This window comes from Amphiura filiformis, unplaced genomic scaffold, assembly GCF_039555335.1.
Source record: "Amphiura filiformis unplaced genomic scaffold, Afil_fr2py scaffold_76, whole genome shotgun sequence".
Lineage (NCBI taxonomy): Eukaryota > Metazoa > Echinodermata > Ophiuroidea > Amphilepidida > Amphiuridae > Amphiura > Amphiura filiformis.
Window position 1 is genome coordinate 25,816 of NW_027305540.1, and position 72,089 is coordinate 97,904.

Here is a 72,089-nt window from a genome sequence, read left to right on the forward strand (position 1 = left end):
GACGCATACAGGAGAGAAGCCATTTAAGTGTGACACTTGTGGGAAAGCTTTCGGTTCTAAAGACCGTCTAAAGAAACATGCCGTGAATATGCATACAGGAATCAGAGCACACAAATGTGGACAATGTCAAAAGACGTATGTATTAAAAAATGCTCTGAGAAAACACATGGTAACGCATACAGCAGAGAAGCCATTTAAGTGTGACACTTGTGGGAAAGCTTTCAATTATAAAGGTGCTCTGACCCAACATGCCATGATACATACAGGAATCAGACCACACAAATGTGATGAATGTCAAAAGACATTTGTAGGAAAATCTTTGCTAAATCGACACATCAGGGTAACGCATACAGGAGAGGAGCCATTTAAGTGTGACACTTGTGGGAAAGCTTTCAATTGTAAAGGCGCTCTAAACAAACATGCCATGATACATACAGGAATCAGACCACACGTATGTGGAGAATGTCAGAAGACGTTTGTCCAAAAAGTGCATCTGAAATCGCACATGCGAATTCATACAAAATAGAAACCATTTAAGTGTGACACTTGTGGGGAAAGCTTCAAATTATACTAAGAGCAATCTCATGATACATTTAACACAATACATAATCAGAAATAATGGCACCAAACTTGACCAAAGTATAAATTCTTGTGTGTTATTAAATATTTACAGTATTCACACCGATATGATCTCGTATGAGTTTTAATATGAACTGTCAACCCAACACAAGAAATCTGTGAGTAAATGGAATACTGCATGTGGAACAAGACCTGTTTCTTACAGAAAGTGTGTGAAAAGCATTTAACAGGCCTGTTCCATTCTATTCCACTTACTCTTTTGAAATAATTACCTGTGTAATGAACTTGTACGCATTCTCACAGATTTCATTTGTTGGGTTCCAATTATTCGCCTGTGAATGTGGTCACTGGAGCTGTTCCGTGCCAATCTGTCAGAAACACCCTTGATACATTCTAAACTTTTTCTAAGAACCGCAGGTAATTTTCATCAAATGAAAGTAGTGCGAGTTGACATCATTAGATTTTGATATCAATTGAATCATTGGATGAAGTAACATGCTTAGTATGACCAGGATCTGTGGCAACCATTCCAGCAACATCATTGTTCTTTTCATGAGTTTTCCTGTGCATACTAAGAGGACCACTTAGTGAAAAACGTCGGTCACAAAACTCACATTGATAGGGTTTTTCACCTGTGTGTACCCGGAGATGAACACCAAGTCCCCAACTTGATGCAAAATATTTCTGACAATATTCACACTGATAATGATATGGTGGCTCTTTTTTCGTATGAGTTTGAATATGAACTGTCAACTCTCCTTGTAACGAGAAACATTTGCCACAAAACTCACATAGACACGGCTTCACACCATCAGTGTGTCTTCTTCTAACATGACACATGAGTAAGTATCGGGTCTCAAAATGCTTGTGACAAGACTCGCACTCCAGTCGTTTTTCTTTCGTGTGTCCTATAATGTGATTCGAGAGGAATCTTCTCTGTAGAAACGACTGTCCACAGATACCGCATTGGTACGACCCTTTGTTACCGTGCAATTCTGTAACATGCGTTATCACTTCACCTTTTGTCGCAAATAAAATCTCACAAAACTCGCACTGATACGGTTTGCCAGCAGTGTGCGTTTTTAAATGTAAATTCAGCTGCCCATTTTGTAAAAATAATTTTCCACAGAATTGACACGCATAATTACGTTTTCTGTGCGTACCCTACCCTCGTGTTTTGTCCGATCCTCGATCGTTACAAAACGTCTTAAACACATGCTGCATTTATGCGGTTTTTCTGTGTGTACTTTCATGTGTCTATTATAGCGACTCTTCCAATCAAAACTTTGCTCGCAATATTTGCACTGATATTGTGGTTTCTCTTTGGTGTGTGTCCTGTCATGTATAATAAGGTATTCATAATAGTAGCAAACGCCTGTGGGCAATACCGACATTGAAACGGTGTACCATTGTAAACTCTCGTGTGACGGTCAAGAGTGATTACTCCAGTTTCGCTGTACGTACATGTCCGTGCATTGGCTATTTCTTACTACGAGGACTAGGAGTAGGAGCTCAAACGCATCATTTTGAGTTTTATGGGGCTTGATCTAGCACCTTTACCTTGCCTAAAGACCAATAAAACTTTATTTTTTCTGAATATGAAACACACTTACCACCCCGGGTCCTATAAAGGTGAAATTTACAGCAAAAAGTTGCGCAGATATCAACAATGTCGGTGTCGTCGAGTGTGGGCTGACATGCGATGGGTAGTGATTGGCTGTAAGATTCCTTTGTTTTGCTGGAGCACCGTCGTTGCGTGCATTCAGACCGAGTATGACACTGTTGGAAATGTAATGTACCCATAATCCTTGAGGTTAGCGGGGCGCTGAAGACTGCGGTTGCCGTTGACGCGCAGTGAATAGTGCGCTTCCGCGAGCGGAAGTGCCACGTTGCTATAGTACCTTAAAAAAGTAAAAATTGGGGGGAATATGTGGTTATTTGCAGCAGAATGTGTGTATGAGATGATTGTAGGGTGCTGTTTCAAAGCTGAGATGTTCTTGTTGCCCATGGATGTGAAAAAATTGAGTTGAATTTTGTTCCGTGCTGTGTAAGGTATCCCAGAAAGCAATGCGTCGAGCTAGAAGCATATTTTGAGAGAGAGAGAGGTGAAACGGTGAGTTAAAAAGTACGGGTCAAAGAAGTAAAATTTGTGAAAAATGTGGATGTATGTGGGAAAAAAAACGATAGGCCTAGGCCTATATATATTAAATGTAAAGAGTATTGGTCCATGGCCAAAGTGGTGAAATAATTGCACGGATTTGGTAATAGCTCGTTGGGCGCATGTATTTTTGTACGGTGGATCGATCTACCCATGATGCAATTGGGAAATCAGTCTTGTCCGAAATGAGCGTTATATTTGGCTAGCAATGTTGCTTGGAAACGCTTTTCTTTTATTCACTTTGATCGATAATTAATTTGTTTGTTTTATGTGTGTTTTTTTTTTTTTTTTGGAAGTACTTTGGTGAAATTAGCCACAGTATAGGCCTACTCAGTGTAGGGATTATGTAGGTAGGCCTAGGCCTATCCTAAAAACTTGCGGCCAATCAACGAACAAGTCTTGGTGCATTATAAATCATGGCGGCTTATGGCAGAGCTGAGGTAGATGCATTGGTGGGAGAAAAGCTTAAAAAGATGCTTGAAAATGCAAAGCCTGTTGGATCGTGCTTAGAGTATGGTTTAGGCAAGACTAAGGGAAACTACGGGCGGTATCATATGTGCTACCCCTCTCTTGAACCAGGAATAAAGAGTTTCAAGGCTCAAATGACTGCATCCAGGGCGGTTTATATACTAACCAAGTACAGGCCAGATATGATCGGTGAACCTGGTACTGGTCATGTCTCGCACCTGTGCCACAACCCTAGGTGTGTCAACATGGCACATCTCCACCTGGAAAGTCCAGCAGCCAATTGTCGAAGACAAACCTGCCAGTTCTTGAAGAAGTGCCAGGGCTCATGTGAGCCGCCTTGTATTTTCCCGAAGCCTTCTCCCATGCCTACTCCATCCAGCCTCAACACCTTAGCATCTACCAAATAATTACAAACAACGGTCCTTTTGAGGACCAACCGAAACAAGAAAAAGATAGAGTGCACACAAGTCCTATACTAGGCCTACACTCTTAGAACCTTCTTTGTTGTCCCGTATACAGCGAGCGAGCGCCCGCCCACAGCAATGTTTAAGTTCTATAAAGAACCTTGAAAAGTTCTATAAAAAGTTCGGCAGAGTTACCTTTTCTGGAAACATTCAAATTCGGGAAGTATTTCCAATAAGGCATTGCAGCGATAACAGGGTAGTCCTACTTTAAACATTCTACAAAAATGGTCCCCGTCCAGTGTATACAGGACTAAATTAATTTAAACACTAATTTGGCCTACGACAGAAAGTTGCATATCTGTATTAGCTATCCATGCAATCTTAAGGTTGTTGGCACACAAAAAAAAAAAACCCAAAAAACATTGTCTTTTCAAATAGGACTAATGCAATGCAGTGCATCGTGGGGGAAAACTTCCTAAAATAGAACGTTTACGGAAAAGGAAACTCTGCCGAACTGATAAAGAACCTTGAAAAGTTCTATAAAGAACCATTTCCACGGTTAAAGAACTTTTTTTTGGTTCTTTGACAAAGAACCATATTTATAGGGAGGAGTGCGGGTTTCTTCATCGATTACCTAGAGAGTGCAGAAATGCATGCACTTTCCAAAAGTAAGTAGTAAAAAGATTGCAAATAGAGATCTTATCCAAATACAAAGGAGGTAAAATGGAGAATTATACAATAATGCAATAAATAACGGTTCCAAAATGCAATGTTATGTAGTAGAAATAGTCAACAGAAGTCTTGTAAAAAGTCAAAGAGTAGGCGTATAAGTTGAGTAAAGGCCTACGCATGTTGGTAGTGCGGCCGGGCGATGGAAAGCGTACGTTGTGTGAGTGGTAAAATTGCACTGCATATATGAAATTGCTCGATATAAAAATAAAGATCAAATATAAAATTTTATATGTGTATAGGAGCAGCTAGACGTATGAAAGCATTCAATATGGATTAAATAGGCCTACATATTATTTTAGGATATAGTTCGGTTTTAAAGTGGCAAAACCAACAGTTTTTGTCTGGTTTAAACCGGCAAAAATGGCAAAAATTCATTATATAGTCACTCAAATATTAACAAGTACATAGAAAGCTCATAGGCCTGAACAGTAAACATACAACTACTTTTAATGAATATATTTTTGTCTCACCAGGTCCTTAAATTAAATGAAAAAGTTTTGAATTTGATATTTTGAAAACCACAAACCACATTTCAGTTAAATTCACTATTCACTGGTGAGCAATGAAAACAAATGCCTTTAATTTCTGATCAATGTTACTTATAATTACAAATTCTGGCCTTGTTACACTCAGGAAGTTAATTTTTTAATTCAATAGGCCTAATTCGTTTTAAATCACTTTTTTTTTTTTTTTTTTTTTTTTTTTTTCTTTTTTTTTTTTTTTTTTTTTTTTTTTTTATGGGTATCGAACAAAAACATAATTAACTGGTTGTGTAGGAGACTAGGGATCGACTACTAGGTTAGGCTTGAAATGGCAGCGCCCACGGAAGCGACGTCCAGCACACGATATTCAGTTTGGTAGGTATTAAATACAGCAAATTTACCACCGTAATCACGAAATAAGAATCTGATTAAATTAGTTAAATTCTACCACAATTAGGCAATGAACTGGATGGAAGATTGATTTTGTCCATGCATTGCAAGGGCTGTTGATGCAAAAGTTTTAAGCTTAGCCTACTCACACATGCATGCATGCATGCATGCACTGCCAGGCACAGTACAGTCTCACGATCATATGGCACGAACATTTAAATTGCAATTTTTGGTCCATTTTTCTTTGAACAATTGGAGGGGGCGTCTATTATAGGGGCGTTTAATTCAGGTAGGCCCTATATATAGGAAATACATGCGTGTGCGAACTCAAAAATAGCGCGAGCGTACACAAAAGAAACTTGGCGCGTCGGCTGAATTCAAGTAGGGGAGACTGGGGAAAAGTAGACCACGGGCCAAACAAAACACCCCATTAACTTCTTTATATTATATATGCTGCCCTCAATCTCCAAGCTCATGTATTTAGAACACGTCATGGATCCAGCATTGTTTGTGACAGAGGAAAAGTTCGACATATCGCACGACTCTCTAGGATATTTGGTTAAAAAGAATGATGGTTAAGTGCACAGAGTAGAAAAAGTGACTATATCTCATTAACCAATGATCCTACAGATATGCGACCACTGACTTTTTTGTTCCTTATGACCAGAGGAAAAGTTTGACATATCGCACGACTCTCTGGGATATTTGGTTAAAAGATAGAGGGTTAAGTGTACAAATTTAAAAAGTGACTATATCTCATTAGCCAATGATCCTACAGATATGCGACCGCTGACTTTTTTGTTCCTTAAGACCAGAGGAAAAGTTTGACATATTGCACGACTCTCCAGGATATTTGGTTTAAAAGATAGAGGGTTAAGTGCACAAAGTAGAAAAGTGACTATATCTCATTAACAAATGATCCTACAGATATGCGACCACTGACTTTTTTGTTCCTTATGACCAGAGGAAAAGTTTGACATATCGCACGACTCTCTGGGATATTTGGTTAAAAGATAGAGGGTTAAGTGTACAAATTTAAAAAGTGACTATATCTCATTAGCCAATGATCCTACAGATATGCGACCGCTGACTTTTTTGTTCCTTAAGACCAGATGAAAAGTTTGACATATCGCACGACTCTTTGTGATGATTGGTTGAAAAGAAAAATGGTAAAGTGCACAAAAGTACAAAAAGTGTCTCTCTTTAACCAATGATATTAGGCCTTGACCGCCGACGTCAAAAAGAACTAGAGATTGACCCATTATAACACCCTAATCAACCATGAAACCCTTGACCCACCATGACACCCACTTACTCTCAATGACACCTCCTGACCAGCCATGACACCTCACGACCTACCTCGATCGACACCCCGTCGCATTCTGAGCCGCTTATCATTGCACTTGAGAACCAAAGATCCAAAATAAAAAATGACAGACACGGCCCTTTATAAAGGAATTTTATCAATAACTGATATTTTCAAATTGACGTATATTTTTTAAGTGACGTATATTTATTGCTTAGCTTCCCTCCGGGCTTTCCCTTTAAAGGGAATTTTTTATAAATTTTTTAAATTTACGAGTTGCCGGCTCGATCATGTAATCCGCCGCCTGGAAATTTTGGTCAATTTATCACCACGCATGCTCAATGCAATTAGTAAACGACGCTCGAGACGCGGCACATGATATTCACTTTGGTAGGTGTTAAATAGATGAAATACAACGAATTTACATCCGTAAGTACATCATTTAACAAGAATCTGATTAGATTAGTTAAATTCTACCATTATTAGGCAATGAACTGGACGGAAGTTTGATTTTAACCATGCAATTCATGCAATCAGACTGATGATCTGATGCAGATGCAAGTTTTAAGCTTAGCCTTAGCCTACTCACACAAATGCACAGTCACGCGGCATCATGATGATCTGATGCAGATGCAATTTTTAAGCTTAGCAATCAGACTGATGATCTGATGCAGATGCAATTTTTAATTCAGGGAGGCCCTTGATATGAAAAACCTACAGGTCTACACAAATGCACGGTCACGCGATCATATGGCATGAACATACATTTCTGGTCCATTTTTGACATATTGAACAATTGGAGGGGATGGCGTCTATTATAGGGGATTTTTTTTTTGCATGTTTAATTCAGGAGGCCTTCTATAATATGAAAAACATGGCTAGGACAGGTCACGTGGGTGCAGCTGGGACTGGCTAATCGCTAGGATTTCCAACTTGCAAGCCCAGTACTAGGGCAATTAAGGCCCGATCTATCCCAGGGCTAGTACTAGGACTGGCTAATCAAAATGCTAGTAGCTTACATGCTTTTACAGATAGAAGCCAAAAGGAGGTTCCAACTTGATTTAAATTCACTTCATTTTGGAAAGCTTACTATAAACGGATTTCTTTAAAATTTTGGATATGTGTTGCTAGGGTTGATATGTAAAATGGGCCTGATTTCTTTTATGACTTCATGAACTTGGTGCTCACAACTATCAAAAAAGGAACTGGTTAAAATGCTTCTATTTTCAATGTTGAGCTATATTTTGCATTTTTAACTTGCGACATTATTGCACTGAAACGTAATTAAGCCATAGGTAACAGGTTACAACAACCATACTACAGCAATGATGAAACAAATTGTATTTCTTGTCACCTATACAACCATATTGGGTAGCTTTCCGTAAGCTTAAGTTTTGTAATTTTGGTAACTATTTTATATTTATTTGTGAAATCCGTCTCAACTAGGCATTCTAAATTGTACTCACCATTTACATCCCAAGGTATATTAGTATATCCACCATGCACTTCTCGATATATATCCTGTTAAAGACAGAATATCAAAATTATGCCTCATATGATATCACAGACTCTCACATGTGTATTCAAAATTGATGCTTAAATTTGACCTGAACCAATTGACCTATAACCTGACATACGGTGACCTAATAGCCTTTTCTTCTCCTAACAACTAATGACCATAAATGCATCCATTGTATAAGTGTTTATTTAATTTATTCAGTGTTATATCATGGTAGGTATTTTGCATGCACCACTATAGATTTTCTATAGAGAGTATAACAAAGGATTTAATGTATTCTATTCATGTACCCTACTTGAACATTTTCAAAAGAATAAATTATGGTTTGTTATGAAACACAGATCTGAGTTACTAGGTTACAGTAAACAAAAAATATATAGGGCTAAAATGACTTACTAAAATTGTTGAAATTCACTTTATATGTAGATATATTTTATAAGTTCAGGACATGAGGTGATAAACATATATATGTACTTAATAAATTTGCAAGAAAAAAAAGAAGAGGGGTACTGATGAAAATCTTATATCGCCTTAAATATAAAATTCAAGTGCGCTTACAGGGCACGGGTATGGAAAGTTCCAATCTGTGTGTTTATTTGTAAATCTATGATGAAAAAAAATATTACAAAGTTCTGCCAAATCTATCATATAATCGTCCATTTGATTTAGTACTAACTTTTCGACAAAAAAAGCATTCAAAATTTTGAGTATATGCCAAAAGTTTGCTCTAATTTGCACTTCCTTGTGCTACTTTAATTTAATGATTGGTTACAACAATGAAACGTGTATTTTCCAAACATTACTAGAATGCGTCAATTGAAATTAGACTTCGTACAAATCACTGCATGTGAAAAACACCCTAAAAAGCCCTTAATTCATAAAGTTTGCCAAATAGTGAAATTTAACTTTTAGTGCCAGTTAGAGTTAAATCAATGATTAGGATTGAGCCATGTTTCATTTGGTAAAACAGGATCATATTATTATTATTTTTTTTTTTTTTAATCCCCAAAAATTAGTGCTGTATTTTTCTGGAATGCACTTATGACTGTCATTCTTTTCGCCAATTAATATATTAGAATTCTTGGGTAAATCCTTATCGCGATGACGATATGTAGATTATAGTGAGTGGCGGGCGAAAAACTTATAGGCCTACTTTGTCTCCCATCCACCAGCAGTCCACGACCAACTAAATGTTCAATGTTCGTGAGGGCGGCAGTCTATAATATTATTGGTCTCCCATCCACCGGCAGTCCACGACCGACTAAATGTTCAATTGATGTGAGGGCAGCAGTCTATAATTGGTCTCCCATCAGGCGGTATAGGTCGGCAGTCAGTCAGTCAGTCAGTCAGTCAGTCAGTCCACGAGACCGACGCGACTTTTAAATGTTAATTACCAATTCCTGCAATGCAATATAATAGCGGAAACCATGCACGATAATGGCGGCAAATGAATTTATACTGGTTTTCATAACGTTTCGGATATAAAGAAGCTATTTTGAACGATGGCAATGGATTGAATAGTGTGTTTTGTACTGTCTTTATTGTATACTTGAGGATGATCAAAGCATGTATTCACATGGAAATTGTTTTGTGATCAGTTAACTTAAAATTGACCTTAAAGCAATACTGTGTGATTTGCATAAAGAATAGATAAGCTGACGTCCACGAGACATGTTAGCAAGCACTTGATCGGTGAACTCTGAATAAATCCGGGTATCCCCGGTTTTGATATAAAAAGTTAAATTTTATTGTTCTTATTAAATAAAGCACTTCAGGCTCAGTCTTTTACGTGGTAAGTATAACACTAGGCGTTATGATCGAAATAAAATATATTGATATTAATCCGCGATGCTATATATTAAAGGCCCAGCCGCGATTACGATTACGAGCTGATCAAAACTAATAGTTGTCGTGCAAATAGTTTTAGACAAAGGTTAGCATTAACCATTAGAGTCTCATCTCTCTCTGTTTAACCCGGCTGACATTTCTGAAAAGTGAAGTGAAATTTATTATTGAAATGCAATTCTGATGATTTTGTTAAATTTTGACCAAAACGGTTCATTTTAAACGATAAAAATGAAACTTTAGAAAAATAGTAAAATATTTGAAATGATAATTATACCAATATATTGATATGAATATATTTGGCTATCTTTTTCCCCGCCATTGATCCGCACTGGTATGATCACACAGTGTCTAACCAAAAACAATTCACAAACAATTGATGAGTTTCGCTTCATTTCAGATCCACGTACTGTGCTGATAGATTCTTGTACTGTGCTGATAGATTGTGACGTGCGAGATGAGTTCATCAGAGGAAGACAACCATGGAATTGAAGTTTATTTCACTGCAGCAGAGTTTGCAAAATTTTCTGAGTATGAAAAGCTCAGAATGAGGAATATGAAACAGAACCACGAAATGATGATCAAAGTTGGTAAGAGTTTCTTTTGATTCAAGTTACTGACAAAATGATCCCTTTTTATAAGTTACATATTATCCTTTGTCATGGATGGAAAAGTGCAGGGTTGACTGAAGAGGGTTGTGCTCTCATTTCTGGCTTTTTCCTTGAAGTTCACATTTTGCAATTGTGCCCATGTTTATTAATGCACATCCACCCTCTATGACAATTTTAAACAGTAGGCCCCTATGTTATTGTTCTGAACTTAACTGAAACTGTCTAAAGGATAACAACAGATTGCATGAAATCACATGAAAACAAATGTCTTTAAAAAAGACAAACTTCGCTGATCAGGTGTACAGGCTGTATCAAAATTATTGGTATCCAAAAGTTTCCAGTGATTATAGGCATGACTGCCACATCAAAATGCAACACAGGATCCGTATAATTTGTTGATTAATGTCATAAAATTGTCATGCGCTGACTGTACAGTCTCATTGCCAGATTAAATGGGCTAAATTGTCCTTGTCATGATTAGAAAAAAGGCATCAAACGAGGGTACGAGATATTAGCAATTATTTCCTAGCCTCTTAACCACAGGGTTGGTGGGCTACAATAGCCTGTGTATATGAGATGTGGGTGGAAGTGGGATCAGAAGTTAACTCCGTGAACTAAAATCAATGACTTAAGGCTGCTTTATGTATTGTCTCAACTATAATGTAGACAGAAGTGTAACATGCAGCGTTCGAAATTTTGGTTGTCCGGTTGCCCGGGACAACTAGAAAAGTCGCCGGACAACCAAAAATACTGATTCGGTTGTCCGCTGGACAACCATAAATCTAGCCAAAAGTCACATTTGTAGGCCTACGGACAACCAAAAACTTAGACGGACAACCAGAAATTGTAATCTGGTTGTCCGTGGGACAACCATTTATTTTTCCTAAATTCGAACACTGGTAACATGTCTCGATCGATTGTGGTAGGAGCACTGAGTAAGTCTGATTGAGCAAACACGTATCATTTCAGCAATTTTAAATGGGACTTTTCAAAATATTCAAAATGTTTTTAACTGTTATCGTAGAGCTCATCATTTTAAACTGGAATTCAGTTGAAGATTTAGTTACACAATGAAACAAAATTTGTCTGTATTGTAATGCTTTCAACGTGCTTGCTTACTGATATTTCCTCAGGTTTAAATGTCCAACCACCTGATTTCATGAGACAGCCTGGAAGAAAAAAGAACAAGATCACATATGATGACAGTGATGAAGATGATGACAACTGGCTGCCTGGAGGCAGAAGATGTAAGTATTAACTATTAAAGCATGATGCCAAAATTGTGAAGAAAGGTCTGAACATCACTGATGCCCTTAGTTTTACCATTTCCCTATGTACACTCACTCACGTGGTCCATCATTGTGGTTTTCAATTCCTCTATTCAATGAGTCATCATCTTCAGTATTATCTTGCTCGATGGTCATTCCAGTAATCTTGAAAATGTTAACATCAAGATTCAAGATCACCACAGACGATGTTGTGACCTTTATTTGCCATCATGAAAAGAATAAAATACACTGCAAGTAGGCCACACAAAAATCAAAAGTTGATTCTTGCTAGACAAGTGTGTGAGAATCAAATTTGATTCATGTAAAGTTAGTTAACAAATTGCATCCTTGGCTTGGGTTGATTCTATAAAAGCTCACTTATTTGTCCATGTTTTATTCTATCCAGCTCGTAAAAAGACGAAAAGAGAGGACAGAAGAGAGAAATGGTAAGTAATGATACCAAACTTTTAGCATTAATTTCACGCTGTTTTAGAAGATCAACTTTCTTCATTTGCTTTATTGATAAATGAATATATGAATACAAAAGCCACCCAAGTCCATACTTTGGCCAAATTGAGTTAAGCATGGGAAAGTGTTGCCATACATAGGCCTGTCATATGTATTAAAGAACAAGTCAAATTCATCCTCTGTGTCTATTGAGCATGTGAAAAATAGCATGTATGAAAGAATCAACCCAAGTCCATGATTTGAGTCTTGTAACACATTGATTGAAATCCAGTATGTATAAAAGTCCACTTGTAACACATTCATTGCTGGAGAGTGACTTTTGAAGAAAAAAAATGGGTTTAATCAAGGAAAGTGTTGTTTTTTTGTTTTTTTTTTTGCGAGTATAGCCCACGTAAAGTCATAACATATTATCACTTTTTGTGACTGAAATTGTGCGAAATCATGCAAAATTGCATGTTTTGGGCAAATTTCTCTCCAAACTATGAACATTTGACTTTTATTGCTAGTTTGAAGGTTTGTTATGCTGCGTATTCTCTATACCATGTGTAGAATCTAAGGTTGTGACAAATCTCCTAAAAATGTTCAACTTTGTTTTAAATATTATTCAACTCAGAAAAAGCCAGAAACTTTATCTCGACCACCCATGTATGACAGCGATGATCCATTTGAACAGCTTGCTAATATTAACATCAGTGACTTTGAAGATGACGAGACTCCGTGTACTGTTGAAGCAACAGGAACTTTCTCTAGACCGCCCATGTATGACAGCGATGATCCATTTGAACAGCTTGCTGATATTAACATCGGTGACTTTGAAGATGACGAGACTCCGTGTGATGACGAGACTCCGTGTGATGACGATACTCCGTGTACTGTTGAACAAGCACCTAGGAAGAAGAGAACGACAACTATGGAAATGCAGAATGAGGCAGGTACAACATTGATTGTTTTAATCTGAGCATTAATATTGATGGTCTATGAACCAGTGAGATCTAAAATTGTCTATTATTAATTATGGAAATGATAATAATTAGTTATTTGAAATGATTTGTAATTACTCATTATCACTTTTCTTACAATAAATGTCATTTAACTGGTCCATTAAATGGGAAACTTTGACCCAATAATGAGGATCACTTTATGTAAAAAATTGATAAGTATGCATGGTTATAGTAAATAGATTGCAAAGTGAAGTGATCATAAGTGCGTTCATCGCTAGACCAGTCCCTTACCTTTGTTTACGAACATTGCTGTCACCTTACCTGTTCAGGCTGTTCACCTTTATTGTAGTTAACAATAATGTCTTAGCATGGACCATCAGAGCCACGTACGTAAAGTGTACACATTTATTATCATACCAGGTACAAGACGTTACTCATTAAGAGAAGGAACGAGAAAGTCCTACCGAGATCTAGAAGCAGCGGAAGACGATATCTATGTTTGTGAGTATTTTCCTTTATGACTTTTTCCGTGTCTCAGCATGCTGCAAAACCTATAAATATCACTGTATCTCTACGGGTCAAATCTCAAAAAGGACTACAATTATTATGATAACACTTTATTTGTGCTTGTTCATGTAGTGCAATCACAGACTCTCTCAGTTTGACTGTCTCAATGCCAATTCACAAAGGGTACCAGTTGCATTGAAGTTGTAGCGGCTATGAAATATCACTTACTTGAACTTGACATTGCAGCAGTAATTCTCTAATAATATGTGCACATCCATGTCAAAATGATGAACTGCTTTACATACAAGACTCATCTCAAGTGGGGCTTACTTCAAATCATCACCAAGTCCCATGGTTTAGGAATACAGAAAATATTCCTAAACCGTACGAGTTGCGGATGAGCTGAAGTGACCGCCACTTGAGACGAGTCTGGTATTTATTCTTAGCTATTTATGTAAAAGAAAAAAAAAAAAAAAAAGACACATGCAGCAGCCGACAGTGCATCATCTTCACATGGATGTACACATAATATATCTTGCTGTTACACATTTTTAATATATCTTGCTGTTACACATTTTAATGCAGTTTGTGAAGACTGTCATGACTTGTATGAAGATGATTGTCCATCTCACCCTCTGGCTATCATTGAAGACACTCCAGTACCACCTGAATACAAGAACCGTGCGAAGCGCAGCCTACCACATGGGTTTGTTGTTCAAGAGTCTGGTATAGAAGGAGCTGGTGAAGGAGTATGGACAGAGAGGTTCGTTCCAAAAGGAGTGCGATTTGGACCCTATGCTGGGGAGATTGTTGTAAATGAAAAGATTGGAAGCGAAAGTGGATATGCTTGGGAGGTAAGCTTATAATGTACATTGGCTCACACTTTATTGGTAATGTGGTTTGTTTTAAAGTAAACTATTTTGCCATACACATTATTGCAGTAACTTGTGTTCTTAAGGTCAACTGTATTGATTTTCAACTTGAGAAATTTTATTTTTCAAATCCCAAAACCTTCTCGTCACAAGGAGTACACCCATCCAGGAGATTATAATAAGTATGGATGAGAATTTCTCAGAAATATCCCGAATGCCGGAAATGGAATCTTCTTTCAGAAAATGCACCCAAGGGACAAACAATACAACAAAATATCTGATTGCTGACCATTATCAAGTCAGTTGGTTAGAGAGTAAACATCCGCATTATCAAGAAATTGACTTTTCCTTCTAGGAGCTGCTGCTGCACTGTTAAGCAATCAATCAAACAAATTAAGTTATTTACAACTGATATCCATTAATTTTGTCATTTGACTACAGATTTTCAAGGACAACAAGAGAACACACTACATCAATGGACGAAACACGCGCAAAGCCAACTGGATGCGATATGTTAACTGTGCCAGAAATGAATCGGAACAGAACCTCATAGCCTATCAATACCGTGGTCAAATTTACTACAGAAGTTTCAAACCAATCTACGCGGGAAAAGAACTCCTGGTGTATTACGGAGAAGAGTATGCAAAAGAGTTAGGGATAGAAGAGGAAAAGTTTAAAAATGGTAAGCAAGTAAAATAAGCCCTCTTGAATAATAATAATAATAATAATAATAATAATAATAATAATAATAATAATAATTTAAAAAACAATTACCCAGACAGCAAGACTATGTATGTTGGATCATAATTGGTTGGTTGGTTGGTCGCTATCGTCGCATTTGGGCAAGTGTGGTTTTTGGCTATTGGGTCAACTTTGATATTACAAGCAATTAATGTCAGTACCGTATTCATTCCAATAAGTGCCCATGCCCCAATAAGCGCCCACCCCGGGTATTTCCAATTTGATAAAGGCGTGTACCATCAATGTTGAAGTGACGGATAGACGTCGATACAGTGAAATAGCTGGAGGACTAGATTTCGACATCAGAAAAGCTACCATAACATTCTCAGGACCCACTTATAACATACATAAATTTGTCTCTAACAAACGCCCCTAACAAAACCAGGTAAAAAATAAGCGCCCACCCAAAATGACTTTGTTAAGCGCCCTGGGGGCTTATTAGAATGAATACGGGGTATATTGATTTTCATAATATTTAGTATTAAATAATAAATTATTGCTCTTTCACCAGTTTATTTCATTGAAGGTCAATGAAGTTGGTCCAACAAAGACGACACCATTGACTCGTGTAGTGTTGCTTGCTCTATGGATATACTTAAGATGTTAAGACCAATTGGTTCATTCCTCAGTGGGTAATGGTGTGCGAGAGATCCTGTTTGTAGCCTCTGTTGTGCATTTATTTGTATGTCTCGTGTAAAATGGGTAATGCATTTATCTTAACATGTTCAAGGAAAAAAAGAACAAGGTCAAAAGGCTGTTTTGTTTTACAAAACACGTAGTGGTATCACATCTTTTATGAGAAAAGAGATGCATGATTGACAGTGAGGACGATAAGTGATTCAATATGTAAAAGTGTAGAAGATATTGACGTAACATCAGGACATTCTGACCCAACAGTGTGGTCCCTAATGAGAACTTCATAGACCCCATTTTATTTGGCCTGCATGACAGGGGCTACCTGAGTTTCAATTTTTCATCTGGATTCCCTACTAGTGTGTATTTACCACAATACATGGTGTCATTTTATTTTACATTTCCACAGATGGTACTTATCATCCATGTGAGCTTTGCAGTGTGGCCTTCACAGGTCGGTTATTTCTTCTTAAACATCTGAAGTATCGTCACCGTCAACCTGTCGATCTAACTCTCCACCAATCAGGGTCATCTCCAATGCTAGGCAGAACTTTGTGCAAAGAAGTATCATCCCAACAAAGCAAACATAATGCAACAACAACAAGACCAAAACCTAAACCATGTTTACATTGTGATATGCACTGTGCCACGACCTCGGATCTGAAAAGACACGTGATAACTCACACAACATTACATCATGAACCATACCAGTGTACAGTCTGTACACAATGTCAGAAACCATTTGCATACAAGTGTGATCTGGCAAAACACATGCGAATTCATACTGGAGAGAAACCATTTAAGTGTGAAACTTGTGAGAAAGCTTTCAGAACTAATGGTGAACTAACGATACATGCCAGGATACATACAGGAGTCAAACCATACAAATGTGGGGAATGTCAGAAATCTTTTTCAGACAAATCTACTCTGACAGGACACATGGTGACGCATACAGGAGAGAAGCCATTTAAGTGTGACACTTGTGGGAAAGCTTTCGGTTCTAAAGACCGTCTAAAGAAACATGCCGTGAATATGCATACAGGAATCAGAGCACACAAATGTGGACAATGTCAAAAGACGTATGTATTAAAAAATGCTCTGAGAAAACACATGGTAACGCATACAGCAGAGAAGCCATTTAAGTGTGACACTTGTGGGAAAGCTTTCAATTATAAAGGTGCTCTGACCCAACATGCCATGATACATACAGGAATCAGACCACACAAATGTGATGAATGTCAAAAGACATTTGTAGGAAAATCTTTGCTAAATCGACACATCAGGGTAACGCATACAGGAGAGGAGCCATTTAAGTGTGACACTTGTGGGAAAGCTTTCAATTGTAAAGGCGCTCTAAACAAACATGCCATGATACATACAGGAATCAGACCACACGTATGTGGAGAATGTCAGAAGACGTTTGTCCAAAAAGTGCATCTGAAATCGCACATGCGAATTCATACAAAATAGAAACCATTTAAGTGTGACACTTGTGGGGAAAGCTTCAAATTATACTAAGAGCAATCTCATGATACATTTAACACAATACATAATCAGAAATAATGGCACCAAACTTGACCAAAGTATAAATTCTTGTGTGTTATTAAATATTTACAGTATTCACACCGATATGATCTCGTATGAGTTTTAATATGAACTGTCAACCCAACACAAGAAATCTGTGAGTAAATGGAATACTGCATGTGGAACAAGACCTGTTTCTTACAGAAAGTGTGTGAAAAGCATTTAACAGGCCTGTTCCATTCTATTCCACTTACTCTTTTGAAATAATTACCTGTGTAATGAACTTGTACGCATTCTCACAGATTTCATTTGTTGGGTTCCAATTATTCGCCTGTGAATGTGGTCACTGGAGCTGTTCCGTGCCAATCTGTCAGAAACACCCTTGATACATTCTAAACTTTTTCTAAGAACCGCAGGTAATTTTCATCAAATGAAAGTAGTGCGAGTTGACATCATTAGATTTTGATATCAATTGAATCATTGGATGAAGTAACATGCTTAGTATGACCAGGATCTGTGGCAACCATTCCAGCAACATCATTGTTCTTTTCATGAGTTTTCCTGTGCATACTAAGAGGACCACTTAGTGAAAAACGTCGGTCACAAAACTCACATTGATAGGGTTTTTCACCTGTGTGTACCTGGAGATGAACACCAAGTCCCCAACTTGATGCAAAATATTTCTGACAATATTCACACTGATAATGATATGGTGGCTCTTTTTTCGTATGAGTTTGAATATGAACTGTCAACTCTCCTTGTAACGAGAAACATTTGCCACAAAACTCACATAGACACGGCTTCACACCATCAGTGTGTCTTCTTCTAACATGACACATGAGTAAGTATCGGGTCTCAAAATGCTTGTGACAAGACTCGCACTCCAGTCGTTTTTCTTTCGTGTGTCCTATAATGTGATTCGAGAGGAATCTTCTCTGTAGAAACGACTGTCCACAGATACCGCATTGGTACGACCCTTTGTTACCGTGCAATTCTGTAACATGCGTTATCACTTCACCTTTTGTCGCAAATAAAATCTCACAAAACTCGCACTGATACGGTTTGCCAGCAGTGTGCGTTTTTAAATGTAAATTCAGCTGCCCATTTTGTAAAAATAATTTTCCACAGAATTGACACGCATAATTACGTTTTCTGTGCGTACCCTACCCTCGTGTTTTGTCCGATCCTCGATCGTTACAAAACGTCTTAAACACATGCTGCATTTATGCGGTTTTTCTGTGTGTACTTTCATGTGTCTATTATAGCGACTCTTCCAATCAAAACTTTGCTCGCAATATTTGCACTGATATTGTGGTTTCTCTTTGGTGTGTGTCCTGTCATGTATAATAAGGTATTCATAATAGTAGCAAACGCCTGTGGGCAATACCGACATTGAAACGGTGTACCATTGTAAACTCTCGTGTGACGGTCAAGAGTGATTACTCCAGTTTCGCTGTACGTACATGTCCGTGCATTGGCTATTTCTTACTACGAGGACTAGGAGTAGGAGCTCAAACGCATCATTTTGAGTTTTATGGGGCTTGATCTAGCACCTTTACCTTGCCTAAAGACCAATAAAACTTTATTTTTTCTGAATATGAAACACACTTACCACCCCGGGTCCTATAAAGGTGAAATTTACAGCAAAAAGTTGCGCAGATATCAACAATGTCGGTGTCGTCGAGTGTGGGCTGACATGCGATGGGTAGTGATTGGCTGTAAGATTCCTTTGTTTTGCTGGAGCACCGTCGTTGCGTGCATTCAGACCGAGTATGACACTGTTGGAAATGTAATGTACCCATAATCCTTGAGGTTAGCGGGGCGCTGAAGACTGCGGTTGCCGTTGACGCGCAGTGAATAGTGCGCTTCCGCGAGCGGAAGTGCCACGTTGCTATAGTACCTTAAAAAAGTAAAAATTGGGGGGAATATGTGGTTATTTGCAGCAGAATGTGTGTATGAGATGATTGTAGGGTGCTGTTTCAAAGCTGAGATGTTCTTGTTGCCCATGGATGTGAAAAAATTGAGTTGAATTTTGTTCCGTGCTGTGTAAGGTATCCCAGAAAGCAATGCGTCGAGCTAGAAGCATATTTTGAGAGAGAGAGAGGGGAAACGGTGAGTTAAAAAGTACGGGTCAAAGAAGTAAAATTTGTGAAAAATGTGGATGTATGTGGGAAAAAAAACGATAGGCCTAGGCCTATATATATTAAATGTAAAGAGTATTGGTCCATGGCCAAAGTGGTGAAATAATTGCACGGATTTGGTAATAGCTCGTTGGGCGCATGTATTTTTGTACGGTGGATCGATCTACCCATGATGCAATTGGGAAATCAGTCTTGTCCGAAATGAGCGTTATATTTGGCTAGCAATGTTGCTTGGAAACGCTTTTCTTTTATTCACTTTGATCGATAATTAATTTGTTTGTTTTCTGTGTGTTTTTCCGTGCCTGTTGGAAGTACTTTGGTGAAATTAGCCACAGTATAGGCCTACTCAGTGTAGGGATTATGTAGGTAGGCCTAGGCCTATCCTAAAAACTTGCGGCCAATCAACGAACAAGTCTTGGTGCATTATAAATCATGGCGGCTTATGGCAGAGCTGAGGTAGATGCATTGGTGGGAGAAAAGCTTAAAAAGATGCTTGAAAATGCAAAGCCTGTTGGATCGTGCTTAGAGTATGGTTTAGGCAAGACTAAGGGAAACTACGGGCGGTATCATATGTGCTACCCCTCTCTTGAACCAGGAATAAAGAGTTTCAAGGCTCAAATGACTGCATCCAGGGCGGTTTATATACTAACCAAGTACAGGCCAGATATGATCGGTGAACCTGGTACTGGTCATGTCTCGCACCTGTGCCACAACCCTAGGTGTGTCAACATGGCACATCTCCACCTGGAAAGTCCAGCAGCCAATTGTCGAAGACAAACCTGCCAGTTCTTGAAGAAGTGCCAGGGCTCATGTGAGCCGCCTTGTATTTTCTCGAAGCCTTCTCCCATGCCTACTCCATCCAGCCTCAACACCTTAGCATCTACCAAATAATTACAAACAACGGTCCTTTTGAGGACCAACCGAAACAAGAAAAAGATAGAGTGCACACAAATCCTATAATAGGCCTACACTCTTAGAACCTTCTTTGTTGTCCTGTATACAGCGAGCGAGCGCCCGCCCACAGCAATGTTTAAGTTCTATAAAGAACCTTGAAAAGTTCTATAAAAAGTTCGGCAGAGTTACCTTTTCTGGAAACATTCAAATTCGGGAAGTATTTCCAATAAGGCATTGCAGCGATAACAGGGTAGTCCTACTTTAAACATTCTACAAAAAATGGTCCCCCGTCCAGTGTATACAGGACTAAATTAATTTAAACACTAATTTGGCCTACGACAGAAAGTTGCATATCTGTATTAGCTATCCATGCAATCTTAAGGTTGTTGGCACACGGTCAAAAAACCCAAAAAACATTGTCTTTTCAAATAGGACTAATGCAATGCAGTGCATCGTGGGGGAAAACTTCCTAAAATAGAACGTTTACGGAAAAGGAAACTCTGCCGAACTGATAAAGAACCTTGAAAAGTTCTATAAAGAACCATTTCCACGGTTAAAGAACTTTTTTTTGGTTCTTTGACAAAGAACCATATTTATAGGGAGGAGTGCGGGTTTCTTCATCGATTACCTAGAGAGTGCAGAAATGCATGCACTTTCCAAAAGTAAGTAGTAAAAAGATTGCAAATAGAGATCTTATCCAAATACAAAGGAGGTAAAATGGAGAATTATACAATAATGCAATAAATAACGGTTCCAAAATGCAATGTTATGTAGTAGAAATAGTCAACAGAAGTCTTGTAAAAAGTCAAAGAGTAGGCGTATAAGTTGAGTAAAGGCCTACGCATGTTGGTAGTGCGGCCGGGCGATGGAAAGCGTACGTTGTGTGAGTGGTAAAATTGCACTGCATATATGAAATTGCTCGATATAAAAATAAAGATCAAATATAAAATTTTATATGTGTATAGGAGCAGCTAGACGTATGAAAGCATTCAATATGGATTAAATAGGCCTACATATTATTTTAGGATATAGTTCGGTTTTAAAGTGGCAAAAACCAACAGTTTTTGTCTGGTTTAAACCGGCAAAAATGGCAAAAATTCATTATATAGTCACTCAAATATTAACAAGTACATAGAAAGCTCATAGGCCTGAACAGTAAACATACAACTACTTTTAATGAATATATTTTTGTCTCACCAGGTCCTTAAATTAAATGAAAAAAGTTTTGAATTTGATATTTTGAAAACCACAAACCACATTTCAGTTAAATTCACTATTCACTGGTGAGCAATGAAAACAAATGCCTTTAATTTCTGATCAATGTTACTTATAATTACAAATTCTGGCCTTGTTACACTCAGGAAGTTAATTTTTTTAATTCAATAGGCCTAATTCGTTTTAAATCACTTTTTTTTTTTTTTTTTTTTTTTTTTTTTTCATTTTTTTTTTTTTTTTTTTTTTTTTTTTTTTTTCTTTTTTTTTTTTTTTGCCATTTTTGCCGCCCACTGCACAATCCTGGTGGTGGAGAGAAAATCAAATTTCAAGTTCAGTACCAAAATATAGTCAAAGTATCAAATTACATAACCAAATTACTCAAATTGGGTTAAACTTATCATAAAGGTGGAGAATAGTTAGTAGGCCTAGGCCTACTAATTAATTTGTTTTCCACGGGGGCTTCCCAATGCAAAGGTATAAGAGAGAGCGAGATAGTGTAAGAGACTGAATATCTCTTAATCGGTTATTTAAACCCTAAAGCTAAACCCCAACTCTAAACCCAAACCATAACACTCAATTAACCCACGCGATTAACCCCATCAAACCAGAGAAAATAAAGGTAGAGAAGCGACACTCCGTACAATTAACGTGCAGACGGCCTATACCGATGTGAGGACAGAAAATGTGACTCTCCTGCTAGTCTCTGTATGCGGTATGAACAAAAACATAATTAACTGGTTGTGTAGGAGACTAGCAGGAGAGTCACATTTTTCTGTCCTCTGCTGTCCTCCGGAGTGTCGCGGTCCTGATCAAACCCTCAACATTAAGAAAAATGGTGCTCCTGTACAAAGTAGGGATCGACTACTAGGTTAGGCTTGAAATGGCAGCGCCCACGGAAGCGACGTCCAGCACACGATATTCAGTTTGGTAGGTATTAAATACAGCAAATTTACCACCGTAATCACGAAATAAGAATCTGATTAAATTAGTTAAATTCTACCACAATTAGGCAATGAACTGGATGGAAGATTGATTTTGTCCATGCATTGCAAGGGCTGTTCATGCAAAAGTTTTAAGCTTAGCCTACTCACACATGCATGCATGCATGCATGCATGCATGCACTGCCAGGCACAGTACAGTCTCACGATCATATGGCACGAACATTTAAATTGCAATTTTTGGTCCATTTTTCTTTGAACAATTGGAGGGGGCGTCTATTATAGGGGCGTTTAATTCAGGTAGGCCCTATATATAGGAAAAACATGCGTGTGCGAACTCAAAAATAGCGCGAGCGTACACAAAAGAAACTTGGCGCGTCGGCTGAATTCAAGTAGGGGAGACTGGGGAAAAGTAGACCACGGGCCAAAACAAAACACCCCCATTAACTTCTTTATATTATATATGCTGCCCTCAATCTCCAAGCTCATGTATTTAGAACACGTCTTGGATCCAGCATTGTTTGTGACAGAGGAAAAGTTCGACATATCGCACGACTCTCTAGGATATTTGGTTAAAAAGAATGATGGTTAAGTGCACAGAGTAGAAAAAGTGACTATATCTCATTAACCAATGATCCTACAGATATGCGACCGCTGACTTTTTTGTTCCTTATGACCAGAGGAAAAGTTTGACATATTGCACGACTCTCTAGGATATTTGGTTTAAAAGATAGAGGGTTAAGTGCACAAAGTAGAAAAGTGACTATATCTCATTAACCAATGATCCTACAGATATGCGACCACTGACTTTTTTGTTCCTTATGACCAGAGGAAAAGTTTGACATATCGCACGACTCTCTGGGATATTTGGTTAAAAAGATAGAGGGTTAAGTGTACAAATTTTAAAAAGTGACTATATCTCATTAGCCAATGATCCTACAGATATGCGACCGCTGACTTTTTTGTTCCTTAAGACCAGATGAAAAGTTTGACATATCGCACGACTCTTTGTGATGATTGGTTGAAAAGAAAAATGGTAAAGTGCACAAAAGTACAAAAAGTGTCTCTCTTTAACCAATGATATAAGGCCTTGACCGCCGACGTCAAAAAGAACTAGAGATTGACCCATTATAACACCTCTAATCAACCATGAAACCCTTGACCCACCATGACACCCACTTACTCTCAATGACACCTCCTGACCAGCCATGACACCTCACGACCTACCTCGATCTACACCCCGTCGCATTCTGAGCCGCTTATCATTGCACTTGAGAACCAAAGATCCAAAATAAAAAATGACAGACACGGCCCTTTATAAAGGAATTTGATCAATAACTGATATTTTCAAATTGACGTATAAGTAAGTGACGTATATTTATTGCTTAGCTTCCCTCCGGGCTTTCCCTTTAAAGGGAATTTTTTTATAAATGAAAGAAATTTTGGTCAATTTGCTCAATGCAATTAGTAAACGACGGCTCGAGACGCGGCACATGATATTCACTTTGGTAGGTGTTAAATAGATGAAATACAACGAATTTACATCCGTAAGTACATCATTTAACAAGAATCTGATTAGATTAGTTAAATTCTACCATTATTAGGCAATGAACTGGACGGAAGTTTGATTTTAACCATGCAATTCATGCAATCAGACTGATGATCTGATGCAGATGCAAGTTTTAAGCTTAGCCTACTCACACAAATGCACAGTCACGCGATCATATGGCAATCAGACTGATGATCTGATGCAGATGCAATTTTTAAGCTTAGCCTACCTACACAAATGCACGGTCACGCGATCATATGGCATGAACATACATTTCTGGTCCATTTTTCATTGAACAATTGGAGGGGGCGTCTATTATAGGGGTGTTTAATTCAGGGAGGCCCTATAATATGAAAAACATGGCTAGGTCACGTCACGTGGGTGCAGCTGGGACTGGCTAATCGCTAGCTAGGATTTCCAACTTGCAAGCCCAGTACTAGGGCAATTAAGGCCCTATCTATCCCAGGGCTAGTACTAGGGCAATTAAGGCCATATCTATTGACATAGCCTATTCATCATGGGCATTCTCGTAATTTAAATTCTGGTTCCGCTTTTATATACATGAACATTGACATTATTAAAAAGCAGACCGGCGAGAGATGGCCACATGAGGCTGAACATTTGTCATTATTAAGCAGACTGAGTGATGGCCTAGTCCTAGCCCAAGCTAAAGTTTGTTCGGCTTAAATATAAAATTCAAGTGCGCTTACAGGGCACGGGTATGGAAAGTTCCAATCTGTGTGTTTATTTGTAAATCTATGATGAAAAAAAATATTACAAAGTTCTGCCAAATCTATCATAATCGTCCATTTAGTACTAACTTTTCGACAAAAAAAGCATTCAAAATTTTGAGTATATGCCAAAAGTTTGCTCTAATTTGCACTTCCTTGTGCTACTTTAATTTAATGATTGGTTACAACAATGAAACGTGTATTTTCCAAACATTACTAGAATGCGTCAATTGAAATTAGACTTCGTACAAATCACTGCATGTGAAAAACACCCTAAAAAGCCCTTAATTCATAAAGTTTGCCAAATAGCGAAATTTAACTTTTAGTGCCAGTTAGAGTTAAATCAATGATTAGGATTGAGCCATGTTTCATTTGGTAAAACAGGATCATATTATTATTATTTTTTTTTTTTTTTTTAATCCCCCAAAAATTAGTGCTGTATTTTTCTGGAATGCACTTATGACTGTCATTCTTTTCGCCAATTAATATATTAGAATTCTTGGGTAAATCCTTATCGCGATGACGATATGTAGATATAGTGAGTGGCGGGCGAAAAACTTATAGGCCTACTTTGTCTCCCATCCACCAGCAGTCCACGACCAACTAAATGTTCAATGTTCGTGAGGGCGGCAGTCTATAATATTATTGGTCTCCCATCCACCGGCAGTCCACGACCGACTAAATGTTCAATTGATGTGAGGGCAGCAGTCTATAATTGGTCTCCCATCAGGCGGTATAGGTCGGCAGTCAGTCAGACCGACGCGACTTTTAAATGTTAATTACCAATTCCTGCAATGCAATATAATAGCGGAAACCATGCACGATAATGGGGGCAAATGAATTTATACTGATTTTCATAACGTTTCGGATATAAAGAAGCTATTTTGAACGATGGCAATGGATTGAATAGTGTGTTTTGTACTGTCTTTATTGTATACTTGAGGATGATCAAAGCATTGTTTTTAAGTAGGCCTAGGATGTATTCACATGGAAATTGTTTTGTGATCAGTTAACTTAAAATTGACCTTAAAGCAATACTGTGTGATTTGCATAAAGAATAGATAAGCTGACGTCCACGAGACATGTTAGCAAGCACTTGATCGGTGAACTCTGAATAAATCCGGGTATCCCCGGTTTTGATATAAAAAGTTAAATTTTATTGTTCTTATTAAATAAAGCACTTCAGGCTCAGTCTTTTACGTGCATGGTAAGTATAACACTAGGCGTTATGATCGAAATAAAATATATTGATATTAATCCGCGATGCTATATTAAAGGCCCAGCCGCGATTACGAGCTGATCAAAACTAATAGTTGTCGTGCAAATAGTTTTAGACAAAGGTTAGCATTAACCATTAGAGTCTCATCTCTCTCTGTTTAACCCGGCTGACATTTCTGAAAAGTGAAGTGAAATTTATTATTGAAATGCAATTCTGATGATTTTGTTAAATTTTGACCAAAACGGTTCATTTTAAACGATAAAAATGAAACTTTAGAAAAATAGTAAAATATTTGAAATGATAATTATACCAATATATTGATATGAATATATTTGGCTATCTTTTTCCCCGCCATTGATCCGCACTGGTATGATCACACAGTGTCTAACCCAAAAACAATTCACAAACAATTGATGAGTTTCGCTTCATTTCAGATCCACGTACTGTGCTGATAGATTCTTGTACTGTGCTGATAGATTGTGACGTGCGAGATGAGTTCATCAGAGGAAGACAACCATGGAATTGAAGTTTATTTCACTGCAGCAGAGTTTGCAAAATTTTCTGAGTATGAAAAGCTCAGAATGAGGAATATGAAACAGAACCACGAAATGATGATCAAAGTTGGTAAGAGTTTCTTTTGATTCAAGTTACTGACAAAATGATCCCTTTTTATAAGTTACATATTATCCTTTGTCATGGATGGAAAAGTGCAGGGTTGACTGAAGAGGGTTGTGCTCTCATTTCTGGCTTTTTCCTTGAAGTTCACATTTTGCAATTGTGCCCATGTTTATTAATGCACATCCACCCTCTATGACAATTTTAAACAGTAGGCCCCTATGTTATTGTTCTGAACTTAACTGAAACTGTCTAAAGGATAACAACAGATTGCATGAAATCACATGAAAACAAATGTCTTTAAAAAGACAAACTTCGCTGATCAGGTGTACAGGCTGTATCAAAATTATTGGTATCCAAAAGTTTCCAGTGATTATAGGCATGACTGCCACATCAAAATGCAACACAGGATCCGTATAATTTGTTGATTAATGTCATAAAATTGTCATGCGCTGACTGTACAGTCTCATTGCCAGATTAAATGGGCTAAATTGTCCTTGTCATGATTAGAAAAAAGGCATCAAACGAGGGTACGAGATATTAGCAATTATTTCCTAGCCTCTTAACCACAGGGTTGGTGGGCTACAATAGCCTGTGTATATGAGATGTGGGTGGAAGTGGGATCAGAAGTTAACTCCGTGAACTAAAATCAATGACTTAAGGCTGCTTTATGTATTGTCTCAACTATAATGTAGACAGAAGTGTAACATGTCTCGATCGATTGTGGTAGGGAGCACTGAGTAAGTCTGATTGAGCAAACACGTATCATTTCAGCAATTTTAAATGGGACTTTTCAAAATATTCAAAATGTTTTTAACTGTTATCGTAGAGCTCATCATTTTAAACTGGAATTCAGTTGAAGATTTAGTTACACAATGAAACAAAATTTGTCTGTATTGTAATGCTTTCAACGTGCTTGCTTACTGATATTTCCTCAGGTTTAAATGTCCAACCACCTGATTTCATGAGACAGCCTGGAAGAAAAAAGAACAAGATCACATATGATGACAGTGATGAAGATGATGACAACTGGCTGCCTGGAGGCAGAAGATGTAAGTATTAACTATTAAAGCATGATGCCAAAAATTGTGAAGAAAGGTCTGAACATCACTGATGCCCTTAGTTTTTACCATTTCCCTATGTACACTCACTCACGTGGTCCATCATTGTGGTTTTCAATTCCTCTATTCAATGAGTCATCATCTTCAGTATTATCTTGCTCGATGGTCATTCCAGTAATCTTGAAAATGTTAACATCAAGATTCAAGATCACCACAGACGATGTTGTGACCTTTATTTGCCATCATGAAAAGAATAAAATACACTGCAAGTAGGCCACACAAAAATCAAAAGTTGATTCTTGCTAGACAAGTGTGTGAGAATCAAATTTGATTCATGTAAAGTTAGTTAACAAATTGCATCCTTGGCTTGGGTTGATTCTATAAAAGCTCACTTATTTGTCCATGTTTTATTCTATCCAGCTCGTAAAAAGACGAAAAAGAGAGGACAGAAGAGAGAAATGGTAAGTAATGATACCAAACTTTTAGCATTAATTTCACGCTGTTTTAGAAGATCAACTTTCTTCATTTGCTTTATTGATAAATGAATATACGAATACAAAAGCCACCCAAGTCCATACTTTGGCCAAATTGAGTTAAGCATGGGAAAGTGTTGCCATACATAGGCCTGTCATATGTATTAAAGAACAAGTCAAATTCATCCTCTGTGTCTATTGAGCATGTGAAAAATAGCATGTATGAAAGAATCAACCCAAGTCCATGATTTGAGTCTTGTAACACATTGATTGAAATCCAGTATGTATAAAAGTCCACTTGTAACACATTCATTGCTGGAGAGTGACTTTTGAAGAAAAAAATGGGTTTAATCAAGGAAAGTGTTGTTTTTTTGTTTGTTTGTTTGCGAGTATAGCCCACGTAAAGTCATAACATATTATCACTTTTTTGTGACTGAAATTGTGCGAAATCATGCAAAATTGCATGTTTTGGGCAAATTTCTCTCCAAACTATGAACATTTGACTTTTATTGCTAGTTTGAAGGTTTGTTATGCTGCGTATTCTCTATACCATGTGTAGAATCTAAGGTTGTGACAAATCTCCTAAAATGTTCAACTTTGTTTTAAATATTATTCAACTCAGAAAAAGCCAGAAACTTTATCTCGACCACCCATGTATGACAGCGATGATCCATTTGAACAGCTTGCTAATATTAACATCAGTGACTTTGAAGATGACGAGACTCCGTGTACTGTTGAAGCAACAGGAACTTTCTCTAGACCGCCCATGTATGACAGCGATGATCCATTTGAACAGCTTGCTGATATTAACATCGGTGACTTTGAAGATGACGAGACTCCGTGTGATGACGAGACTCCGTGTGATGACGATACTCCGTGTACTGTTGAACAAGCACCTAGGAAGAAGAGAACGACAACTATGGAAATGCAGAATGAGGCAGGTACAACATTGATTGTTTTAATCTGAGCATTAATATTGATGGTCTATGAACCAGTGAGATCTAAAATTGTCTATTATTAATTATGGAAATGATAATAATTAGTTATTTGAAATGATTTGTAATTACTCATTATCACTTTTCTTACAATAAATGTCATTTAACTGGTCCATTAAATGGGAAACTTTGACCCAATAATGAGGATCACTTTATGTAAAAAATTGATAAGTATGCATGGTTATAGTAAATAGATTGCAAAGTGAAGTGATCATAAGTGCGTTCATCGCTAGACCAGTCCCTTACCTTTGTTTACGAACATTGCTGTCACCTTACCTGTTCAGGCTGTTCACCTTTATTGTAGTTAACAATAATGTCTTAGCATGGACCATCAGAGCCACGTACGTAAAGTGTACACATTTATTATCATACCAGGTACAAGACGTTACTCATTAAGAGAAGGAACGAGAAAGTCCTACCGAGATCTAGAAGCAGCGGAAGACGATATCTATGTTTGTGAGTATTTTCCTTTATGACTTTTTCCGTGTCTCAGCATGCTGCAAAACCTATAAATATCACTGTATCTCTACGGGCCAAATCTCAAAAAGGACTACAATTATTATGATAACACTTTATTTGTGCTTGTTCATGTAGTGCAATCACAGACTCTCTCAGTTTGACTGTCTCAATGCCAATTCACAAAGGGTACCAGTTGCATTGAAGTTGTAGCGGCTATGAAATATCACTTACTTGAACTTGACATTGCAGCAGTAATTCTCTAATAATATGTGCACATCCATGTCAAAATGATGAACTGCTTTACATACAAGACTCATCTCAAGTGGGGCTTACTTCAAATCATCACCAAGTCCCATGGTTTAGGAATACAGAAAATATTCCTAAACCGTACGAGTTGCGGATGAGCTGAAGTGACCGCCACTTGAGACGAGTCTGGTATTTATTCTTAGCTATTTATGTAAAAGAAAAAAAAAAAAAAAAAAGACACATGCAGCAGCCGACAGTGCATCATCTTCACATGGATGTACACATAATATATCTTGCTGTTACACATTTTAATATATCTTGCTGTTACACATTTTAATGCAGTTTGTGAAGACTGTCATGACTTGTATGAAGATGATTGTCCATCTCACCCTCTGGCTATCATTGAAGACACTCCAGTACCACCTGAATACAAGAACCGTGCGAAGCGCAGCCTACCACATGGGTTTGTTGTTCAAGAGTCTGGTATAGAAGGAGCTGGTGAAGGAGTATGGACAGAGAGGTTCGTTCCAAAAGGAGTGCGATTTGGACCCTATGCTGGGGAGATTGTTGTAAATGAAAAGATTGGAAGCGAAAGTGGATATGCTTGGGAGGTAAGCTTATAATGTACATTGGCTCACACTTTATTGGTAATGTGGTTTGTTTTAAAGTAAACTATTTTGCCATACACATTATTGCAGTAACTTGTGTTCTTAAGGTCAACTGTATTGATTTTCAACTTGAGAAATTTTATTTTTCAAATCCCAAAACCTTCTCGTCACAAGGAGTACACCCATCCAGGAGATTATAATAAGTATGGATGAGAATTTCTCAGAAATATCCCGAATGCCGGAAATGGAATCTTCTTTCAGAAAATGCACCCAAGGGACAAACAATACAACAAAATATCTGATTGCTGACCATTATCAAGTCAGTTGGTTAGAGAGTAAACATCCGCATTATCAAGAAATTGACTTTTCCTTCTAGGAGCTGCTGCTGCACTGTTAAGCAATCAATCAAACAAATTAAGTTATTTACAACTGATATCCATTAATTTTGTCATTTGACTACAGATTTTCAAGGACAACAAGAGAACACACTACATCAATGGACGAAACACGCGCAAAGCCAACTGGATGCGATATGTTAACTGTGCCAGAAATGAATCGGAACAGAACCTCATAGCCTATCAATACCGTGGTCAAATTTACTACAGAAGTTTCAAACCAATCTACGCGGGAAAAGAACTCCTGGTGTATTACGGAGAAGAGTATGCAAAAGAGTTAGGGATAGAAGAGGAAAAGTTTAAAAATGGTAAGCAAGTAAAATAAGCCCTCTTGAATAATAATAATAATAATAATAATAATAATAATAATAATAATAATAATAATTTAAAAAAACAATTACCCAGACAGCAAGACTATGTATGTTGGATCATAATTGGTTGGTTGGTTGGTCGCTATCGTCGCATTTGGGCAAGTGTGGTTTTTGGCTATTGGGTCAACTTTGATATTACAAGCAATTAATGTCAGTACCGTATTCATTCCAATAAGCGCCCATGCCCCAATAAGCGCCCACCCAGGGTATTTCCAATTTGATAAAGGCGTGTACCATCAATGTTGAAGTGACGGATAGACGTCGATACAGTGAAATAGCTGGAGGACTAGATTTCGACATCAGAAAAGCTACCATAACATTCTCAGGACCCACTTATAACATACATAAATTTGTCTCTAACAAACGCCCCTAACAAAACCAGGTAAAAAATAAGCGCCCACCCAAAATGACTTTGTTAAGCGCCCTGGGGCTTATTAGAATGAATACGGGGTATATTGATTTTCATAATATTTAGTATTAAATAATAAATTATTGCTCTTTCACCAGTTTATTTCATTGAAGGTCAATGAAGTTGGTCCAACAAAGACGACACCATTGACTCGTGTAGTGTTGCTTGCTCTATGGATATACTTAAGATGTTAAGACCAATTGGTTCATTCCTCAGTGGGTAATGGTGTGCGAGAGATCCTGTTTGTAGCCTCTGTTGTGCATTTATTTGTATGTCTCGTGTAAAATGGGTAATGCATTTATCTTAACATGTTCAAAAAAAAAGAACAAGGTCAAAAGGCTGTTTTGTTTTACAAAACACGTAGTGGTATCACATCTTTTATGAGAAAAGAGATGCATGATTGACAGTGAGGACGATAAGTGATTCAATATGTAAAAGTGTAGAAGATATTGACGTAACATCAGGACATTCTGACCCAACAGTGTGGTCCCTAATGAGAACTTCATAGACCCCATTTTATTTGGCCTGCATGACAGGGGCTACCTGAGTTTCAATTTTTCATCTGGATTCCCTACTAGTGTGTATTTACCACAATACATGGTGTCATTTTATTTTACATTTCCACAGATGGTACTTATCATCCATGTGAGCTTTGCAGTGTGGCCTTCACAGGTCGGTTATTTCTTCTTAAACATCTGAAGTATCGTCACCGTCAACCTGTCGATCTAACTCTCCACCAATCAGGGTCATCTCCAATGCTAGGCAGAACTTTGTGCAAAGAAGTATCATCCCAACAAAGCAAACATAATGCAACAACAAGACCAAAACCTAAACCATGTTTACATTGTGATATGCACTGTGCCACGACCTCGGATCTGAAAAGACACGTGATAACTCACACAACATTACATCATGAACCATACCAGTGTACAGTCTGTACACAATGTCAGAAACCATTTGCATACAAGTGTGATCTGGCAAAACACATGCGAATTCATACTGGAGAGAAACCATTTAAGTGTGAAACTTGTGAAAGCTTTCAGAACTAATGGTGAACTAACGATACATGCCAGGATACATACAGGAGTCAAACCATACAAATGTGGGGAATGTCAGAAATCTTTTTCAGACAAATCTACTCTGACAGGACACATGGTGACGCATACAGGAGAGAAGCCATTTAAGTGTGACACTTGTGGGAAAGCTTTCGGTTCTAAAGACCGTCTAAAGAAACATGCCGTGAATATGCATACAGGAATCAGAGCACACAAATGTGGACAATGTCAAAAGACGTATGTATTAAAAATGCTCTGAGAAAACACATGGTAACGCATACAGCAGAGAAGCCATTTAAGTGTGACACTTGTGGGAAAGCTTTCAATTATAAAGGTGCTCTGACCCAACATGCCATGATACATACAGGAATCAGACCACACAAATGTGATGAATGTCAAAAGACATTTGTAGGAAAATCTTTGCTAAATCGACACATCAGGGTAACGCATACAGGAGAGGAGCCATTTAAGTGTGACACTTGTGGGAAAGCTTTCAATTGTAAAGGCGCTCTAAACAAACATGCCATGATACATACAGGAATCAGACCACACGTATGTGGAGAATGTCAGAAGACGTTTGTCCAAAAAGTGCATCTGAAATCGCACATGCGAATTCATACAAAATAGAAACCATTTAAGTGTGACACTTGTGGGGAAAGCTTCAAATTATACTAAGAGCAATCTCATGATACATTTAACACAATACATAATCAGAAATAATGGCACCAAACTTGACCAAAGTATAAATTCTTGTGTGTTATTAAATATTTACAGTATTCACACCGATATGATCTCGTATGAGTTTTAATATGAACTGTCAACCCAACACAAGAAATCTGTGAGTAAATGGAATACTGCATGTGGAACAAGACCTGTTTCTTACAGAAAGTGTGTGAAAAGCATTTAACAGGCCTGTTCCATTCTATTCCACTTACTCTTTTGAAATAATTACCTGTGTAATGAACTTGTACGCATTCTCACAGATTTCATTTGTTGGGTTCCAATTATTCGCCTGTGAATGTGGTCACTGGAGCTGTTCCGTGCCAATCTGTCAGAAACACCCTTGATACATTCTAAACTTTTTCTAAGAACCGCAGGTAATTTTCATCAAATGAAAGTAGTGCGAGTTGACATCATTAGATTTTGATATCAATTGAATCATTGGATGAAGTAACATGCTTAGTATGACCAGGATCTGTGGCAACCATTCCAGCAACATCATTGTTCTTTTCATGAGTTTTCCTGTGCATACTCAGAGGACCACTTAGTGAAAAACGTCGGTCACAAAACTCACACTGATAGGGTTTTTCACCTGTGTGTACCCGGAGATGAACACCAAGTCCCCAACTTGATGCAAAATATTTATGACAATATTCACACTGATAATGATATGGTGGCTCTTTTTTGGTATGAGTTTGAATATGAACTGTCAACTCTCCTTGTAACGAGAAACATTTGCCACAAAACTCACATAGACACGGCTTCACACCAGTATGTACTCTTCTAACATGACACATGAGTAAGTATCGGGTCTCAAAATGCTTGTGACAAGACTCGCACTCCAGTCGTTTTTCTTTCGTGTGTCCTATAATGTGATTCGATAAGAACTTCCGCTGTAGAAACGACTGTCCACAGATATCGCATTGGTACGACCCTTTGTTACCGTGCAATTCTGTAACATGCGTTATCACTTCACCTTTTGTCGCAAATAAAATCTCACAAAACTCGCACTGATACGGTTTGCCAGCAGTGTGCGTTTTTAAATGTAAATTCAGCTGCCCATTTTGTAAAATAATTTTCCACAGAATTGACACGCATAATTACGTTTTCTGTGCGTACCCTCGTGTTTTGTCCGATCCTCGATCGTTACAAAACGTCTTAAACACATGCTGCATTTATGCGGTTTTTCTGTGTGTACTTTCATGTGTCTATTATAACGACTCTTCCAATCAAAACTTTGCTCGCAATATTCGCACTGATATTGTGGTTTCTCTTTGGTGTGTATCCTTTCATGTATAATAAGGTATTCATTAGTAGCAAATGCCTGTGGGCAATACCGACATTGAAACGGTGTACCATTGTGAACCCTCATGTGACGGTCAAGAGTGATTGGTCCCGCAAAACACTTACCGCATTGTTGGCATGGAAACCGCGTGTGGTACGTGTGGCGGCGTTTGTGATTATACAGCGATTTTTCATTCAAAAAATTCTGGCTGCAAAACTGGCACTTAAAAGATGTGGCGTGTATTTTACTATGCACCTGTAAGTAGCATTTAGTCGCAAACGACTCGGCACAATATTCACACTTATACGGTGTGTCCTCGCTGTGTACTTTCACGATATGATTCTCTAACCGCTTGGGCCCAGGAAGACGTTTGGCACAATATTTGCAAGAAAACTTTGATTCGTAGGAATGTCGTCGCACATGAGACTTCAATTGCTTCTCATTCGCATATTTATTTGAACACAAGTCACACTGATAAGGTCTGTCATTGGTAACACTTTCTTTGGTTACAATTCTGATAGATTTGATCTTACAATAATCATGATCAATATCAGCACTGAGACATTGGCTAGTTAAGAGGGCTGATCTGTTCCCGTCTCTAGACACATAACCATTAAATAATTCCTGGTACCATGATTTCTGTTTGCGGCTAATTTTGCTGTACTTGTATTTCTTTTTGTGTCTGTTTGTATGGCGTTTCCATCTGCAATGGTCGGAGAGATTGAGTTTACAAAATGTACAGGAAAATGGCATCAACACTTTCATGTCTTCTTCAGCTCTTAGTTGTGGACCCATTGTGAAGGTGCTTATGTCTAGTCTCTAGATTGATTCTAATCAATTATTATCTCGTATTTATCACAGAAAGACATCTCCATACTTCAGTTGTGTCGAGTATCGCAATTTTAAAAATCTGGGAAAAAAGAAAATTACAATTTTAAATGGACATGAATTTGAATATATCAAAAAATAAGCAGTTCTAGAACCATGTGATCCCCCTGGCTGGGCAGTCAGTAAACAGATGACCCCTGGTGACCCCGAAATGACCTTCCAAAAATGTGGCTCTAAATGTAGACTGTACTGGGTGTATCCACCAAGTTTCATGTCCAACCGACAATTTTTACTCATTTGTCCTCAGATGACCCCTGGTGACCTCAAAATGACCTTCCAAAAATTTGGCTTTAAATGTTGACTGTAGGCCTACCCACCAAGTTTCATGCCAATCCGACAGTTTTTACTAATTGACCTCAGATGACCCCTGCTGACCTTGAAATGACCTTCCAAAAATTTGGCTCTAAATGTAGATTGTACCCACCAAGTTTCATGCCCAACTGACAGTTTTTATTAATTTGACCTCAGATGACCCCTGGTGACCTCAAAATGACCTTCCAAAATTTGGCTTTAAATGTTGACTGTACAGTTTACCAAGTTTAATGCCCATACAAGTTTTTACTAATTTGACCTCAGTTGACCCCTTGTGACCCCACAATGACCTTCCAAAAATTTGGCTTTAAATGTTGACTGTACCCACCAAGTTTCATGCCCATATGACAGTTTTTACTAATTTGACCTCAGATGACCCCTGGATGACCTCAGTTACCTTGACCCACTAACCAATACAAACTGTTTCTGTCTCGGGTCAAGATGCACTGACCCACCAAGTTTGAGGAACGTACGACCCCTAGTCTCCGAGAAAATAGGCGGAAGGCAAAACCTAACCAAAATGGAGACATTATACATGTACATGTACAGTCACATACAGAAGGATACACTATCACTATATATCCCCCTCATGGCTTAAAGCCAGGGGATAAAAATATAGTTGTACAGTTCCATTTTAATAGACCCTACAAAAAAATATTATACCATCTGTATAAAATGCTCCCCTTTATTAAACACACGTCCTGCAATATTTCAATGAAAAGGTGACCGATAAAAAGGTGATACATGTAGGGCTGGCGTCGGCACCGTGTTTTAATGTCGCCATGTCGATATAATTCGTATACCGACTTCAACAGTGTGTCGACATAAAAAAATTCTTTAAAAAAACATCTTTTTTTTTAATTTTCAAAAATATTTTTGGCCAAAAAGCAACTTATTGGCCCAAAATGACTTGTTATTCAAGGTTGGAAACCAGAGAAATACTGCTACCGTACTCAAGAAAAAAACCAACATTGTGCAATTTTTTTTTTTTTAATAGGTTACCCGCCCGAAAAATGTGCCGGGTCCACGGGCACAAAATTACCCGAAAATGCCAGGCCTACCGCCTACTATAGGTGCACCTAACAAAACCGGAATTTCTAACGGAATACGGTATGTTAACTACCAATTTGCGGCGCCGTACATAAGGCCATTGAAACTCAGTAGTCAATACTGAGTTTAGCGTCCCATTTTTTTCAGCTCATAATGAGGCAACTATTTCATTATTCATTATTTTCAAGGTTTCATTTAATATCAGTCAGCCTTTTACCAATGCTTATGTGCTTTTGTTCATTCTATATCGCCAGTCCCAAGTTGATGTCATGGACAGCACACATCATACGTTTATAAAAGTATAATTATCTTGCTTTTTGTTTTTCAAGTTTTTAAACAAACTAAATGTATTCCGTAGTATACAAATCTTCTTCGCTCCAATTTGTACTAACCTCTCCGTATACATTTGAGGATTGGGGGAAATGGGGGGGGGGGGGTTGACTCATTTATACAATAACAATCATGCAGAACATTATGAAATAATTCTTGGCACCAATTTGTTAAAAATAGGTCTTTTATAGTATCTCCTAGTTAAATTATTTACAATACAAACAATGTCCATCTGGTAAAAATATTTTGGCTAGGTTAAGTTCTTGTCTACCCTGGTATCCCAAAGGTGTATGTATAATCAGCGATCAAATTCGACGGTATCGCATCGCAAAATGCGATGCAATTTCCATCAACTGCTATGCACTTTTCCAAAATGCATCTAGGCTTAGCTAAAAGTGCTATACTGCTATGCAAACATGTGTTTTGCATAGCACAAACTGCGATGCAAAAAAATTGACTGAATTCGAACCCTGTGTATAATTGAAATAATTGGATAGAGCAAGGGTCAAAAATCTGTATATTTTTAATGCTTAAATATTTACATGAATTTTTCTAATAATTGTAAAGGCTTTGAAGCGTTCATCAAATGCATAAGAAAGGGTTTAAAAATAATTCCTAAACGTTTAACGGATCATGCGTGCGTTTAACAGTACATGCGTTTAACGTTCACATGCCTAGACTATACTCCCTAGTATCAGATAGGTCTGGCATTTTCGGGTAATTTTGTACCCGGGTACCCGGCGCATTTTTCGGGCGGGTAACCGGGTACCCGAAATTTTCATATTAAAAATACAAAACATCTTGAAATTTTTTTTTTAGGTCAACCATGAATGATCTTAGCATTTAGGTCTAGGTCCGGGGACACTACAAAACCGAAAAATATTTTTTTTTTTTTTTTTTTAAATTAAGGCCAAATAAAAAAATAAACATGTTTCACGTCCCTCCCGCTTCCTTTTTTGAGGTTTCTTCAATTTTATTTTTATTTTTTGAAATTCAGTTATAACTATAAAAAAAAGTCTAGGAAGTAGAGATGCTTTATAGCCTTGCTAATATACACAAGAAACACTTTGATAAGGTTTTGTGATAGTTAGGGGGGCCTATCTCTCAGAACAGCAAATAAAAAGAGACCTCCTCCTTTTTCCAGGCATTATGGTATGTACGCTAAAACAGCTCTAATTTCTGGGTATTTACACTGAATTTGCGATAAAAAATAAAAAATATAAAGCCCCCTCTTCCTCCTTTTTTTCAAAAACCCGGACGTGAAACATGTTTTTTATTTTACTTGGCCTAATAGAGTACCGGGTATGACATGAATACAAATTATCAATTTTCATATTAAAAATACAAAACATCTTGAATTTTTTAAAAATTATGTTATGTAATCTCGGGCGGGTACCCGTTAGCCCGCCCGAAACCAGTTCAAATTTGTTCGGACATTTGATGCACGTCTTGGACCTCTTTTTGTAATTTGCAGGCAAACGTAAATGTTAACCAGCAATTTATCCCCTCTAAAATTATTTTTCCATTCCCTTTTTTTTTGGGATTTGGTGGGGCGGTCTTATGCTGGTTTCATACTACCCTGCCGCTTGCCGCTGAGCGGCGTGGCGCACACGCATTGCAGACAAACGGACACAATAAAGGCTTGTCATTGCCTTTTGGTTGAAACACCCTCCCTTCGCTGCACTTTTTTTTTTAATCCTTTTTTAAATTTTATATTGTGTAATTTTGATGTAACTTATGTGCAATATTATATTTTTGTAATTCTGTGCCAGTGATAAAGTGTAATAAATAAAATTAAAAATTTTAAATAAATAAATAAAAGTGGCTTTATGTTGAAATTACTTGGTCTTGGGTTGTCGAATTCGACACCAGACGTGCAGACGTAAGCTTACCTCGAGCTACTCGGTGATTCCAACGTTCAGAGAATGGTTATAACCCAGCAAACACAAAACGTTTAGAAAACGTTTTCTCTAGGTTTTAGTTTGGTCTTTTACGTCTTCGTCTTCCAAAACGTTTTAAAAACGTTTTAAAAACGTTTTGACTTGGTTAAAATATTGTTCGTTTTACCATGACGTTCAGAAAACGTTTTTAAAACGTTACAAAATATTTCGATTTTTCACGTTATTTTGCCACGTTTATAATACGTTATTTCCAGAACGTTTTCCGAACGTTTTGTACAACGTCAATTAAATGTCTTTCTAAAGCGTTTAATTATTATTTCATATTATCAAAATGTTTTAACACGTAGCCTACTCTGGTTTAAGGCACTGTATGGTCGTAAATCCTGGGGGACAGCGGGGATACGTCCGCATACACTTTGGGATATCAAATGTCACCCCCACCCCGTTTTCGGCAAACACTTCCCTGGTCTAGTTTAGAATTGAAATTTTCTCGCGCTCCGCGTACTTCATCGAATTCAAATTCACCTTCATATTCACATCCAATTCACCGTGATTGGGGGCTAAAATAGTATAACAAGATTTGTGTGAATAATACGCGCATCTCCCCGTAAACTTGACCGGTAAAAAGCAATTTGTCTATGTCATACCCCTGATATCTGGTACGTCAGCAATTAACAGAAAGGAAAAAGAGGAGCTATCATGTCAGATGACTGAGGAAAAGGACGGAATCGAAGGATTGAAGAAAGTAAAAAAAAAAGACAAGATACACATGACAAAGCCGACTAAATATTAAATCAACAGGGATTAAATAATTCCTTGAATTCTTATGACAACCCCCCCCCCGACATCTCAAAGAAGAAAAAAGTGAAAGAAAAATTCCTTGTTGTTTATAGATAGCATTAAACGCCTTGATTTGGTATAAAATAGTGTAAAATTGCATATTTTTGCGCGCTTCGTGGGAAATGAACCCAAATGTGTATCAACTTTCACTTCAAAATATGAAACTTAATGTTCGCCTGCTGTGCGCGCATATAAATCCCAGCAATTGTGAAGTCAATGATGTCTGTATATTGTTGATGAATACAAGTTTAACTATTTAATTCTTTATTATATGTGCATCAATCAGGAAACATGTACCTAATTTGGCAAGTGTTTCACGCAGTCCTTTTTATTATAACAATCTCTTCATCACAGCACGGTTCAATTATATGCATTCGACAACATCACTTCTCGGACGTTGATCTCAATTTGTAGAGTTAAGCTTTTGCAACCAACATTTTAAAGTCAGCCTAAGCCTAGCATAAGCTGCTGGTTAGTGAGGAACTGTGTCTTAGAGATTGTGATGTATGACCCGGGTGTTTGACTTGCTTGACATCTTTAAGTGTGACCTATATAAAAGTTTTATGGTTTTGTGAATCGTCTGGCAACCCAAAATTCAAACCTGGAATGTGAAAAATTATACGTTTCACACGATCGTTTATGCTGGCATGCTGTTCTAAGGAATATACATCAAGTTGCTCATCAAAAGGAACTATTTGCATCTGTTTCTTTCAGTTCTACCAAACAAAGGTAAGATTGTATTTTATTATTACTATATTTGCATTAAACATGTTAAAGCGTGTATGTTTTAGTCAATTTAATCAGTGAAGTTTTAAGTACAATGAGTAACATATGGCATCCACAATATAATGACGGTTGATGTAATTTGAATTCGAGGAAAGTCTTTAAAAGCTGAGGACTTAAGATGTTTTTAATAGGATATTGTTTTTCTAATTATTTACCATTCTTGACTTAAAGTATGTTGTAAGGTTTGATGATATTCATGGTTTAATTCCGTATTGGTACTACTAAATAAAATACTTGTATGTTCGTGATGCATTCGTATAGCTGGCCTATTCGTCGTGATTGAAAGCTTTATAAAATTGCAATCTCAAAATTGAAATTAGATCGGCGATGTTGTCAGAATCGAAAGGCCGTGCCTACAATTAATTATTTGATTGAAATTCAAGGTGGTTTATTGACTTGAGTTTTGTCTTGTTTGTCAAATTGTTATACCTATTTCATAAGTCTATCTGACATAATGTGTTAGATGAGTATTAGATTAGCATGACACTCATGACACTCGATCATCAGATCGTCGGACAACTTAGTACCTGATTTAATTACAAGTAGGCTATATTATTATTCTCATCTATATCATGTATATTTACACAGGCAAATTCCTGAAAGTAGTAAGAGAAGTCATCAAGTATAAAAACAGAACACGTGAGAAGTAACATTATTAATTACAAGTGCAAAAAGAGTGGCCGTGGTTACCCAATATGTAAGCAATATGTGATTAATAGGGAGTATTTAGCGCCCAAAACCTCATAATTTGAATAATTACTTTAAAGTCAGGCAGAAGGGTTTACTGGAAATCCATTGAAATGATTATCATGTTGCCGGTTATTGCACCCAGAGGTGTATTTTGTGCACCCAGAACTTCACCTGTACCACCTCAGTCTTGACCTATGTTCTGGGTTAGTCACAAACTCCAAGTCCATGGTTAAAACAACAGATGGTATGACCTATAAATCATATATTACCCAGAGAAGTTCAAGTACGCTAATTTTTGCCCTAAACAATGGAATGTTGGAATATTTATGAAATGATTGCAAATGAATAATGATGTATATTGATTGCTTGGAAGTGGAACACATTTGTTTTTATTTTTAGTGTAATTAATTAGGTTTGTGTTGCCTGAAAGCACTGAATTAAAAAAATCAAAGAGATCGATGACCAGTACGATTCTTTAGCCCTAGGTATGCATGCATAAGAGTTCAAAATGATTAAAAACAACAAGTAGAATTTTTTAGCTGTAAATTAAGACCAAAATCAAGTTCATGTAGCCCTGTAGTCATTAATTTATTCAAGTTACACATGCGAAACGCCCTGTTCCCATAGACTTTGTGTGCTCCTCTTCCCCATCCTTCCCTCACAACTTTCGATCAACCACACATCTCCAGTAGTTGAAAAGCTACATTGTTCATATTTACAGGGTTGTTCCCAGCAAACACAAAAACGTTTTTAAAACGTTTTAAATAAGTTATATTTTGGGTTTTGGTTCCGGTAAAAATGTTTTAATAACATTAAAATGTCGGGTTATATAAAGGTCATGAAATCGTTTTAAAACGTTTTGTATGAAAACACACTACAACAATATTTATAAAATGTTTTCGAAATGTCATTGTAAACTATTTTTGCAAACATTTTTGGCCAAATATTTTGTCAACACTTAAATAACATTATGTTAAATATTTGCACCCCTGCAAACACAGAAATGTTCTTAAAATGTTTTTTACAAAACGTTTTAATAACATTTAAATGTCGGGTTATATAAAGGTCGTGAAAACATTTTTAAAACGTTATTGTAAATATTTTGGGCAAACATTTTTTGCAAAATATTTTTCAACCTCAAAATAACATTCTGTTTCGAATGATTTGTACCAAGTTTTCAAAAATGTTTTTGGAATGTTATTAAAACGTTTTTATACCCTTTATATAACCCGACATTTAAATGTTTTTGTAAAACATTTGTGTTTGCTGTGCAGTAAATTACCAACAAATGTTATTTAATGTTAAGAAAACGTTTTACACCATTAATGTACCCTTTATATAACCCGACATTTAAACGTTTTCCGACAACCTTTTATAACCTTTTGCGAATGATGTCGAAAACGTTTTGTGTTTGCTGGGTTACTAATGTTAGTGGTGTTTTAGCTTTCAAATGACACCAAAACAAACTATGACATTTTATCAATTAAACAGATCACAATTTAAAATACATAACCCACTACCCTGTTTGGGTGGCGACTGGGAAAACGCATATCCATTAGTATTAGATTACCATCTCTTGTAATCTTAGTTGTTCTCCTTCGTATAAAGTTTTAAAAGCAAGACAATTACTTATTTTGTACATGTAACATGTCATAAAATCATATAGGCCTTAAGGTCTGGCAACTGCTGGTTCAGAAGTTCAAGATATTGTCCTTCGTTCTGTTGAAACATTTTTCGATGTGCTAAGAACATTGTCGAAAAATATCCATATTCCATATTTTGCAACATTGAAGTTTATCATTTGTTTAAAGAGTGATAGAGTTACGCAATCTGCTGTTTAGTTAGTTATCAATTAGAACTTTGTAAAGAAACATGACAAGATAGCTTTTTATTGTACCTGATTGAAATACAAAAAAACTATGTCAATATTTTGGTGCACTCTTAAGGGATCTAAAATGAGCGTTTATTGCGTTTCGACAGTATTTTTTGAGGGACATGAGAGCACCTCAGACCTATCTATTGCATTCTGAATACGAAGCATGTCTTTCTGATATCAAATATTTTTAATTTTTTGAAAATCACAATATAAAAAATTGATATAAAAATTGATATAAATTCAAATTTTTGATATATAACAATCCTCGAAGTAAATTATATAAATCTAATGACATATTCTTAAAGTGTATGTAGCAGGGAGGAAAAGCCGACGGTCAATTGAAAATTTTGACCTTTCATATTGAAGATATGGATTTTTTCCCAAAAGACTTTTTTTGGTGTTTTGGGGAAAAATCCATATCTTCAATACGAAAGGTCAAAATTGTCAATTGATCGTCGGCTTTTCATCCCACCTACATACACTTTAAGTATAAATCATCAGATTTGTAAAGTTTACTTCAAGTACTGTTAAATATCAAAAATATCAATTTTTAATGATTTGCCATAAAATATGTATTACATTGCAAATTTCAAAAAATCCAAATTATTTGATATCAGAAGGACATTCTTCGTATTCAGAATGCAATTCGATATGTCTGATGTGCTCTAATGTCCCACAATAAATACTGTCCAAACGTTCATACCCCAGCCCTTAACTATAAGTTTTGCTTTTTGCAAAACATGCACATGAGGGCCGCATGTGGTTTTATATTAAAACTCCACTCAAAAAAAAATATTTCTATATACATGTATTTTAATATAGGAATATCGAATAGACACGAGAGGTTCTTTAAATATTTTAATATTTCTCAGGAACTGTCATTTTATACCAAACAATCATAACCTGTGCAAAAAAACAAAATTATGAATTAAGATGCAATTTTCGTGTGTTCAAAAGTACACAATATGAAATTGTGGTTGATTTACACAATTGAAGTACTAATAATCATGATCATTTATAAATAGGCCATAATTCAAAATAGGCCTATGTTTGACATTTTGCACTTGCGATGAAAATCACAATAACTTTATTCAGTTGTGGGTCAAAGTATCACAAGATACTGAACCATCAACAACGACAACATCATAAACGATATTGACTTCCAAATTCCATGCGATAATGCATTAAAATATTTAGCTTTGATTCATATGTCTTTATTCCAGATACGACACCTTAGTCTTGTTGGAGGACATGATCTCAACGAAACCATCAGGAGGATGATGAGGAAGCTGGGAACGAACAATTTGTGGTCCTCCTACAGTGTATAGGGAGAAAAGGCAAGCTGAGCATTAAAGATAGCCCTTTCAAGTTTCTACAAAGTTATCGTCAGTAAGTTTCATAGGCCCAAGATACAATCTATGATTAACATAATATGTCAAATCACGCAGGCCTTTCCTTTTGGGTGAGAAAACAGATCCATAAGCTTCCATAGAGCTAAGATCGGCTAAGCCTATAAACAGAATGCATATAATTTGTCATGCTGTCTGAACCAATCATAGTGGGTGTAATATACTCATATTCTGTGACTATAAAATTAAAATATGGATATTTAAATCTGACCCCTAAATCGGACATACGTTTCCAACTTGGTTTTTTTTTTTTGTTATTTTAGATTATATGTGTATACTTTATTCATAAACTTATCAAATAAAAAATATTTCCCCTAAGACCACAGACCGCACGTATGGTAACACGTCGACATGTAGGCTTTTGGAAAATCCTAATATTGAGATACAGACCGTTTATTTTGATAAAGGAGTTTAATTTAATACTGAACTCATATCATTTCCACCTTTCTATAGAAGCTTCCATGAAGAATCATCCTCAAGCTAAGGAGGTTGAGATAGAGAAGGGACTTGGAGATTATCTGAAAAGAACACCAAATCTTCCAGGTGGAAAAAAGTATAAAGTAAGTTCAAATATCATTGCTGAAATGCCAAATTCATTTATTTAATTCATGTAGGCCTAAAACAATGTCTAGGGATTATAATATAAGCACTCATTCTAGACACCACCTTGTCCTCTATTTGTAAACACGTTTAAATGCTAAACATGTTTAGGAATTAATATGTCTTAATGTGTTTAGATATTAAACATATGATGTTTTGAAATTTGACATTGGTGTTTAGGTTTTAAACGTATTTACAAATTGAGGAAAAAAAAAAAGTGTTCAATCTCTAGACACTGTTTTTGCAGTGTATTACTATGTTTCTGTATCTGAATATCAAAAGTGCATAAATATTGTTCGTTGAATGTAAAATGAAAAAATATCGCATATCGCACAGCTCATTTTCTTTTAAAAATAATGTTTAAAAAATAATAAAGCATAGCACAAAGCTATTTTACCAAATGTATCTGAGACATACTTTTTGTCCTTACATTTCACACACCTACGTGATGTTTCTTTCTCTATGGAGCATTTTTGTTTATTTTCACTTCTCTTAGGTTCAGTAGGGCACCATGCCCCCTCCCCACACACCCCCACGCGCGCATTATGATTTCGTTATGGTTTATACAGACCTTGAAAATTACTCAGAATTAATGATACTGATAATATAAATAAGTTGTCTGGATATCTAAGGGTGACCATAACCTGATAGTATTTTTTATTCATAGAATTTCTTATGCCTATTTATATATATTTTGTCATGGCTGCTATTTTAGTGAGCTGATAGATTTAAGGGGAATCGGGTTTCAGTTCAATTTAAAAATGATGTTTCCCAAAATGATGATCATGCTTATAAATAGATTGTTTTCCATTTTATTATCTATAGAAAGCTGGGAATGTGGATGCAGCGGTACCTGTAGGGGAATTGGAGGATGATGAGCGCGGCGAAAATGAACGTGGCTCCCAACAGGAAGAGGAAGAACAAGACTAGGGGACACATTGAAACTGAAGACCACAGGCACTGTACTGGTAAACATGCTAGTTTTACAACATTGTCGGACAAGGTGCTCACTGTCTATTGAAGTATATATTCGATAAATATAAGGTTTAAGTTTAAAATAGCTGTGATATATCAGACTTTTATTTTAAAACATTTCTCATAAGCATGTTAAGATGTTTTTGTTTCTGGCGAAGTGACGTCCTAATCGGATTAACTACCATAGCAATAGATGAATACAATTTTTGAATAGATCGCTCTGCACTACAGCAGGTTGCACTCATCACCTGTCTTCAATCATATAATAGATTGAATACAATACCGCTCTTTTTCAAACAGGCTAATCTTACAGGTGCAAGTGATTAGCATTTCTTTGACATAATATATGGTTCAATGCATCGGTACCGCATGGACGTTGTAGGCATACGGGGATACAGTCAAAATTTTATTCATCTATTGCTATGGTAGTTAATCCGACTAACTACGTCACTTCACCAGTGTATTTAATAGCTCCATGATAATCACACTAGTATTCGCTGAGTGCGTTTCCACAATCGCTGATTTATATTAAGCCTTTTTGAAGTATGGCGGGCACAAAAGAGGGAGTACTTTGATTTGGGTAATCTTTTGTATGCTGAAAGAAAGCATACACAAGATTACCCAAATAAAAGTACACCATCTCCATTTGTGCCCGTCATACTCAAAAAAGCCCTTATTGTTGCAGCGTCGAGGTCCGTTCAAACTACGCCGCAATGCAGTGCGATGCGGTACCGATAAATCGATTACTTTTTGCCTCAACTCAACGCTACTCGTCGCATTTCCAAGTTAAAATGTATTGAACTTCATTTATTGAAGTATTCTGCAGTGCGGCACCGCACCGCACCGCAATTGCGGCGTAATATGAACGGCCCTTTGGTCAAAGTTGCATTAAAGGCCATGTATGGCTTGCGACTTGACGCTCGAGGGCATGCTATAATCTGAGCCCGAATTAAAAAGACTAATTTGCGTCTGACATCCTGCCAACCAGACCGAAAATGTACTCGGACTTTTAAATTCTGCCTCAGATTATAGCGACTTATCGATTATAGTAACTATACCGTGATTTTAATTTGCTGTAAAACGAGAGCATACTTCCGCGATGTTCACAATGCGCCTCCGATCCGAAGCGTAGGCCTACTATGTGTGCTTTACACGCCGTACGTGTTGTTATTTCTGTCGCCATACTCGCAAGTTGCGCCTTGTCAATCGCGCAAGTACGCTCTTGTCAACGGTTTACAGTTAATCGCTCTGCCCATCAGCAACGGAAGTGATGATATTATCTGTATGTTGTGTAAACAATGTAAATTAGTGGTTTTACGTTGTATTTGGGGACACTAGTAAAGAGGTAATAATTCAATTTGAGGAGTTTTCACACAACACTTCAATTGAACTTATTTTATCTTTGAGACTAGACTATGCGTATTCAAATTATTTGACGTGTTTAATGACATTAAGGGATCTGGAATGAGCGTTTTGAGCGTTTCGACAGTATTTTTGTGGGACATGAGAGCACATCAGACATATCGAATTGCATTCTGAATACGAAGAATGTCTTTCTGATATCAAATAATTTTCTTTTTTAAATTAACGGTATAATACAAATTTTATGACAAATTATTAAAATTTGATATTGTTCACATTTTGATATTAACAGTCCTCGAAGTAAATGTTATAAATCTAATGATATATTCTTAAAGTGTATGTAGCTGGGAGGAAAACCCGACGATCAATTGAATATTTTGACTTTCCATATTGAAGATATGAAAATATTACCCAATAGACCTATTATTTTGGGTGTTTAGGAGAAAAAATCCATGATACGAAAGGTCAAAATTTTCTAAATTGATCGTCGGCTTTTTATCCTAAATAAATACACTTTAAGTATAAAACAACAAATTTATAAAGTTAACTGCAAGTACTGTTAATTTCAAAAATATCAATTTTAATCATTTCACATAAAATGTGTATTACATTGCGAATTTAAAAAAAATCAAAATTATTTGAGAACAGAAGGACATTCTTCGTATTCAGAATGCAATTCGCTATGTCTGATGTGCTCTCATGTCCCACAATAAATTTTGTCCAAACGTTCATACCCCATCCCTTAAAGGAACAACCAAAAAGATCGAGGTTTTTGGGAGTGGGTTTCAAATCTCAATGACGTTTGTAAAAATATTTCTTTTAAGAAGATAATTTTCAACATTTGTGGATTTACGTTTCTGGCAGGGAGGGAGATGATGGCCGAAAACGAAAGTAGTTTCGTTTATAGGACTAATTTGCTCGTTTATGCTTTGGGTACCGGTAGTTCCTAGCACTCTGTACTCTGATACCTGTATGATGATTTTCCACTGCGCTCGCTGCTCGCTCCGCTCGCTGTTCGAGAGGCGTCGCGGTTTGAGAACGGGGCTAGTTCCATAAGGGAAATGCAGACTTATCATCTTTATAGGCCTACATTTAATCAATTTAGGTAATGAGCCGTGAAAAGGCTCATGAACTGTACATTTGTCAATATTATGCCTAAAATAAATGCATAAATGTTCATGGTACTTTTATTTTACAGAATTCTGCCTTAAAACTTGGTCAATCAAAATACGTGTTGTTAATTCCGTCGCCATATATTCGTTGTGAGTTGCGACTTGTCAACATCGCGCAAATACGTTCTTGTCAAAGTGTCAAACCGGACCACGTTACTTTGCATAAATGCTAATTAAATTTGAGAGGGGCTAGACATTACGAACATAGTAGGCCTATGGCAAAATTCTACAAAATTAAAGTAAACCATGAACAATAATTATGACTTAATTTTAGCAAAGTGTTGGCAAAAGTTACGAGCACTTTCAAGTCTAGTCATCATCAACTCTCTAAGAAATAATTGTCCTCTCAGGAGAACCTGCCCTCTTAGATCTTGAACCTCTAAAAGGTTCTTTAGTTTGGGGTCATTTTCGATGGTCTTGGAACCATATTTGGTTCTTTAGAAAACCTCTAAGGGTTCTCCTGTGAGGACAACTTTAGAATCTTTTAGAACCTTTATTTCTTAGAGTGTTAACTGCGCTTTGTACGTGAGAGTAATCAATTAAGTTTGTCGAATTTAACTGAAGACCGAATTGAAAACATTAGTTTGCGTCTGACGTCAGGGCAAAGGCGCGGTGTGATTGGTTGCTGACCTGCGCAGAACGGCATTTTTGGTCTGGTTGACAGGACATTATACGCAAACTAGTCTTTTGAATATTATTCTGTCTTCAATTATAAATAGTAACTTATATTTGAGAGTTTTCATGTATATAAATCATGTTTTAAAACTTTTTATCCTATAGATGTACAATAATCGGGTTTCATGAGTATTCCATCCATGCATATGTATTAAACAATAATTATTATAAATCGAGTAATAGAGTGTATAAACAGTCATCAATGGTCATGACAATAGTTGACTCGATACATGGTAACACAAGTTCCACATGTTCCATGGGGTGATTTTGCATAGCATGTTTGTATAAAATTAATTTATGTTTCAGCAGTATTTTCAACGAAAATGAATGAAGAATAGTATTCATACACAGGAATAAAGTTTAATGAATCACACATCAAATCAACATTAATTGTCTGGTGTGATTTATTATGTGTCGTGTAAGTCGTAAGTATCACTAATTTGCCAAACTAACTTGTTTCATGAATTTTGTATTGGCCTAATTTAATAATATTTGATATTTGTTTTGGACTTTTATTAAATTACATTTTCGCTTTATTTTCATTGTCTTAAACTAATAAAACATAGCACGTTTTCTAAACGTCACTAAAACGTCAAGAAAACGTTCTAAAACGTAGTAGAAACGTAACATACGTTTTCTGGTGGTGAGTAATGCATCCTCCAATACGTTTTTTACGTTGCTATAACGTTTTCAGGACGTTTTGGACGTTTCTGCAACGTTCTTAGTACGTTAGTTGCGTGCTAGAACGTCCAATACGTTTTCTGTAGGTCCTGGATACGTCTTGGGTAACGGAAAGATAGGTCTTAAAAACGTCTTTTACGTTGCGAAAACGTTTTTAGAACGTCTTTTAATAACGTTTTTAAAACGTCAAAACCCTCCACAAAATTACGTTTTAAAACGTTTTATCAGAACGTCTAGAAAACGTCAACGGTACGTTCTCACAACGTTCAGAAAACGTTTTTTGGTTAGCTGGGAAGTAGTCAAGAACTACCTCTACTAAAAGCTGATTGTCGAGAGACAAAGAATTTACGGTTTGGTTATTTATATTAGCAATTTCGCCGCTTTTCGCGTGCTTTTGCTGGATAGCCCAGGTCCAGGACTAAAAAGTTGGTGGAAAGTTAATCGATGTATCGACGATATCGATCCTTTTCAAGAGAATTTTTTTGTATCGAAAATTGTGTTTAAGGGCTGACATCCTGAATATTGATTTTTGTAAACAATACAACAATTAGACTAATTCCAATCAGCCGTCTACACTTCGCATGTACTGTGTATGCTTCGTAGTGACGACTGATCCCGGGGGGGCCACTCAAATATGACAGTGTACGCATGCGTGACCAAATTTTTTTTGAACACCCCCTAAACAAGTTTTCCTCTGTTAGCAAAATGACCCCCTAAGCAAGTTTTTAGCGCGCTTTCCCCCCAAATTTGACCCCTAAACAAGTTTTTGTCTAATTTTGACCCCCTAAACAAGTTTTTGTCTAATTTTGACCCCCTGAACAAGTTTTTGTATTAAATTGACCTACTATACAAGTTTTGATGGATTTTGAAAAATTGAGAACAATTTTTTGGACTAACATGTCATTGAACAAGTCTTACCCCTCTCGGATATGACCCCGGGGGGATATACCATACCACTTTATACATATAAATAATGACACGATGAATTCAGAGTAGCTTGCCCGGGGTAGCTTGTTATGTGAATCTGATTGGATTGTAAAGTAGTTTTGTGAGAAACGGCGTAATTTATACAGAGGCAACGTTCAGTATTCGTATTTGATTCCGAATTCGGACACCTAAAGTTGATTATCGTGTCCCAGTACGGTGCCCTTTCCATGCTTTCTACCGCAAATTTTCCTTAAATAATCCAGAGAGAAGGTTTACATTTTTCAGTGGAGAAAACTCACAAATCTACTACAGTAGTAATAAATAATGCATGAGGAATCTATAAAGTCCTGAAAATCTTTTTGAAATTTAGGATGATTTGGGCCTACACACGGTACACGATATTTTCGTTGATCCGTCTGTCCACTGAACTATATACCCATCAGCATTTATATGACGTCATTAATGAATATGCACATTTTTTATTCTAAACGGTATTTTACATAGAAGTATGAGCCCATGACATGTAACACGTCATGAAATATTTGCATAACACCGTGCACCGTGACACTATAGGTTTGGAGTATACTGTAAACATTTCTACGAACGGAGAATTCCGGCGAGTGAATAAACTTTCCAGAATCGGAGTGTCAGCAGATTTGAAAAGCGGATTAAAATGGTACCCTAAATGCGTTACAAACGATTTTAAAACTACCCCTTTTCATGAAAATCAGTGTTTTTTACCCCCTAACGCGTCACGCGCGTAACGTGCCCAACCAAGAAAAAACACCCCTTTTCACGCGTTTTTTTGGTCACGCATGCTTACAACATTATATTTGAGTGGCCCCCCCGGGCGACTGATTATCTTACAGCCCATATCATGACGGACTTCTGAAAAATAATCAATGCGACTTTGGTTGTGCGCCGTAGCGCGACCCAGCAAACACAAAACGTTTAGAAAACGTTTTCTCTAGGTTCTAGTTTGGTCTTTTACGTCTTCGTCTTCCAAAACGTTTTAAAAACGTTTTAAAAACGTTTTGACTTGGTTAAAATATTGTTCGTTTTACCATGACGTTCAGAAAACGTTTTTAAAACGTTACAAAATATTTCGATTTTTTACGTTATTTTGCCACGTTTATAATACGTTATTTCCAGAACGTTTTCCGAACGTTTTGTACAACGTCAATTAAATGTCTTTCTAAAGCGTTTAATTATTATTTCATATTATCAAAATGTTTTAACACGTAGCCTACTCTGGTTTAAGGCACTGTATGGTCGTAAATCCTGGGGGACAGCGGGGACACGTCCGCATACACTTTGGGATATCAAATGTCACCCCCACCCCGTTTTCGGCAAACACTTCCCTGGTCTAGTTTAGAATTGAAATTTTCTCGCGCTCCGCGTACTTCATCGAATTCAAATTCACCTTCATATTCACATCCAATTCACCGTGATTGGGGGCTAAAATAGTATAACAAGATTTGTGTGAATAATACGCGCATCTCCCCGTAAACTTGACCGGTAAAAAGCAATTTGTCTATGTCATACCCCTGATATCTGGTACGTCAGCAATTAACAGAAAGGAAAAAGAGGAGCTATCATGTCAGATGACTGAGGAAAAGGACGGAATCGAAGGATTGAAGAAAGTAAAAAAAAAGACAAGATACACATAATCAGGGATTAAATAATTCCTTGAATTCTTATGACAACCCCTCCCCCCCCCGACATCTCAAAGAAGAAAAAAGTGAAAGAAAAATTCCTTGTTGTTTATAGATAGCATTAAACGCCTTGATTTGGTATAAAATAGTGTAAAATTGCATATTTTTGCGCGCTTCGTGGGAAATGAACCCAAATGTGTATCAACTTTCACTTCAAAATATGAAACTTAATGTTCGCCTGCTGTGCGCGCATATAAATCCCAGCAATTGTGAAGTCAATGATGTCTGTATATTGTTGATGAATACAAGTTTAACTGTTTAATTCTTTATTATATGTGCATCAATCAGGAAACATGTACCTAATTTGGCAAGTGTTTCACGCAGTCCTTTTTATTATAACAATCTCTTCATCACAGCACGGTTCAATTATATGCATTCGACAACATCACTTCTCGGACGTTGATATCAATTTGTAGAGTTAAGCTTTTGCAACCAACATTTTAAAGTCAGCCTAAGCCTAGCATAAGCTGCTGGTTAGTGAGGAACTGTGTCTTAGAGATTGTGATGTATGACCCGGTGTTTGACTTGCTTGACATCTTTAAGTGTGACCTATATAAAAGTTTTATGGTTTTGTGAATCGTCTGGCAACCCAAAATTCAAACCTGGAATGTGAAAAATTATACGTTTCACACGATCGTTTATGCTGGCATGCTGTTCTAAGGAATATACATCAAGTTGCTCATCAAAAGGAACTATTTGCATCTGTTTCTTTCAGTTCTACCAAACAAAGGTAAGATTGTATTTTATTATTACTATATTTGCATTAAACATGTTAAAGCGTGTATGTTTTTAGTCAATTTAATCAGTGAAGTTTTAAGTACAATGAGTAACATATGGCATCCACAATATAATGACGGTTGATGTAATTTGAATTCGAGGAAAGTCTTTAAAAGCTGAGGACTTAAGATGTTTTTAATAGGATATTGTTTTTCTAATTATTTACCATTCTTGACTTAAAAGTATGTTGTAAGGTTTGATGATATTCATGGTTTAATTCCGTATTGGTACTACTAAATAAAATACTTGTATGTTCGTGATGCATTCGTATAGCTGGCCTATTCGTCGTGATTGAAAGCTTTATAAAATTGCAATCTCAAAATTAAAAAAGATCGGCGATGTTGTCAGAATCGAAAGGCCGTGCCTACAATTAATTATTTGATTGAAATTCAAGGTGGTTTATTGACTTGAGTTTTGTCTTGTTTGTCAAATTGTTATACCTATTTCATAAGTCTATCTGACATAATGTGTTAGATGAGTATTAGATTAGCATGACACTCATGACACTCGATCATCAGATCGTCGGACAACTTAGTACCTGATTTAATTACAAGTAGGCTATATTATTAGGGATGCCCACTCTCAATACAGTTTCCACTAGAACGATTTTTCATTTACTGTGTGCGTGCACTCACACACGTATTGTCTATGGAGAAACTGATCGATACAAGAAATCCCAGGCATGTTAAATGGCGTACATACTTGTTTTGATCCAAATGTAGGCCTATATCAGGGTGTTTCAAGAAATTCCTGATTCCACCAGAAAACATTCACCAAACTTTTTCCTGTTTGGTCAGTAAATAGAGAGGACCTTCCTGCATGAAGAGATCAACTTTTTTAATGAAAAATTTAATGAGATGAGAACTACAACAGGTTGAAGTGACACCATTCCGTGCATCAGGTGTTCAAACGCAATTATCTCCAAATTTGGAGTGAATCAGACAAGCAAACTTACATACTCATAAAATTTAACTATTTATGAAGACAAAATGTGTAGGATGTTAAGAAATTTAAGAATGTTTAAGCCTACCGCGGCCCATCTCAAATCATGCACTTCCCCGTGCACTTCTTACTACCATGTCCATTTCATAGGGAGTATAAAAACCGGGGACCATCATGGCTTCCATGCACACAGTGTATTGCTCAATGTAGTAAAGATAAACTTTGAGTTGGAGCAAATTTCTCAAAATTGGCAGTGATTAATGTTACCAAACTTATGCCATGATGAAATATAATAATTTTTGAAGATAAAATGTGCTGACCGTAAAAGATTGAACAATGTTTAAGACTACACTGTAAAAACAGTGTTTAGAAAGTGGTGGCAAGAATGTGTTTAGAAACTTTATGTTTAGAATATGGATGTCAGATGTTTAGAAATTAAACACCATCACTGACCAATGTTGAGAAATTTGACACATGATGTCTAGCTTTTAAACATGTTTACAAAGTGGTGGCAAAATTGTGTTTAGAAACGTGTTTAATCGCTAAACACTGTTTTTACAGTGTACCGCCATTCATTTGAAATAATGCACTTATTGTTCATGTCCTCTATGGAGATATTTTCCATGGCGGCCATCTATGATCATGCTTGCGGTTTCACCAAACAAACCATGGGTTTTGAGGTCTTATATTTTTTTTTTTTTGTCAACAAAATCGATTAAATTTTCAGGATGATCTTATTTTCATGTTGTTATAAGCAAATATAATGTTCCAGATAAGATAGTTAATAAATACATTAAGAAAAAGTACCTTAAAATTGCACTTTCTATTTAGCAGCCCTATATAAAACCGTAACACTCAAAAGGCCATATCTCTGGAATGAAACGTCCGATTAAGATTATTTAAACGCCAAAATGTTTCTTTCATCAATTCCCAGCCAATAAGTTAGGTCTGAATCAATTTAAAAGTACTTCAATTTTTAGTGGACATGCCTAATATTATTATTCTCATCTATATCATGTATATTTACACAGGCAAATTCCTGAAAGTAGTAAGAGAAGTCATCAAGTATAAAAACAGAACACGTGAGAAGTAACATTATTAATTACAAGTGCAAAAAAGAGTGGCCGTGGTTACCCAATATGTAAGCAATATGTGATTAATAGGGAGTATTTAGCGCCCAAAACCTCATAATTTGAATAATTGCTTTAAATTCAGGCAGAAGGGTTTACTGGAAATCCATTGAAATGATTATCATGTTGCCGGTTATTGCACCCAGAGGTGTATTTTGTGCACCCAGAACTTCCCCTGTACCACCTCAGTCTTGACCTATGTTCTGGGTTAGTCACAAACTCCAAGTCCATGGTTAAAAACAACAGATGGTATGACCTATAAATCATATATTACCCAGAGAAGTTCAAGTACGCTAATTTTTGCCCTAAACAATGGAATGTTGGAATATTTATGAAATGATTGCAAATGAATAATGATGTATATTGATTGCTTGGAAGTGGAACACATTTGTTTTTATTTTTAGTGTAATTAATTAGGTTTGTGTTGCCTGAAAGCACTGAATTAAAAAAATCAAAGAGATCGATGACCAGTACGATTCTTTAGCCCTAGGTATGCATGCATAAGAGTTCAAAATGATTAAAAACAACAAGTAGAATTTTTTAGCTGTAAATTAAGACCAAAATCAAGTTCATGTAGCCCCTGTAGTCATTAATTTATTCAAGTTACACATGCGAAACGCCCTGTTTTATTCGCTACTTGCAGGTTCCGCCATTATGCACTATGTGCGGGAGAGCCTCGAACTGGCAGCATACATGAATGGGAATTGAACTAGTCATAACGTTCTGTGTAAGGTTACATAATTCTTCCTTTCATGTATGCTGCCAGTTCGAGGCTCTCCCCGCACATAGTGCATAATGGCGGAACCGTGCAAGTAGCGAATAGACTTTGTGTGCTCCTCTTCCCCATCCTTCCCTCACAACTTTCGATCAACCACACATCTCCAGTAGTTGAAAAGCTACATTGTTCATATTTACAGGGTTGTTCCCAGCAAACACAAAAACGTTTTTAAAACGTTTTAAATAAGTTATATTTTGGGTTTTGGTTCCGGTAAAATGTTTTAATAACATTAAAATGTCGGGTTATATAAAGGTCATGAAATCGTTTAAAACGTTTTGTATGAAAACACACTACAACAATATTTTTAAAATGTTTTCGAAATGTCATTGTAAACTATTTTTGCAAACATTTTTGGCCAAATATTTTGTCAACACCTAAATAACATTATGTTAAAATATTTGCACCCTGCAAACACAGAAATGTTCTTAAAATGTTTTTTACAAAACGTTTTAATAACATTTAAATGTCGGGTTATATAAAGGTCGTGAAAACATTTTTAAAACGTTATTGTAAATATTTTGGGCAAACATTTTTTGCAAAATATTTTTTCAACCTCAAAATAACATTCTGTTTCGAATGTTTTGTATCAAGTTTTCAAAAAAATTTTGGAATGTTATTAAAACGTTTTTATACCCTTTATATAACCCGACATTTAAATGTTTTTTGTAAACATTTGTGTTTGCTGTGCAGTAAATTACCAACAAATGTTATTTAATGTTAAGAAAACGTTTTACACCATTAATGTACCCTTTATATAACCCGACATTTAAACGTTTTCCGACAACCTTTTATAACCTTTTGCGAATGATGTCGAAAACGTTTTGTGTTTGCTGGAGTTACTAATGTTAGTGGTGTTTTAGCTTTCAAATGACACCAAAACAAACTATGACATTTTATCAATTAAACAGATCACAATTTAAAAATACATAACCCACCACCCTGTTTGGGTGGCGACTGGGAAAACGCATATCCATTAGTATTAGATTACCATCTCTTGTAATCTTAGTTGTTCTCCTTCGTATAAAGTTTTAAAAGCAAGATAATTACTAAAGATAAAGCAATTACTTATTTTGTACATGTAACATGTCATAAAATCATATAGGCCTTAAGGTCTGGCAACTGCTGGTTCAGAAGTTCAAGATATTGTCCTTCGTTCTGTTGAAACATTTTTCGATGTGCTAAGAACATTGTCGAAAAATATCCATATTCCATATTTTGCAACATTGAAGTTTATCATTTGTTTAAAGAGTGATATAGAGTTACGCAATCTGCTGTTTAGTTAGTTATCAATTAGAACTTTGTAAAGAAACATGACAAGATAGCTTTTTATTGTACCTGATTGAAATACAAAAAAACTATGTCAATATTTTGGTGCACTCTTAAGGGATCTAAAATGAGCGTTTATTGCGTTTCGACAGTATTTTTTGTGGGACATGAGAGCACCTCAGACCTATCGAATTGCATTCTGAATACGAAGCATGTCTTTCTGATATCAAATAATTTTCATTTTTGAAAATCACAATATACAATAATACAAATTTCATGACAAATTATAAAAATATGACATTTTTCAAATTTTTGATATATAACAGTCCTCGAAGTAAATTATATAAATCTAATGATATATTCTTAAAGTGTATGTAGCAGGGACGAAAAGCCGACGGTCAATTGAAAATTTTGACCTTTCATATTGAAGATATGGATTTTTTCCCAAAAGACCTATTTTTTTGGTGTTTTGGGAAAAAAATCCATATCTTCAATACGAAAGGTCAAAATTTTCAATTGATCGTCGGCTTTTTATCCCACCTACATACACTTCAAGTATAAATCATCAGATTTATAAAATTTACTTCAAGTACTGTTAAATATCAAAAATATCAATTTTTAATGATTTGCCATAAAATATGTATTACATTGCGAATTTCAAAAAATCAAAATTATTTGATATCAGAAGGACATTCTTCGTATTCAGAATGCAATTCGATATGTCTGATGTGCTCTAATGTCCCACAATAAAATACTGTCCAAACGTTCATACCCCAGCCCTTAACTATAAGTTTTGCTTTTTGCAAAACATGCACATGAGGGCCGCATGTGGTTTTATATTAAAACTCCACTCAGCCAAAAATATTTCTATATACATGTATTTTAATATAGGAATATCGAATAGACACGAGAGGTTCTTTAAATATTTTAATATTTCTCAGGAACTGTCATTTTATACCAAACAATCATAACCTGTGCAAAATGTTCCCTTGCCTCCACCCTATACTAGCTTTAAAAACAAAATTATGAATTAAGATGCAATTTTCGTGTGTTCAAAAGTACACAATATGAAATTGTGGTTGATTTACACAATTGAAGTACTAATAATCATGATCATTTATAAATAGGCCATAATTCAAAATAGGCCTATGTTTGACATTTTGCACTTGCGATGAAAATCACAATAACTTTATTCAGTTGTGGGTCAAAGTATCACAAGATACTGAACCATCAACAACGGCAACATCATAAACGATATTGACTTCCAAATTCCATGCGATAATGCATTAAAATATTTAGCTTTGATTCATATGTCTTTATTCCAGATACGACACCTTAGTCTTGTTGGAGGACATGATCTCAACGAAACCATCAGGAGGATGATGAGGAAGCTGGGAACGAACAATTTGTGGTCCTCCTACAGTGTATAGGGAGAAAAGGCAAGCTGAGCATTAAAGATAGCCCTTTCAAGTTTCTACAAAGTTATCGTCAGTAAGTTTCATAGGCCCAAGATACAATCTATGATTAACATAATATGTCAAATCACGCAGGCCTTTCCTTTTGGGTGAGAAAACAGATCCATAAGCTTCCATAGAGCTAAGATCGGCTAAGCCTAAACAGAATGCATATAATTTGTCATGCTGTCTGAACCAATCATAGTGGGTGTAATATACTCATATTCTGTGACTATAAAATTAAAATATGGATATTTAAATCTGACCCTAAATCGGACATACGTTTCCAACTTGGTTTTTTTTTTTTATTTTTTAGATTATATGTGTATACTTTATTCATATACTTTTCAAATAAAAATATTTCCCCTAAGACCACAGACCGCACGTATGGTAACACGTCGACATGTAGGCTTTTGGAAAATCCTAATATTGAGATACAGACCGTTTATTTTGATAAAGGAGTTTAATTTAATACTGAACTCATATCATTTCCACCTTTCTATAGAAGCTTGCATGAAGAATCATCCTCAAGCTAAGGAGGTTGAGATAGAGAAGGGACTTGGAGATTATCTGAAAAGAACACCAAATCTTCCAGGTGGAAAAAGTATAAAGTAAGTTCAAATATCATTGCTGAAATGCCAAATTCATTTATTTAATTCATGTAGGCCTAAAACAATGTCTAGGGATTATAATATAAGCACTCATTCTAGACACCACCTTGTCCTCTATTTTGTAAACACGTTTAAATGCTAAACATGTTTAGGAATTAATATGTCTTAATGTGTTTAGATATTAAACATATGATGTTTTGAAATTTGACATTGGTGTTTAGGTTTTAAACGTATTTACAAATTGAGGACAAAAAAACAGTGTTCAATCTCTAGACACTGTTTTTGCAGTGTATTACTATGTTTCTGTATCTGAATATCAAAAGTGCATAAATATTGTTCGTTGAATGTAAAATGAAAAAAATATCGCATATCGCACAGCTCATTTTCTTTTAAAAATAATGTTTAAAAAAATAATAAAGCATAGCACAAAGCTATTTTACCAAATGTATCTGAGGCATACTTTTTTGTCCTTACATTTCACACACCTACGTGATGTTTCTTTCTCTATGGAGCATTTTGTTTATTTTCACTTCTCTTAGGTTCATGCCCCCTCCCCACACACACCCCCACGCGCGCATTATGATTTCGTTATGGTTTATACAGACCTTGAAAATTACTCAGAATTAATGATACTGATAATATAAATAAGTTGTCTGGATATCTAAGGGTGACCATAACCTGATAGTATTTTTTTATTCATAGAATTTCTTATGCCTATTTATATATATTTTGTCATGGCTGCTATTTTAGTGAGCTGATAGATTTAGGGGAATCGGGTTTCAGTTCAATTTAAAAAATGATGTTTCCCAAAATGATGATCATGCTTATAAATAGATTGTTTTCCATTTTATTATCTATAGAAAGCTGGGAATGTGGATGCAGCGGTACCTGTAGGGGAATTGGAGGATGATGAGCGCGGCGAAAATGAACGTGGCTCCCAACAGGAAGAGGAAGAACAAGACTAGGGGACACATTGAAACTGGAGACCACAGGCACTGTACTGGTAAACATGCTAGTTTTACAACATTGTCGGACAAGGTGCTCACTGTCTATTGAAGTATATATATTCGATAAATATAAGGTTTAAGTTTAAAATAGCTGTGATTATATATCAGACTTTTATTTTAAAACATTTCTCATAAGCATGTTAAGATGTTTTTGTTTCTGGCGAAGTGACGTCCTAATCGGATTAACTACCATAGCAATAGATGAATACAATTTTTGAATAGATCGCTCTGCACTACAGCAGGTTGCACTCATCACCTGTCTTCAATCATATAATAGATTGAATACAATACCGCTCTTTTCAAACAGGCTAATCTTACAGGTGCAAGTGATTAGCATTTCTTTGACATAATATATGGTTCAATGCATCGGTACCGCATGGACGTTGTAGGCATACGGGGGATACAGTCAAAATTTTATTCATCTATTGCTATGGTAGTTAATCCGACTAACTACGTCACTTCACCAGTGTATTTAATAGCTCCATGATAATCACACTAGTATTCGCTGAGTGCGTTTCCACAATCGCTGATTTATATTAAGCCTTTTTGAAGTATGGCGGGCACAAAAGAGGGAGTACTTTGATTTGGGTAATCTTTTGTATGCTGAAAGAAAGCATACACAAGATTACCCAAATAAAAGTACACCATCTCCATTTGTGCCCGTCATACTTCAAAGCCTTATTGTTGCAGCGTCGAGGTCCGTTCAAACTACGCCGCAATGCAGTGCGATGCGGTACCGATAAATCGATTACTTTTTGCCTCAACTCAACGCTACTCGTCGCATTTCCAAGTTAAAATGTATTGAACTTCATTTATTGAAGTATTCTGCAGTGCGGCACCGCACCGCACCGCAATTGCGGCGTAATATGAACGGCCCTTTGGTCAAAGTTGCATTAAAGGCCATGTATGGCTTGCGACTTGACGCTCGAGGGCATGCTATAATCTGAGCCCGAATTAAAAAGACTAATTTGCGTCTGACATCCTGCCAACCAGACCGAAAATGTACTCGGACTTTTAAATTCTGCCTCAGATTATAGCGACTTATCGATTATAGTAACTATACCGTGATTTTAATTTGCTGTAAAACGAGAGCATACTTCCGCGATGTTCACAATGCGCCTCCGATCCGAAGCGTAGGCCTACTATGTGTGCTTTACACGCCGTACGTGTTGTTATTTCTGTCGCCATACTCGCAAGTTGCGCCTTGTCAATCGCGCAAGTACGCTCTTGTCAACGGTTTACAGTTAATCGCTCTGCCCATCAGCAACGGAAGTGATGATATTATCTGTATGTTGTGTAAACAATGTAAATTAGTGGTTTTACGTTGTATTTGGGGACACTAGTAAAGAGGTAATAATTCAATTTGAGGAGTTTTCACACAACACTTCAATTGAACTTATTTTATCTTTGAGACTAGACTATGCGTATTCAAATTATTTGACGTGTTTAATGACATTAAGGGATCTGGAATGAGCGTTTTGAGCGTTTCGACAGTATTTTTTGTGGGACATGAGAGCACATCAGACATATCGAATTGCATTCTGAATACGAAGAATGTCTTTCTGATATCAAATAATTTTCTTTTTTAAATTAACGGTATAATACAAATTTTATGACAAATTATTAAAATTTGATATTGTTCACATTTTTGATATTAACAGTCCTCGAAGTAAATGTTATAAATCTAATGATATATTCTTAAAGTGTATGTAGCTGGGAGGAAAACCCGACGATCAATTGAATATTTTGACTTTCCATATTGAAGATATGGAATTTTTCCCCAAAGACCTATTTTTTTGTGAAAAAAAGAAAAAATCCATGATACGAAAGGTCAAACTTTTCTAAATTGATCGTCGGCTTTTTATCCTAAATAAATACACTTTAAGTATAAAACATCAAATTTATAAAGTTAACTGCAAGTACTGTTAATTTCAAAAATATCAATTTTTAATCATTTCACATAAAATGTGTATTACATTGCGAATTTAAAAAAAAAAAATCAAAATTATTTGAGAACAGAAGGACATTCTTCGTATTCAGAATGCCATTCGATATGTCTGATGTGCTCTCATGTCCCACAATAAATTTTGTCCAAACGTTCATACCCCATCCCTTAAAGTAAAAAAAAAAAAAGATCGAGGTTTTTGGGAGTGGGTTTCAAATCTCAATGACGTTTGTAAAAATATTTCTTTTAAGAAGATAATTTTCAACATTTGTGGATTTACGTTTCTGGCAGGGAGGGAGATGATGGCCGAAAACGAAAGTAGTTTCGTTTATAGGACTAATTTGCTCGTTAATGGTTTGGGTACCGGTAGTTCCTAACACTCTGTACTCTGATACCTGTATGATGATTTTCCACTGCGCTCGCTGCTCGCTCCGCTCGCTGTTCGAGAGGCGTCGCGGTTTGAGAACGGGGCTGGTTCCATAAGGGAAATGCAGACTTATCATCTTTATAGGCCTACATTTAATCAATTTAGGTAATGAGCCGTGAAAAGGCTCATGAACTGTACATTTGTCAATATTATGCCTAAAATAAATGCATAAATGTTCATGGTACTTTTATTTTACAGAATTCTGCCTTAAAACTTGGTCAATCAAAATACGTGTTGTTAATTCCGTCGCCATATATTCGTTGTGAGTTGCGACTTGTCAACATCGCGCAAATACGTTCTTGTCAAAGTGTCAAACCGGACCACGTTACTTTGCATAAATGCTAATTAAATTTGAGAGGGCTAGACATTACGAACATAGTAGGCCTATGGCAAAATTCTACAAAATTAAAGTAAACCATGAACAATAATTATGACTTAATTTTAGCAAAGTGTTGGCAAAAGTTACGAGCACTTTCAAGTCTAGTCATCATCAACTCTCTAAGAAATAATTGTCCTCTCAGGACAACCCGCCCTCTTAGATCTTGAACCTCTAAAAGGTTCTTTAGTTTGGGGTCATTTTCGATGGTCTTGGAACCATATTTGGTTCTTTAGAAAACCTCTAAGGGTTCTCCTGTGAGGACAACTTTAGAATCTTTTAGAACCTTTATTTCTTAGAGTGTTAACTGCGCTTTGTACGTGAGAGTAATCAATTAAGTTTGTCGAATTTAACTGAAGACCGAATTGAAAACATTAGTTTGCGTCTGACGTCAGGGCAAAGGCGCGGTGTGATTGGTTGCTGACCTGCGCAGAACGGCATTTTTGGTCTGGTTGACAGGACATTATACGCAAACTAGTCTTTTGAATATTATTCTGTCTTCAATTATAAATAGTAACTTATATTTGAGAGTTTTTTTTGTATATAAATCATGTTTTAAAACTTTTTATCCTACAAATGTACAATAATCGGGTTTCATGAGTATTCCATCCATGCATATGTATTAAACAATAATTATTATAAATCGAGTAATAGAGTGTATAAACAGTCATCAATGGTCATGACAATTAGTTGACTCGATACATGGTAACACAAGTTCCACATGTTCCATGGGGTGATTTTGCATAGCATGTTTGTATAAAATTAATTTATGTTTCAGCAGTATTTTCAACGAAAATGAATGAAGAATAGTATTCATACACAGGAATAAAGTTGAATGAATCACACATCAAATCAACATTAATTGTCTGGTGTGATTTATTATGTGTCGTGTAAGTCGTAAGTATCACTAATTTGCCAAACTAACTTGTTTCATGAATTTTGTATTGGCCTAATTTAATAATATTTGATATTTGTTTTGGACTTTTATTAAATTACATTTTCGCTTTATTTTCATTGTCTTAAACTAATAAAACATAGCACGTTTTCTAAACGTCACTAAAACGTCAAGAAAACGTTCTAAAAACGTAGTAGAAACGTAACATACGTTTTCTGGTGGTGAGTAATGCATCCTCCAATACGTTTTTACGTTGCTATAACGTTTTCAGGACGTTTTGGACGTTTCTACAACGTTCTTAGTACGTTAGTTGCGTGCTAGAACGTCCAATACGTTTTCTGTAGGTCCTGGATACGTCTTGGGTAACGGAAAGATAGGTCTTAAAAACGTCTTTTACGTTGCGAAAACGTTTTTAGAACGTCTTTTAATAACGTTTTTAAAACGTCAAAAACCTCCACAAAATTACGTTTTAAAACGTTTTATCAGAACGTCTAGAAAACGTCAACGGTACGTTCTCACAACGTTCAGAAAACGTTTTTTGGTTAGCTGGGGACTGACTAGCGGCGCCCGTGTACCGCGTCGCTGTATCGCGCCGCTGTGTCAAGATCGCGCTCGGAACTTCTAAAAACAACAAACTCGGTCAAAAGGTCAATTTGGACACAACTGCGCATGCTCTATGCCACAGGAATCCTGTTGCAAAATCCGTCACTTTTTTTCCATGTAGTTTTCTCAGTCGTCAATCCAGACGGTTGACGACTGAGGGCAGCAGTCTATACAACAATACGATTCCCGATCCGCAAAGAATTAAGGGTGCATGCCACTAAATCCGCGTGTGAAGCGGTTTCCGGTAAAAGTTTATCACGACTATAGTCCCAACTTTGCATAAAAATGTGCAAAATCGGTACAATATTAACAATTTTAGTGTTGCAAATCGTGTTTTGCTAGAACTTGTGAATGTGATCTCTACTAATTTGAACAGAAAACGCGAAAATTTGAGTGATGTTTACGATGATGAGCGCATGAACACACGAGGTCAAAACGCGGTTAGCAGTCGGACGTAAACACGGGAAAATCGGGTCTTTTTATATAGCGCTATTTTTCTCAAAAAGTAGACCTAAAATATGGTGTCATTTTCAGATATGTTATGCAGAATTTTGTTCTGATTAAGATGATATCAAATATATATTTCAAAGTAAGACGTAACTCGACTTATAGCCCAAAACGTGACCCCTATTTTGCACGTAAAGTCTATGGAAAGCTATTTTGTGGCATGTACCCTTTAAGGAGCAATTCCATGCGTTTTCCGCGCGTCTTTATCTATTTAAAATGCACGCGAAGAAAAGAGAGGTACATCAACAAGCGCGTTCATGGACGCCGCCAGGTTTTTCGCTGTATGTGCGTTTGCCGCGAATAGGCCTGCTTTTATTTCCAATTTAATAAAAGTTCCGATTTTGGTAGAAGTTTGAAACCTTTTGATATGAATAAAGAAGAGTTTCAAAATATTGAAAACATTTTTATTGGTGTTTAAATTACAAAGAAGTTTTTCAATTTCATTGTTATTTTTAACCAATTTTTTGTCATTTAAACTCAAGTTTTGGCCTTCAATTTTAATAAAATTACATAAAATATTAGATTTAAGATATTTAAGTTTCTAGTTTGCTTTATTTATACCACTGTCCAGTATTTTAAATTGTTATAACATTCAAAGTTTAATTTATATTAATATTTAATTTCAAATAGCCATTCAATACATTTGCTTTTTGGACAAAACGGGTTAAAAGTGACGCTGAAGGGGGGGGGGGGGGGAGGCCTACTTGATTGACATTTCTTGTCTTTTTAAATATTCTGCAGGTACTGAGAATGTTTTAATTTTGAAGTTATGCACTTGTAAAAGATGTTTAAAGAACGTTTACTCTTAACATCAATTAATATCTTCATGAAAATAGCAAATCAGCAACCATTGTGCATTCATGTGCATCAAAATGACGAAAAATGGCAATTGTCGGCTATCATGCTTGTGCTTGAAATCGACATCCTGTCTAAAGTATGAAAGAAAATAACCCAAAATTTCTTACAATTAATTCAAAATGTAGTGAAAAAGATAACAAAATCATTTTCAAGGCCTAAAAACGATGTTTTAGCCTCTTCAAGGGTGCATGCCACTAAATCCGCGTGTGAAGCGGTTTCCGGTAAAAGTTTATCACGACTATAGTCCCAACTTTGCATTAAAAATGTGCAAAATCGGTACAATATTAACAATTTTAGTGTTGCAAATCGTGTTTTGCTAGAACTTGTGAATGTGATCTCTACTAATTTGAACAGAAAACGCGAAAATTTGAGTGATGTTTACGATGATGAGCGCATGAACACACGAGGTCAAAACGCGGTTAGCAGTCGGACGTAAACACGGGAAAATCGGGTCTTTTTATATAGCGCTATTTTTCTCAAAAAGTAGACCTAAAATATGGTGTCATTTTCAGATATGTTATGCAGAATTTTGTTCTGATTAAGATGATATCAAATATATATTTCAAAGTAAGACGTAACTCGACTTATAGCCCAAAACGTGACCCCTATTTTGCACGTAAAGTCTATGGAAAGCTATTTTGTGGCATGTACCCTTAAGAACTGATGCCAGAGAAAGAAGGAAAAAACTCCTTTCTCATATCTTGATGTGAAGAATTTAACAGGGTGTTGATAATTAGTTCAATACACTATCAAGAAGGCTAACCAAAATTAAAACGACTGATCACAGGTAAGAAGAACCGGGAAAGACTTCATGGGATTTAGTCAAGAAGAGGCGGCGGTGACGAATTCAACAACCAGGCATATGCATGTAGGACTACTAGTACTAGGTTTGTAGATACATTGTTTCTGCTTCTGCTTCTGCTCTACTGGCTGGACTCGGTTAGAGTATGATGCCAGGGCTTGTGCGGGGGTGTGAGGATTACTGACTTAGTTGCTGCTTTAAAAGTGTTCAATAACAATGATGTTGCGTTTACAACAGTTACTGTTGTCAGGGCATTCCACTCAACAGCATTAATTAAACATCATTTTCCGAGGCGCGGAAGTACACCAATTGGTGTCGGGATACCTTTGACATTCTTTTGTGGCGAGTGCATGGTCTTTCAATTCACGCCGAGTGCCCTTGACAGGCTTGACTATGCTTCAGTGGTCATGAAAGAATTCAAAAGATAACCTCTGCCCCAATAATCCCAAGCTATTGTCTGAAACTCCACCTCGGAAGATGTATGGTAAGAACTCAGTCCTCAAATGATAGTCATATAACGACCAAAAGATCAGTGACTGACTATCATTGAAGACTGTCTACAACTACAGTTCTGGGGAAAAATGAGTATTTGTGGATGTCCAGGCGAGCACTGAGGGTGATGTACAATGTATTGACCTTTTTCCCTCTATCCCACAATGCACTATTCCAGGGGGTATGAGGTAGTTCATCAACCTCATAGATCGTGTGCATCCGATGGTCTTTGCCAGGCCTTTGCAATTATTTTGTCTTAATATGGGCATACTGATTCCATATATGCGGATTATCGTAAAGGGCATCGATGTTACTAATTATGCAATTATTGAATACACGAGTGATACAGTTACGGAGCGATGCAGAACATCTGTGTAAGAGATTGTGTTTACGTTTTATTTTCATCTCCGAAAAAAAAGTGAAACGGACGCCGACAAAATATCACTGCCTGTCCCGTCATTAGTTTTTCACCATTAGGTCTATAAAATGTATACAAAGTTAGGTTTCAATAGCAGGAAACTTTTTTTGGTGAGGACACCATGTCCATAAGGCATAGAAATGTTGTTTTTTGCCCCCGAAAGGTATTAGTGATCTCGCACCATTATCGTGATTATCGGGGATTCCATTTTTGTGATGAAGGCACCAGCCGAAATGTCCGTATTCCAGAATGTAATGAAGTATAACTCTGTACTCCCCCGGGGAGATGATGTATTTTGCGACACTCATACCCCCCTGGAATAGTGCATGATGGGAAAGAGGGAAAAAGGTCTATATGCAGTAAAATAATTTTAATAAATATTTGTACCGGTACACATGTTTTTCTCCCACCACCAGATCCAAGTACAGGGAATAAAAATGAAAAAAAAAGAAAGTCTATAGCAATTATAGCTACGATATACCGGTACCGGTACTGTATTTAAACTGGCTGAACCCCAGAAGGGTCGAGGTCTAGTTTTTGTTTTCTGGATCAAATTTTGGACAGGCAGTTTTGGTGTAAATGATGGGCATTTGTTAAATTGTAGCTTAATTATTTTTGGGGGGTTGCTCTTTTCTCAAAATTTTGACCTTTTTGGACTGGGGGTAGATTTTGAAAAAGTGGACTTTTTGGGTTACAGGCCTGCCCTGCTCACGGGTCCTCATCCCGGGGTCCACCCTTCATCTTCTTGAAGAATTTTAGCGGAGTGATCCAAGCGAATTTGCTTAAAAATGCCAGGAAGTTGATTTTATTTTGATTAATTTTGTTCTTTCTCTTCCATAGGTTGATGGTCTCTTACTATCTTTTTTAGTCATGCGCACCGTTGGATGGAGTGGAGATGACTTCTTCTGAAATCAGAACTATTATTGTTATTTCTTTTCATCCTAAAACTATGTCATAACTTTAATAAAAGTTCAATTTCAAATACATTCCTGGACTTTCATATTTAGAGAGGAACAACACAATGATATATTGACTTACAATGATATGATTAGTGATTACGGTAACAAAATGAACTTTTTGTACATAATTTGATCTAAACATGAACCTTATGAATCTTACTAAGTACATGTAGGCAACCCATGTACCAGATCTGGTCCACCGACTAATTGTGGCTGCAGTTCTGTAATGTACATTGTACAGTAAACATAACAAAACAAGGTGCATTTGGCCTTCAAACACAGATGCTTGTTGAAATGTGTGTGTGACCTGTCCAGCCCTGCAAGCAACTTATGAGAACCCCTAGTATAAACACACTAACAACAACAAACTGAAGAAAACATGAGAACTTTGGCGCCTTTTCCCTGTTTATATTGTAAACTTGCTATGTCGGACTTTGGCAAATGGAAGCAGCATGTTTATAGGCACAAGAAAAAATACACAAAAACTAAATACAGCAAACAGAAACGTCCCAATGTCAAAACAATCAAACGGAAATCACATCAATTTAAACATCAACAAACATTGTCTAAATCTAAAAGGTCTGCCTTGCAAGTTGCCGATGGAAACAAGTATATGTCTGTGAAGAGAAATGGTCAACGTCGCAACGTAACTGTGGACCATAAGGGTCAGTGTCGCAGTATAGCTTTGGATCATGGGGATTACTGTAAGAAAACAGCGATCAGAGTTGGTCCAACGGGTCCTGATGTAATAGTACTGAAGCCTTACAAGTGTGGCCATTGTGAAAAAAGTTACGCAGAAAAGAAACAACTTGAGGCGCACCTTAAGGGTCATCAGTACATAAATGAAGGAAGGTATTCCTGTAGCTATTGTGGGAGGAATTTTCCGAATCCACAGTGGTTGGAAAAACACATCAGAAGCCATACGTTAGAGAAACCGTATCAATGTCAATTATGTCCGCAGCGCTTCAGGACCTTGGGCAATCTTAGCGAACACAAGAAGTGTCATACCACCAACGAGCCGCAATATGAATGTAAATATTGTCCGCGGAAATTCGTTTGGAGGAGTCACCGTCGCAAACATGTGTTAGCGCACGAGGAAAAACCGTACGGATGTGATTTGTGCTCGAGACGTTATAAGCAAAGCGAAGATCTTAAAAAACATTTGAATAATCACAAAAGAAGACAGCACGAATGTAGATATTGTGGGAAAAAAGTTATTAATAATAGTATGCTTATTAAACATTTGAAAAGTCACACGGAAGGAAAACCGTATCAGTGCGAGTATTGCAAAATGTTGTTTGCGACAAACAGCGAGGTCAAAACGCATATTAGTCTATTTCATAGTAATGAGACCCAATATCAATGTGAATTGTGTGGTGAACGTTTCCTACAGAAAACGTACCTCACCAATCACATGCTAGGACATGCCAGTGTGAAGCAACATCAGTGCGAGTTTTGTCAGAAGGGTTTCGGCACAAATAGTCAACTCATAGATCATGTTAGAAGACAACACACGAAAGAAAAGCCGTGTCAGTGTGATATTTGTGGGAATTGTTTCTTTTCACAAGCGGAATTGAACATTCATATGAGAATCCACACAGGGGAGAATCCTTATCAGTGCAGATATTGTCAGAAAAAATTTCGTAACAGTTCGTCTTTTCATTCTCACGTGAGGACACACGCAGGAGAGAAGCCGTACATTTGTGAATATTGTGGGAAAGCGTATACCACGAGTTCTAACTTAAGTACTCATATGCGAATACACACAATGGAGACACCGTATCAGTGCGATTATTGTCAGAAACAGTTTCGTATTAGTTCGTCTTTCCACGCTCACGTGAGGACGCATACAGGAGAGACGCCTTATAAATGTGAACATTGTGGGAAAGCGTATACGTCAAGTAGTAGCTTAAGTAAACACAGAAAAATTCATGCCAAGCAGAATGAGGTGGTAGAAATACCAATACAATGAGTACTTTAATTAAAGACATAATTAAAAAGACTAATTTGGGTCCGACGTCAGTGTCAATCAAACTCCATACGACCCTTGATTGGTTCATTTTGCCACGTTTAAAGAAGGTCGATTCATCAGGTGCCAATCAGAGAAAACAAATTGCAGAAAATGTTGAAAAATTACGTAATTTTTCAAGGCAAAAAGCAACTTTTCTAGGCATTATTGACATGGTGCCTTTGGGAAAGAAAGATTGCTAATATAAAGACCTAACTTTTGAAATGGTTTGTATATTTGAAGGTGCAAAATTAACAATAAGGTGCCTGGTTTTATTGCTGCCATCAGCAACACATCATGTTTATTGTGTTTTGGATCCAATATTTTCGCACACTTGGATTCATCAAAACATAATAATGACAGATGACGTCAGACGTAAACTAGTCTAGATAGTTTTAATAGTGTCTTTAATTATAACTCTGTGACCTATGAAATATGAAATAGATATCTGTACATGTATGTACCGGTATGTAGTGATAACCAATGGAGTTCTATATAGTTCAAATTTGAAAATACATGGTTCCAGGTACTTATACAGTAGTAGTGCTACATGGATTGGAAGGCAAAATTTAAAGGGGTGCACTACCAACAAATTTGTGTCCATTGTATTTACTGTAAATTGTAAAAGGAATTTGCCAGCGAAGTGGTTACATAACTCCTTGGTAACTGGATCACGCACCTTTTGGAATTATTAGCTATAAACCTTGTGTTGCGAACATTTCGATCATGGTGCAGAACTCAAAAGCGTGATCCAGTTGACATGGTGATAATCGGATTACACGTAAAACTTCGCTGGCGAATTGAAATCAAAACCGAG

At 36.6% G+C, this 72,089-nt stretch overlaps 2 protein-coding genes and 1 long non-coding RNA gene across 3 annotated transcripts in view; all 3 read left to right on the plus strand.

Moving 5' to 3' along the window:
* Positions 1-26,627: 26,627 nt before the first annotated feature.
* On the plus strand, positions 26,628-33,082 carry LOC140144731 (histone-lysine N-methyltransferase PRDM7-like). Its single transcript, XM_072166541.1, has 8 exons — positions 26,628-26,760; positions 27,690-27,803; positions 28,233-28,273; positions 28,908-29,226; positions 29,656-29,736; positions 30,328-30,596; positions 31,056-31,296; positions 32,853-33,082. The coding sequence occupies exons 1-8, from the start codon at positions 26,628-26,630 to the stop codon at positions 33,080-33,082; spliced, it is 1,428 nt and encodes a 475-aa protein (XP_072022642.1).
* A 20,457-nt stretch (positions 33,083-53,539) lies between these two features.
* On the plus strand, positions 53,540-62,539 carry LOC140144726 (uncharacterized). Its single transcript, XR_011857923.1, has 4 exons — positions 53,540-53,747; positions 59,236-59,401; positions 59,870-59,975; positions 60,836-62,539. It is a non-coding gene; the product is annotated as an uncharacterized lncRNA (long non-coding RNA).
* A 6,654-nt stretch (positions 62,540-69,193) lies between these two features.
* The window catches only part of LOC140144725 (zinc finger X-chromosomal protein-like), a 3,339-nt gene continuing 443 nt past the window's right edge, over positions 69,194-72,089 (plus strand). Inside the window, exon 1 of the mRNA XM_072166538.1 lies at positions 69,194-72,089. This exon is cut by the window's right edge and continues 443 nt beyond it. Within this exon, the coding sequence (XP_072022639.1) occupies positions 69,644-71,236 (1,593 nt within the window). The 5' untranslated portion in view covers positions 69,194-69,643 and the 3' untranslated portion in view covers positions 71,237-72,089.

Coding starts and splice junctions, on each gene's coding strand:
- LOC140144731 (XM_072166541.1), top strand. CDS start 26,628: ATGAGTTCATCAGAGGAAGACAACCATGGAATTGAAGTTTATTTCACT. Junction 29,227..29,655: donor GGAAATGCAGAATGAGGCAG/GTACAACATTGA, acceptor TTATCATACCAG/GTACAAGACGTTACTCATTA. Junction 29,737..30,327: donor GGAAGACGATATCTATGTTT/GTGAGTATTTTC, acceptor ATTTTAATGCAG/TTTGTGAAGACTGTCATGAC.